Source organism: Mercurialis annua, linkage group LG8 (assembly GCF_937616625.2).
Source record: "Mercurialis annua linkage group LG8, ddMerAnnu1.2, whole genome shotgun sequence".
NCBI classification, from domain to species: Eukaryota; Viridiplantae; Streptophyta; class Magnoliopsida; order Malpighiales; family Euphorbiaceae; genus Mercurialis; species Mercurialis annua.
In genome coordinates this window covers 35057796-35129884 of record NC_065577.1, presented here as the reverse complement: position 1 = coordinate 35129884, position 72089 = coordinate 35057796, and the positions used below count along the sequence as shown (strand labels likewise).

The window sequence follows — 72089 nt, the reverse complement described above, 5'->3', positions numbered from 1 at the left end:
ACAAAATAAAATGTTGAGATATATGGTGCCACGTCTTTTAAATTGTTCTTAGAAAAACGGAAAAGAGAGAATTGCATAGTAACAATAACCTTAAGAATTATTCTTAGGGTAAACTTGTATACTACCTTAAACTCGATTAAACTTGTGATCTTTTCGAGTATCGTATGTGGATAATCGAACTCAACTCAAAAAATTAATTAGAGTAGCTCGAGATCAATCTCGACTCGATTAACATCAAATTAATTTTGAGTTTATCTCTATTGAAATTTGAATAGCTCATAAGTTGTCTCCATTCGATTACATTTTCTAGGCAAGTGTACTCTTAAGGAAGAAGCATTCTTCATGCAAGACTCACTAAATTTCAAATACTTTTCATAACTTAAATTGCAATCTACAAGAAAAATTATAAATCGGAAGAAATCTTGAACACATTCTAGTTACGCAACACGTACTTGGATGAAGAATTTCGACTCCATTGACATCTCAAATGCTATGAATTGGTGATTCTCCAGGGGAACCGGGGTGGCTCAGTGATCGACCTTGAACTTGTAAGTACTGCAATTGCCTAAAGCAAATGGAGCATCAGAAAAAATTCCATGAGCTCTTTTGTTGTTATACCCAGGATAATCGTCTCTGAAGAAGGGAACTATGTCATGCGTAAGAAGGCCTATCTTCTTTGCTTTCTTAACTAAACCCCATTTATCGTAAGGGTCGCCTTCTTTGTTCGTTACATGAATCTCACTGTTATTTTCTTTTAGTAGAACTTTGGCATTGGACAGAAATCCCTTTATCAATAACTTGTTCAACCTATTTCAATCACATCAAATAAGAATCAATTTTTTTTTGGTCAAGAATAAGAATCAATTGACTTCTCCATAATTAACTAATAAACATATTCCGACGAAAAATTCACTAACACTTCGGTCCTTATTACAGTAACAATTACGGAATGGACATATATATTTCATTTTATGATTCCTTTGTCATGCTTCCTTCTACGAAAGCAACAATTTGATCATCTTAAAAGGAACTTTAAAGATCAAAAATCAAATGAGTAAATTGGTTAACTCAATAAATTTCAAAAAATTGCTTTTTGAGCCCTAAATCGTAATCCTGCTCAGCTCCTTTTAAGATTACCAGTCAAATGGAGTAAATTGTTGATAGGCTTCCTCTTAATCTAAAGCAATGATGTGTTGTTCTTGGGAAAACATAATTTGCATAATAAAAACTCAGGACTTATCCTAACTAGTCGCTCTAATTACAACTATTCTCGCAAATGATCACAGATCAAATCCCCATCAACTATTACCATTCAAGTTTAGCTCTAAAACATAATGTAACTCGAAAGAATTAATTTTTATCTTCTTATAACATCTCTCTTTCAGTTTTGTTATCTGTAAATTCCTGATTAATGTCTATCCATACTAGCCATTGAGCAATCATGGAAGTTTCTGACCAAGACCGGATCTTCATGGATCCTCTCACAAGAACGCCACTATCTTTAAACGGTGGAGTTCACAGCAGTGAAAGTGGTCCACAATGAAATAAGCAAGAATTTTCCCATCAGCCGTTTTCTTTTCTTTTTAGGTACAAGTACCATCCGAAATCCAGAGCCATTGTCCGACTAATCTGGAACAGAGTCGGATAGGACCCTGTAGGACAACAAAGCTCTCCCACAGAAGGTTTTTAAACCTGCTCTATAGCTTAAGGCTAGAAACCGACACCTCCGTTTCAGAGGGAAGGAGCCCTTCCGACTCCTTCTCAACCCCCGTCGGTCCCATCAAACATTTCCTAATAGTCTACTATCTCACTCAAAACCCCAATTGCATAAAAACACATACCAGCAACAAAAATGAGCAAACATAACAAACAAACCAAGAGCTTAAGAAAAGCAAATGCAAAGAAACTCAACTCGATTTGGCAGTAGCTACCCTCGCGGAAGATGAAACCGACATGAGGAAAATTATACACAATCCTATCAAATCTTTGAGTTCTCAAGAAAAAATGCTGTCTCATCTCTCTAGCATCCACTCCATACAACACCAAGCATCCTCTCTCTTCTAATTCCCTCACATTACTTACTCCATTACTGTACTTCTTCTCTATATTCTCTGCCATATAAAAAACGATTAAAATTCCATTTTTTTCAACAAAATATAAGGACCCATTACTCTAAAACAATCAAAGTTTTAATCTTTAATAAAAAAATCAAACACCCATTAACAAGAAAAGCAAAAAAGAATAAACCTTCAGAGTCAAGAGTAGTGGCAACCATGTTATGAGCAGAACCAAAAGCCCTAGCTAAGCAGAGCGAAAATGAGAAATCACCATCTCCAATTAACAACAGTCTCTGCTTTGATGAGTAGTGTTTTCTCCACTTCTCTGGTTCTTCTTCTTCTTCATCATCATCATCTGATTCTGATTCATAATCAGATTCTGACTCTACTTTTTTGCATTTTTGTGATACTTTTTCCATTTGGGTTTGATCAGTGAGAGTCACTTAAATTCTACACTTGGTTGCCTTTCTATAAAGAAGTATTTGGGTCTTTGGTTGGTCTTTCAATACATGCAAAAATAAATGGGAGACCTTTTTGGAGAAATTCTGCAGAAATAAATGGGAGACCTTTTTTTTTTTGAGAAATTCTTAGGTAAACTTTCATCCGTATACTAAATTAATTATATCATAACACCTCATTAAAATTAAAGTATATTTATAATATCATTATTAAAAGTGTATATAAATAAAAAAATAAATTTAAAAAAATACTCTTATTTTAATGAGTTATAATATGATTGGCTTAATACACCAATTTTTGACAAACTAGGATCTTAAACATTTCCCCTCTTCTTCTATGTATTACTTATTTCTATTTTCGCTAAATCCATTCTAATTCCTTTTATTATTACAAATATATAGCATTTAAATTGTTCTTTTAACTATTTAATTTGTACGTACGGGCCCTTTTAGACATAAGATTGTTGTTTCATATCATCAAAACAATGACATTGTTTTAAAATTCTGTCCATAAAAGAACTACATGTATACAAAATTGTATAAATGCTAGACAGTAAACTGTTAAAGTCGTGTATTTATTTCCTCCCACAAAGCTCTTCTTTTCAAATTATCAAAAAAAAATTCAGAAACTACATGTGAAATATTTGTCAAGAATCAAGTGAAATAAAAGCTAATAGGTATAAAAATTTCATGACATGTTTAACCTTTTAGGTATAAGAAGTATTAGTATACCCTCCACGTTAGAGCGAAATCACTATACTCTTTTTCATTATTTTTTCTATGAATCCTAATTAATATTAATAAATATAAATTTGTATAATTGTTATTTATTATTAAAATTTGTAATTTAAATTAATTTTAAAGTTAGTATTTTTAAAAATAATAATTCAATAAAGTAGTATTTTTATATGTAATAACTTAATAAATAATTATCTTATAAATTAGAAACTCAAAAAATTTAAAAGTTCACTGATTTAAATTAATTATTTTTATTTTAATAATAATTTTAGAAATGATGTATTGTTGACTCCACTTAACGGTTGTGATCTGCTAAACAAGATAGATAGCTAATCAGACGGGGATGGTCCGATTAACTTTCTGATGCTTAAGTCACTTTAGATTTTAAGTTGGAAAAAGTGTATTGAATGTGTGTGTAAAAGGCATACCTCAACTTCTGTTATAGTAGTGAGATTTGACCTCATTTGAGTCCTACAAGAAAAAGGATTCTTTTTGAACTAGGAAAGAGAGTCATACTTTTAGCGTAATGTTCTCTTTCTATATTTAGGAAGAAGTCCTGAATAAGAATGTCTTCATATTTTAGTCTTTACTCTTATTTAGAAGAGTCTTGTCGATGGATCTAGAATATTTTGTCTTCTATATTCTAGTATTGTAGTTGACTCTGGACTCAATCTCTTATCGAGATTATCTTCGGGAGTCTGTCTTTTTAGTTATTTGGTCGACCCCTAGGAGATCGGTCATTATCTTTATCGAGTGAACCTATGCGGGTTCGCCTTTAGGTTGGCGACTCCTTAAAAAGTTGTCCATGCTAATACATGTCGCCAGTTTACTTCAGGGCGAGTCAGACTTAGTTTCACATAAAAAAAAAGGAAAACATATAATTCAAAGAGAAGGTGTCGTAGTTTGTTGGAACTACTTTGCCTCACCTTCAAATGAGTTTCCTCACAATTAAGTAGTCTATTTGAGCCCGCAGAATAAATCACTAACTCTCCCACTTTAGTTAATTTTGCGTACACAACGACTTCAATAGTTTAATTATACTATTTGAGGATTCTCTAAGAAATATGGTGATTTTCAGATGTATACTTTCTTTTCTATGATTTTTTGAACCATTCGGCGTGCGAATATCACAAGGTTGCATACTTTTTTTCCGGAAAACTTTTCTCACATGATACCGCTCTGATATGTTAAGTAAACTATTGGCGGCTCTCCAAGAAATATGGTGATTTTCTAATGTATATTCTTCCGTTTACGACTTCTTGAACCATTCCGCGTTTGAAAATCGTAAGGTGCCAAACTTTTTTTAATTCCACGAAACATTTCTCATACGATACCGCTCATGCATTTCAAGCAAACTATTGGGAGACTCTCCAAGAAATTTGTTGATTTTCGGTTGTGTACTCTCTTTTCTACGATTTTTTGAATCATTTGGCGTGCAAAAATCATGGGGTCCCAGACTGTCTTTAGTTCCATGAAAATTGTATCACACGATAGCGCTCTGGTATATTAATTATATTATTATAGGGATATCCAAAAAATGTGGTGATTTTTGGATGTATATTCTCCCGTTTATGACTTCTCGAACCATTCTGCGTGTGAAAATTGCAAGGTCCCGGACTTTTTTTGATTCCGCAAAATGTTTTTCACACGACACCGCTCTGGTATGTTAAGTAAACTATTGGGAGGCTCTCCAAGAAGTTTGGTGATTTTGGATGTATATTTTATTGTTTATAAATTGTATAAGTTAAAATGATTAAACAAAATACCTCCGGCGCACGAAAATATTCAAATTTTCGTGTTCTCAAAAGAGATACATATTAACACATCTGCAAAAAACGGGATCAAAATATTGTTCCTAGCTCAAAAAAGTTGGGGGTCTCTGGGAAAAGGTGATGTTTCCGCCTACCAGTCAGACGTAAGTCCTAAGAACTCTTTAAGGGGGTGCACCATGCCTCACCCCCGTGAGATTGGCGCAAGTCCATGTCTGTGGTACAAGCCACAGGCATGCGCACGCGCTACGCTAAAATGCTCAAAACATTGCGACAATATTACAGAAATGCCCCGATTGGAAAAATTGATGAAAATGCCCGCCAAGAAAAATGTGGCCAAATTGCTAGGAAATGCGGAAAATTGCAGAAAATGCTCGGAATTGCGAAAAAATATCCCACATACATTTGTGTATATATAATGACCGGGTTCACGTGCAGGACTGGACGCGGGTGCGACACTCGACATGCAACACGAGACTCAAGACACGTGCACGTGTGGGACCTCAAAAATTCATCAAAATGCATCTCGAAATGTATCTCGGAAGCCCCTCGGAAGGCGGCTTGCAAGTCCCTCAAAAATCCAATCAGAAGCTCTTCAAAATCCCTTATGGAGTCCCTCAGAATGCCTCTTAAAAGACCCTCGTCGGTCCCTCGGAAAGCTCTCAATCCCTCAGAATGCCTCTTGCAAGCCTCTCAGAATGCCCCTCATTATTCCACTTGGAACGCCCGCGAAATTCCCATTAGAAGCCTCGCAGTGGCAGGGTCACGGTAGCCTCGTGTCGTTGCCGCTTTCGTTCTAGGAACCTTGTTTGGCCCAAAAACCTCGTTTTGTCTAGGAACCTTTTTTCTTAGGAACCTCGTTTAGCATGCTCTGCATGCATTCCCCGATAATATGAACCTCGTTTCGCTTTACTACCCAGCAAAAGTAACCTCGGTTTGCTATAAAAATCTATATGTCTCGCACTAAGTGAAATTCTACATAATATTTCTTGAAATATATTTATACAGTAATTAGTATATATTAAATAATGATTTTACAAGAACGTTGGTGCTTTTTGGACATATATTTTATTTATTATGTCCAAAGGTAAAATTATTAAAAAATACAAAAATACTTCCGGTTCTCAAATAATTATGATTTGTTTTTGTCCCGAGAAGAGAATATTTTAAACATTGCGAGCTACGAAAGTCCTTTTGGGGACACAATGTTTAGATTAATCTCTTTTGAGGACACAATGATTGGATTTTTTTATTTTTCTAGAGCTCATAGTGTCTTTTTCAATATTTCTTACTAATGCTCTTTTTTGAATGTAGCATGATGTGCTAAGAGCTTCGGCCTAGCAGTATATAGTGAGCTTGGCTTCATTAATCTTTTTTCATGCCATCCCCTGAAGAGTTATATTCTTCCATTCAACTACTCCATTTTATTGAGGTGTTCTTGGAGTTGCGAAGCTGGGAGAAATCCCATTTTCATTGCAAAATGCCTCAAAGAGCTTGTTTTCGAATTCTCTTCTATAATCGCTTTGAATCGTGGTTATGTTCACACCTTTTTTTATTTGAGATCTTACAGAGGTTAAAGATTTTTTCAAAGCCTTCATCTTTGTGGGCAAGAAAGAGTGTCCATGTGGATATTGAGTAGACATCAACAATAACAAAACATAGGCTTTTGCTCTCAAACTAGTTGTGAAAATAGGGCCAAACAAATCAAGATGTAGGAGCTCTAATGGCCTACTAGTGACTAGTTGACTTTTATATTTGAATGTTGAACTTGTTTTCTTCCCTTGTTGACATGCATCGCAAATACTATCTTTTTTAAATTTTAGGCTAGGCAGCCCTTTGACATGCCGATAGAATAATAGTTTGTCGATTAACTTCATGCTAAAATGTCTAATCGTCTATGCAGAGCTAGTAATTCTCTTCAACTGAATCAAGACAGAGGTCATAATCACTTATGCTTTCCATATCAATTAGGTAGATGTTATAATAAAAAAAATTCTGTTTGACAAGCCTTGTATTTTGCAATGATTAGGCTCAAGTATCACTCTTCTATTATTGTCACACAGTTAGCTGACACTAAGGAAGTTGAATTTTAGTCCACTTACTAGAGTCACATCTTCTATAGATGAGTACTCCCAAACCTGATCCGATTATTTTAGCTTGACTATTGTCTTTAAAACTAGCGATTCCTTTTTCGCTTAGCTTTGGCTAGGTGAACTAGGATTTGTCACCCATCAGATGCCTAAAGCAAGCACTTTCTACATACTAGTTGTCATGTGCTTTCTTTCTTTTTAGTCAAACCTGCAAAAATCAGTTAGTTTTGATTACCGTAGCTAAATTGGATCATGAGGGGTTAGGCGTGGCAGATAGGCTAGTTTTAGCATTTCATGTTTTTTTTCCTTAAACAACTTTTCTTTTAAGAACATAAAATTTATCTGTATTCCCTTTACGATTATAGTCAAAACAATCATTTTTTATAGGATAGTTTTGAGCTTCATGAATAGGTTGAGATGAGCTAGACGAGGATTTGACAAATTGAGTAACTTGATTTCCTTGGATTTTAGATGTATTGTAGCCGATATCATCTTTTCTTTTGGACAAACACATGTTTTTTCCAAGAAGAATTAATATCAAGATTTTCTCTTTCGTTTGTGAAAGTCTCAAGATCTTGAGCTAAGCCAATATTCTTGATGTTTAGTCTTTCATTTATCTTAATAAGAATTTTCTTAATATTGTTTGATATCCTAAGTTCAATTTTCAAAATTTGATCTTTGAGTAGCATGTCTAAGCTCATTGATCAAATTATAAGGAGGCTAAACAGGATTAATATAGTAGTTATCAATCATATCAGCTTCAGTATTGTAAGACCAGTCAACTTCTATAATCTTACATTTTTCTTTTAGACTCAAATATTTTTGAAAATATTTTTGTATTCTTTAAAAAGAGCATTACATATTTTGAAGATTATTAGTGTTAAAGTTAGATAAACTTACCTCTTGATCAGTTTATGAATAGTTAGCTTCCAAGCTATCATCGGTTTGCGTGTCATTATTATTCTCAACTTTTTCCATTAAACAAAAGTTTGTTTCTTTAGTGCTTTCTTCAACATTATCATTCTAGGTTTCTTTCATGGCTGTATCAAATTTTTCTTTTTGATATTTATCCATCAATTTGGGGCATTTAGCTTTAAAGTGAGTTGTGTTGTTACATCCACAGCAATTAGCTCCATGGGCTTCCTTTTTAGTTTATGGTTTGGGGCTGAGTGCTTTGTCATGCCACTTTTATATCGTATGCCTCCTTTTCTAAACATCTTTTGAAATTTACGAGTCGTTAGAGCAATCTCTTATTTTAAGCTATTCAAGTCTTCTTCTTTTTCAGTATTGATTTTTAAGGCTAAGCCAATTATCTTCTTCTAGTCAAGGATTAGTTCTTTTCTTCTTTATTAGCTCGTGAGTGAACAAAGAACCCATCAGATCATCAAGAGAATAGTTATTTAGATCCTTACTTTCAAAAATGGCAATCACTTTGTTTTTTGATTTAATAGTGAGGGATTGTAGGTACTTCTTCACAAGTTCTTCTTGTCTTATGTGTTCTGCAAGACTCTTCATCTAGTTTACTATATCAGAGAACAAAGAGCTTATCTCCTTCACGGATTCATCAGGTTGCATTTGGAATAGCTCATAGTCTCTTTTTAGCATATTGATTTTTGATTCTTTAACCTAGTCAGTTCCCACGAAGGTAGTTTGTAGTTGTTCCCATGATTCGTTTTGCAATTGAACAATCACAAACTTGTTTGTAGTCACAAGCGTCTAATGCACAATGGATTTGGTATTTAGTTGTGTTGTTTTCCAGTCATCCTCATCATATTCTTCTTCATTTTTCTTTCTCTGATTTACATTAAATTCAGTACGCATGAGTGGATCTACTCCTCTTATGATAGTTCTCCAACATTTAGTATTAGAGACCTAGATATAAAAATTCATTATGTATTTGCACCAATCATAGTTAATGAAATTAAAATGAAGAGGTCTGGAAACTAAGTTCCCTTTTGGTAAACCAGAAGTACCAATCATACCCGATAAGCTAGTAGCCATGAATAGCCCGCTCTGATACCAATTATGAGCTTAAATAAGTTAAAGCTAATTGATTTAGTAAGCTATTTAATAACGAATCTCAGTAATATAGTAAAATTGAGTATATCACTTTTATTTGTGTTGGCTAAATATCTTTAATCCACTTACAATTTACTCATTAATAGATTTTAAATAGGGATAATATAGTAAAATTGAGTGTAAAAGTTTGTTACTGCTATAAGATTCATATTGTATGATATGTGTGATGTAAACTACAAGGTTCAAATTGAGCTTACTATGAAATAAGTTCGTAATGGAATGAAGTTAAAGTGATGATTGTACTAAATTTTCTGTTTACTGCTATAAGATTCATATGATTCAAGTTTATTTTTAGCTAAATTAATTATGTTTAAAGAAAATTTAGCTAAATTGGTTTAACTTGGTGATAAATTTAAGTTCTTTTTTTTAATATAAGAACTGACCGAACTAAATTGTAAAAAACCAAAAATTTGGTTAACCAAACCGATATAACCATAGACCGATGTAGTATAGGCTGGTTTTTATTTTAATAGAGGTGGTTTAGTTTGGTTTTGAATTTTTTCAAACCGAACCGATCCGAAAGCACCCCTAGATGAGAGTGTCCAAGAACTGATTTTGCCCCAACCTTCACTATTATCTCTTTTTATCTATAAAGCTTGATCTCTCCTTCCTCAACATTACACTTTGGGCATGAAGACTCTAATTGAACTTTGTGTCTGTTATTCAAACCAATTTTTTTTATTTTTTGATAATACTATTCCAATTTTCATTGCAATTTGATCCATTTTTCTTAATTATTTAAATTTTTCAATCGTTTGTCTCAATACAATATGTATTTGCTTTTTTTTTTGGCTTAATCACCAAAAAATGCCAAACCTATACATTTTGTGTCAATTATAGCCAAACCTTTAAAAATCACCAGATTTAGCCAAACCTTATATGTTCTGTTTCTTTTTTAGCCATTTTTGAATCGAACCGGTTTTTCTGACACCGTGTCGTCCACGTCACCGCCAACTAAGCAATTGGCTGGCATGTGAGCTGAAATATTTAAATAAGGTTTGGCTATAACTGACACAAAAAATAGGTTTGGTATTTTTTGGGTGAATAACCCTAATTTTAAATTCAAGCCAATTTTTAAATTTAATAATTAGTAAATTAATTATATTATTTATAAAATTTATATATATTTAAAAATAATTAATATTTTCTATTTAATACTAATTAAAATTAATTTTAATTTTTTATTAAATCTAATTAAATTTAATAAATTTATATTATAATATATTTTACAGAATATGTAATTAAAAAAATGAATTAATGTATTACTTAGGAATTAATGTTGAATTAAATTTGGTGAAAATGTTTAATGTTCTTGATGATTTTGAACTTGATTTATTATTTTTAATGTTGTTGAAATCTTATTATGACTGGATTTAGGTAATAAATAAAATGACATATGTGTTTATGCTTATAAACATCATGATATATATTGATTACACCACAATGAGCTTCACTTTTTAAAGAAAAAAAATGAAAAAAATAATTACATTCGTCCTTTAAATAAGCAGTCTATTTAGTGATTATTTTTATGTTTATGTGTGTATAGTTGAATTATGAACATTGTTGTATGTTTATTGCGTATATTACTCTCAGATTGTTCGTCGGAAGACGAACAATTGGGTCTCAAACGGCGACGGTGTCAAAGAACCGACGAATGTAATTTTAAAAAAATAAATTTTAAGATGAACATGACATTTTTTGTTTTTAATAGAATTTAAATTAATTATATATCCATCAAATATGTAAAAAAAATTATTAGAATTATTTAAAGTTACTAAAAAAAATTAATTTTATTAGCGTTAAATAAAAATATTATTTTTAAATATATATGAATTTTATTATAATATAATTAATCATTTAATTATTTAATTTTAAAATTAGTTTTATTCACCAAAAAATACCAAACCTATGCATTTTATGTCAGTTATAGCCAAACCTTATTTAAATATTTCAGCTGATATGTCAGTCAATTGCTTAGTTGGCGGTGACGTGGACGACATGGTGTCAGAAAAACCGGTTCGATTCAAAAATGGCTAAAAAAGAAACAGAACATATAAGGTTTGGCTAAATTTGGTGATTTTTAAAGGTTTGGCTATAATTGACACAAAACGTATAGGTTTGGCATTTTTTGTTGATTAAGCCTTTTTTTTCACTTTTCTTATCATTTTAAGTCTTAAATTTGTGTTTTCTTTTCAACTACCAAAAATTAGAGAATTTAAAATTATATTTGATATTATTTTTAATCTTTTTAAAATTATTATCTAAATTTTAAAATTATATAAAATCAATTTGCTAGTTACAAAATTACTATTTAAATTCAACTGAAAACAAAATAATTAAATTGTTTAGAAAATTAATTGGAAAGAATTTCAATGAAGAAATAAATTTAAGATGATTTTATAAAATTATAAAATTTGGTTTAAATTATAAATACATACAAAGATCTCTTACGATGAGGCCGTGTGTAATAATATGGAGCATTTTTTTCTTATTTCTTTTATCTTATTTTATGATTTACATAATTGGCAATTTTGGTCTTTGACTCCAACCATTTTGACTAATTACATTTCTTTCATATTCTTTTGTGGCCATGTTTGGTTCATGGAATAGGTGCGGAATGGAATAGCTATTCCGTATAGAATGACAATTCTTTACTTTGGTTCATGAAATAGGTATTTCAAAGAATTGTTATTCCATGATTTTGTGGAATAAGAACTCCTCTCAAAAACTAAAGAATGGCTATTCCATTCCTTATGGAATAGCTATTCTATTCCATATTATTCCATTCCATGAACCAAACATGGCCTGTATTCTATCTGCAGGCTTGCCTTGTTGATTTTAACCATTTGGAACACTATAAGGGGCCGTTTGGTTCGAGGTTGGGAATCGGAATCGGAATGGGAATGAAAAGGAATGGGAATGGGAATAATTGTTTTCATTTTTTGTTTGGTTCAAAATTAGTGTTGGAATGGAAATGAGTAAATTTTAATAAAAAAAATTATTTATTATTTATTAAAAATACTTTTTTTTGTTTTTTTAAATATTTTTTTACATAAATATTTTTTTATTTTTTTTAAATTGTAAAAAAAATTTAAAAAAATTTAAATTAATTTTTAAAATTTCTTTTTTAAAAAAAATAAAAAAATATTTTTTTTTTAATTATTTCAAATATATTTTTTAAAATAAATATTTAAAAATAATTTTTTTAATAATTATATATTGATTACTTATTATTAAAATATTTTGTTAAATTTTGATTCTCATTCCCAAAAGTCTATCCCATGGGGTAGGGGGAATGGATTGTTTCCATTGAAGGGGTAATCACATTCTCATTCCCTAGTACACTTTGACAAAACAAACACAAACAATGGGAATCATTCTCATTCCCACCCTTTTTTTGGCGAACCAAACGGCCCCTAAGTGTGTCTCAGTCGATCCCAAAAACTTATGTGCAAACCGAATAAAAAACTGAAACCGAACCAAATAAAAAATTTGATCAGAAACTTTTTTGGTGTTTTATAATAATTTCAATGGTCCGATCATTCATTTACATAGTAATTCGCACCGTCGATTTTGGTATATTCGAAACTAAATCTAACCGAATTGACGAATACTCATTTGTATTTGTCCCTAGAGATATAGTTTAGCAGCACAGACATTGTCAATCAGCTTGAAAATTAAAGCGAGTTTTTAAGGCATGCTAGGTTAGTTATAGTCCATTAAAGACTCAAATTTTATAGGGGACCAGAACATTAATTAATCAGAGCTAAGTCACCCTAATTGAAATCAATTGTAATTATTGGAAGTACTTACAAAGTTATAATGTACATAATTAAGGAGCTTTTTCCTTGAATTTTTAGTTTATGCTGATATTAAAATCATAAACTCTGTTAAAACTTCGAACGATTAGAAATAATTAGCGACCGGAGGTCAAAAAATGGAGTAAACATATTTAACCAAATCATACTTCATGAAGTCATTCCATTAAAATATAGCACTTAAATAAATAGATAGAATAATTAACAGCAATATATTAAATATTTAATCTCAATTCAGCAAAGTAAAGAGTTGATTTTCAATTAACAGCGACAGATTAAATATATATTCCTAATTAAGCAAATTAAAGAGTTGAGAAGGATTTAATTGCATTTGTTTTCATTAAGTCAATCTTTATGATAAGTTCTTGGAGATTTCTCCTCATTCTCTCACTCCAACTCCATTTAACAAAAAAGAATCAGTAGATATGATTAAGGCCTTATAATAAAATAAAAAAATAAAAATTATTATTTTCAATATTTATCCAAAAAAATTATTATTTTCAATATTTTAGTGTATTTGTTAAAATATATATTCAATACAAGTTTGTGAAATTAATTCAATTACTTTTTTAATTGGGAATTTTTCAAACTTATACATCATTTAAAATAAACATTTATTAAAAAATTGGTCCTAAAACTTAATTTGTTCGTTGTATGTACTGTACAAAATATTTACACATCTAATCTAACTAATAGAATAACAAAAAAAAAATGTTAATATTACGGTAAACTATAAAATCCGTAGTTCACTATTGATCAAAGAAAAAAACATGAAACAAATTCTCCAAAAAATGATAAAAAAATTCTTAGTTACCTAATCTTTTCCAAAGTATATTACCAGTTTAAAAAATCAGCAATTTCTTTTATTAATTAGTCAAATTGGTTCCATAGTATACTACATATCAAAAAATCGATAAAACATTTGTAAAAATATATTAATTGATTCCAACCGACATATCCATAAAATATCGACCAAACAATTATAATTACAATTTGTTATTTTTTTTTGAGAAGAAATGTAGGATTTTATTGCAGCACTAGAAAATGTATTACAATTCAAGCATATAGCTTTTTGCGAATACATTAAAAGACAAATAAATAATAAAAGTTGCATCCCTCCTGTGCAAATCAATAAGATAAGAATTCCCGATGATAGCAATATGAAATCGAAAATTGCAAATTGTTGATAGAGCATCACAATGTCTTCTGGACGCAACTGATCTGGATTTCGTCAATTGGGCATTAAATTCAAAGTGCACTTTATCAAAATCCACAGCTCTGACGGTTTCAATCTGAATTGTTCAACTGGATTATATATTTGAATGAATTCAATTGAAAACCTAAAAATAAAAATTCCATCATAAACGATTTAAATCTGCACCGCAATAGAAGATCCACAAAGGGAACATCAAATCCCATAAAGGGCAATATAAAATTTCCACGGAGGAAAATATAAACTCCATAAAAGGAGAGATAAGAACAACCATAAATAAAAACATAAAATAGCAAAAAACAACGATCATATATAAAATATATAAATAAAAACTAAACTAAAGGAAAACGAGACCACCGTCGATCAAAATATTGATCGGCGGTGGCCTTGAAGGAAGCCAAGCTTAGAGTTTGTTTTTTTGTTGGGAGAGGATGTGTGCGGCTAGGGTTTTTTAACACATTAAAGTTTTTAATTACAATTTGTTATTGAAACACAAAAATAATGGATTACTTATTTTTGATTATGAGATGACGACTATTTTCCCACAATTATGTAATAATGTAACTTATAATTCACTTTATTTTAAATAAATAAATATTGTTAAAATTGGATAATTTATGAATGAGTTGTTTATATATAAAATCATAACCTTTAATTTTATAGTGATTTATAGACATTATTTAAAATGTGGCATTTCATATTTTATTTTTGAATTTTTTTACATTGCATAGCCTATTTGAAAGCCTGAGTTGCGAATGAGCTAAATTTAAAATGACGTGCTGAAATTAGTACAAACGTGAAACGTCAAAATGTATTATACAATAACTCTATATAGGGATATCAAGATGTCGTTGATTTAGCATTATGCGGTTTATGCTCCATTTTCTCACATAAGCTTTAACAGACAGAACAAAATGATAGGATACATAATGTCAAATTTCAAAAAAAAATTAATTACATATAAAATCACCAACTTATACGAAATCTCAAAAATAACACAATCTTTAAAATGTGTCAATTCAGAACACCACCTCGTTTCTCTTTAAAAACAACATCAGCAATTTTTAGTGGCATTTTTGTTGACGTGGCATGACACGTGGCATTCTCATCGTGTGTCTAATTCAGCGAAATTTCACCTGAAAATGTGCTCATGTTTTTTTTTTGAAAAAAATAAAAAGTGATATCCTGAATTGACACGTTTTAAAAGTCCTCTTATTTTAGAGTTTTCGTGTAAAGATAGTGATTTTATATATAATTAACTCTTTTAAAAAATAAAATATAGAATGCATATTTTAAAGGTTTAATCACTCAAAACCCCCCACCTTTATCTTTTTGCAAATATACCCCGACGTAGAAATTTCTTCAATTTTATCCTCATTTGCCATTTTATGTTTCAATTGTATCTTAAAGCATTAAATTGACCTCTTTTCGCTTGAAAAAAAGTTTAAAATAATTTTCTATTTTTAGCCTATATTTCAATTAGAATCTAATATTATTAATAATATAAAAAATAAAATATTATTTTAAACTTTTTTATAAGTGAAAAGAGGTCAATTTAATGTTTGGAGTACAATTGAAACATAAAAGGGCAAATTAGGGTAAAATTGGAGAAATTCCCACGTCAGGCTATATTTGCAAAAGAGGTTAAAGGTGGGGGGATTTTGAGTAATTAATCATATTTTAAATAATATGTTTAATTCGTTGCAGACGTTAAAAGTCATGTGAAGGCTTGGCCTAATGGCCAAATCCTTCCATTGCATGAGATCGGGGATTCGGACTTTCTTAAACCGTGGTTTATTTGGTTTAAATTTAAAAAATGCATATTAACTTCCACTAATTCCGGTTAACAACTAACTTAAAGTAGATCTATATCTGATTAAAAAAAACATACAACTATACCTTTATGAATTGATACAAAGGTTTTAGCTTATTAATTGCATCATGCAATAGATCAGCATCCACCTTTTATATGCTTATGACTGAAGCCGATCCAAAAAACCAAAACCATTATAGGAAATCAACCTTACCAACCATGAATAACTCCACATTATCCAAATATTTAACTTTTTGATCAATCTAATGATTTTTATTTTTTTTTGGCTTTACCTAACCCTCAAGAAAGCAGAGACAAGCGTGTGGTTGGTGATGAACAAGACTGGTCTAAAACTCAACAACTCCTAATATTTGTTTTATTTGCCCCTTTTTTCATTTTGGACCTAACAAATTAACTTAAGATATATATTTTATTGTTACTTGTGTGCAAATCTTGGATACATGTATTTGAAGGAGGAAAAATAAAATCTTTGCAAGACAGCCTTGAGGAGTGAATGAATTGGCTTTATGAGATGATTTAGTCAATAATTTCAATGACAATCATTGAAATCATGTCATGTTAAAACACTCAATTAAGTTAATATTTAATTATTATATGATGACAATTATGAAAAGGGAAAGCCAATATGTAGTTTAATATTGAAATAAGTAATATGTTTTTTTTTTGAATAAAAATAATAGGTTTAATCATATAGAAATGTTCAATCCCTTCTATTTTTTTATTTATGATCCAACTTTTGATTTCAACTATTATATTATAGTTTTCATAAATACATTATAATTGTAGCTAATTATTTAATATAAAGAAGTATTTATAAAAAAAGGTCAAATCTTTTTGATTTTTTTATTTTTGACCAAATATATTAATTCTGTCAATTGTAGTACAATTTTAATAAGTATTTTTCGGTTGAAAAAAGGCTAAGTTTCGTTATAATTAGAAGGGGTAATGTCATTTATCAATTTTACACGTTTTCTTAATTTAATCACGCTTTTTAAAACTTATTAAAAAAAATATGTCAGCTTTCAATTTGTTCCAAATTCATACATCATGCTGAAGTGAGATTCATTAATTAGTATAATTTTCTGAGGTGGATGTCATTTTTAACCAATAAATGAATGACACGTCAACACCGTATATGGATTTGAAAAAAAACGAAAGTTGGTGTATCTTTACGACAAGTTTTAAAAGACGTGAATAAATTAAAAAAAACGTGTAAAATTTGTGAATTTTTACGACATTAATCCTAATTAAAATAAGTAAAAAGACTTTGATTTTTTTTTTATGATTAATTTAATAATAAAATTAAAATATTTATATTGATTGAGCAATACATACAAATTCAGAAGGCAATCCAATGTTTAAGTTGTCTGAATTCGTTTAAAAGTGGTAATGTCATCTAATTAATGTAATCATGGTATTTTTTTTATCAACTCAAATGATATAGTTTTTTTAAGGCCAAATGTCGTAAAAAGGCCAAACATTTTATAAAAGTTTCACAAAAGTCCTGACCTTTCAATTTTGTCGATTTTGGCCAAAAACAAATTATTTGGTTTCAATTGTGGCCAACTCTCAATTTGATTTCAATTTGCCTATGTGGCATGCCAAATAGTGAAAGGTCAGGACTTTTGTGAAACCAAATAATCCATTTTTGGCCAAAATCGACAAAATTGAAAGGTCAGGACTTTTGTGAAACCAAATAATTTGAGCGACTGAAAAATAAAAATATTTTTAATAATTCGATAAAAAAATATTTTCAATAGTGGAGTTTATAAATAGGGTTATAGTAGTCTTTATGTTTATAATTTAAGACAAAAGAAGCACTTTCTTAATCTTAGCAATTTAACCTAAAGCGACAACTAAAAATGGACGGAGGGAGTAAACTTTAACTGAAAAAAAATTGAGCGACTGGATTATTTTTTTATTTAAATCAATTAAATTTTTCGACTGATTTTACTAGCATAATGATATTTTCTTTTAAACTATCTTTCACATAACTTTTAAAGTCAAAACTAAATTAACTTGTTACTTCAATTAATAATTCCAACAACTCAACTTCTTTGTTGGCTTTTAAAATATCCTGAACTAAAACCAATTAATTCAAAATTTAATGGTGTTAAAAAATTAAATTTTTTCAATTTTTTAAAAATATATTTAATTTTTTTAAAAGTTATAATCTATTCAAATTTGACTAATTCATTGTAAATCTATCAATTTTACCAAAATTTATTTAATTACACCTATAATAATATGGGTTAAGTACATAAAAAATCACGAATTTTACACGAAATTTCATTTTGATCACGATTTTTAAAAGTTGCCATATAAAATTACGATCTTTCATTTTTTTTCAAATCTATCACCAAATTATTTTCCGGTGTATTTTTATTTACTTGGCCACCGAAATTCGACTGATTTGAAAAACATAAAAGGTAAAAATACACCATTTATCCAATTTGTCGTAAAACACATGATTTCATTTCAATTATGTCCAACTACACAATTTGACTTATATGGCGCTGATGTGTACCATTGCCACATCAGCGCCACGTAGGCAGCACATGAGTAAAATTACATAGTTAAACATTATTTAAACGAAATCATTCGTTTCAAGATAAATTGTATAAAATTGAAAGATTTTAACTTTTGTAAAATTTTCATGAAAAGTTTGATTTTTTTTGGTCATTTGACTTTATAATATTATTAAGCTTTATTTCAAATGCGTATGTTCTTATGTATTTTTGTTTTCTGTTGTCTCTCAATTTTTGTTATTTGAATATTTGTTTTTGTTCTGATTCAAACTTAATGGTCAATGAATCAATGTCAATTATAGCAACAAAAAGGGTATAAAAGAAACAACTAATCAAGTTTTTGCTACCCATTATATATGAAACTCTAAAGATTAGAAAGAGAAAAGAGACTCAAATGACAACATCTCACCAACCACAAATGCAACTAATTACAATGGGGTTGGTAGGTTTTCCACTAAGTACTACGTACCTAGTTGATATAAAACATAACAAATAATTTATTGTTTAATAACTTGTAATATGCTAAAACTAATATACAATTTCTTTGTTCAAATGAAATGTTTGCACGTGTTTAAGATATATTTTCCTTGTTTCAAAATGTCTTTTATATTGTCAAAAAAAATGTCTTTTATAATTTAGTATTTGGTTAATATTCTATAACATCCTCATGCAAACCCTTGTATATGAAGCAAGCATTGAGGGTGACATGATTGTATTTGTTAGTAAATAATTGTTAGCTAAAATTTCTAGCTCTGTCTCTGATGATAATGCGGGAATTTAATTTCTTTATATGTGTAGATCTCTCTAATTCTTTCTGATTTTGGCCAATTTTCTTTTTATCAAAAACTAAATAAATATTTAGCTAATGATATGCTTGATCTAATTGATTGCATTTTTATTTGGCTTACTTCTTTTTATTCAATAACACTACGACCTTATAATTTCGTCAATAGCACTCTAATTCATATTTTTACATTTTAATAGCATCCTAAATTTAAAAAAATAGATAACTTAATTATTACAAAAATTAAATTTGTAAAACAAAAATATACAAGGATTATTTTATTTGGCTAAATTCAAAAAATCTCTTAACTTAAAATACATTCAAACATACCCTTTTTTCATTACATTTTTTTTACAAAATTAAAAATAATTAATTAAATCAAAATCCGACACCACCGCCGCTCACCCGCTTCCGAAGACGAGATGTCTGTCTTCCATGGATGACGGACAACTCGTCTTCCATGGGGAAGGCGATCTCATCTTCCCCATGGAAGACTAGATCTGCTGGTCTTCCTTGGGGAAGTTGAGATCGTCTTTCCCAATGGAAGACCAGCTGCTGTTGATCTTCAGCGAAGATGGGATTGCCTTCTCCATGGAAGACCAGATCTGATGGTCTTCCTTGACCCAATGGAAAACCAGCAGAAGCTGGTCTTCCATGGAAGACAGACAGCTCGTCTTCGGAAGTGGGTGGGCGGCGGATTTGAGAAGGCGGTGTCAGATTCGATTGATTTAATTAATTATTTTTACTTATGTTTAAAAGATGGTTTATATTTATAATTTAAAATATTATATGATATTTAGAACTTGCAAAAAATATAAAAGATTTGTTTTGAACTTTATCCAAATAAAAAGAGTTCAATTTGATGTTTTAGGGTGCTATTAAAATGTAAACATACGAAATAGGGTGCAATTGACGAAATTATATGGTCGTGGTGCTATTGAAAAAAAAATAAAGATCGTTAGTTTTTTTAGGTGATTAGCCATTTTATTTTGAAGGAAAAATTCATCATGAGTTTTGTGGTACTATTATTTTTTTATTCATTTAATCTCTAATGATGAATTTGGTATAAAGAGCTTATTTAAAATAATTTGTATCACTGAATATTTTTATGTAGACGACATTCCACGCGAGGTTCACTAGTATATATTGGAAATTATTTATAACTAAAATAAATATAACATCAGAAAGACTAACCAAAATATAAAATAATAAACAAACCTAAAATTGAGTTCAACCAGGCACATAAAAGTAAACATACCTATTAGTATGACCTCTTTTTTTAATATGATATTTGACCTCAATTTATGATTGTTTTTAAATTATAAATAACTAGGATAGAATAAAAATATAAATTGTTAGTGGAAATTTTGAAACCAATACTTTATTTTTGGAATTAAAAATAAAATAACTCATTATTTCAGAAAATCACCATGATTACATAATAAACTATATAATTTGTATCATTAATATTTATTTTAGCTAGAAAAGATAAAAAAAAAAAATCAAACCCATTTTTAAGCTCCTGTAATTTTAAAATTTTATTTATTTGATCATTTTTTAAATTTTTTTTTGTTTAATTTCTATACTTAATTTTTTTTGAATCTTTTGGTTTTTTTACGGAGAAATTAATATGGTGCATTACACTCATCATGAACATGTGTGAGACCGAATATAAGTGTCCATCTAACGTTTTTTTTGTCGAAAGATATAGAAACCTTCATTAATAAAAAACGACTTACAAAAATCTCGAGTCAAGCCACATCACTGTGCCAGCGGATTGTTACAGAAAATACTCTAAGGGCTTTTGAGGTACTAAGAGCCGCTCAACAAGCTCAAACTAAATCTAATAATAGATTTAGCCAAATATGAGCATAAAAAAACAAATCTAACAAATTATAACCAAAACGTAATAGATCTAAAGTCTAAAACCTAAACTTAGTTGCAAGAATTAAATTTGTAAATGTAATATCATCATTTTTATGGTCAAGTTTCGAGTTGGTTGCGGACTCGTATTCTCATTGTTTTATTTGTTTTAATTCGCTAGGTGTTTAGTGTGTTTTTGGGTCCGATTTAAACCGTCTCTAGGGCCCTTTTTCCTTGGCTTTGTGCCTTTCTTTGTCTTAATTTTGATGTGTGCGCCCGTACACATTAAGTGTGCGCCCGCACACTTGATTTCTGATGTGTGCGCCTGCACACATCAGGGGTGCGCCCGCACACTTAGTTTCGTTGACATTTAACAGGTCTCTAAATAAACTTGTTACAAAACATTTCTTTTATTCTATCGCTTAAAACACAAACCCTAGCTGACCTTTTTCAGATAAAATCACTCTCAAACATCATAACATTCATTCCTTCCATTCGCTTGTGGATTCAGTAAGCTCTCGTTGGTTTTTCTTATTCATTCTACATCGCCATCGTTCAATAACTCATTCTCTTTTGTTCTTGTATCAAATCAGAAACCGTTTCGTCGCTACTCAAGCTCTTATTGATATCGGCAATCCTAAGGCTGTTAATCTCACTACAGTACGTTCAATCTCCCTAATTTTGCGTCGTACGGTTTATCGTTGTTGTTGAGTTGTTGCTGCCGAAATTCTGATCTGTCTTGGATGTGATTATTTATATGTTTAGGCTTTGTTACTACGTTATATCTGATACGTATAATCTATGGATTCACTTAGCGTTATTACCTTCGAACAGTACGTCAATTTTACGAGACAATAACATAAAAATATTACATAGATAATTTTACGACAATTGATAAAACGGATTGTCCTTTTTTTTTTTATATTTCATCGCTCGCCAGCTGAACAAAATTCAACCACACTGGAATGGATGGTACAAAAGTCCTCCAGCTTTTCATACTTTTGGAGAACTTCCACTCATGTAGAAACCAGAGATATACTGGAGTTATGGAGCCGGAACAGAACCACCTGGTGCTGCTTCTGCACATGTCTGAGAAAGCACTAGAACAATAACTTAAAAACGACGACATTACATAATAAATAACTAGAACACATAATCTATCAATAATCTGGTAAATTGGTATCAGATCCACCAATATTAGTAAAATAGTCACCAAAACTATTTGAAGTAGAGGATGATTGTTGAGCTCTTTTTTGAAATATTCATATGTATTCGGCTTTTCAATATGCACAGAAATTTGGATCAACAATTGAATTCAAGTCCATCATCAAAATTTTATTTTCTTCCTTAAATTCTTTGAGGGCTATACTTTTGGAATTACTTTGCATGTATATTTAGTTTTTTTATTGTGTTAATTTCAATAAATTAATATAATGTTTATTTTAAGTAATTTAATATAAATTAAGTTTTATAAGATTTTATAATTAAAAAAATTAATAGAAATTTATTTTTTAAATATAAATAATACTATATGTAGAATTCAAACGAATATGAGTATAAATAAGTTTGTGGGTATAATTGGTAAAAAGTATATAAAATATTAAGAATTAAAAATGATTATAATATTAAAAAAATTAAAAAAAAAATTTGATGAAAAAACTGGTGATGAACATTGGAGTGAACTTGGTGAAAATTCACCAAATTAAAAAATGGTGATGACCTTAGGAAATGCTCTTAAGGTGAAGTAATGCAAAGATGGACAACCTGTTGAAGAGTTTAATAAAAATTTAAAAATATATCTCTTTAAATGTGACTTATAAATATGAATTTAAATTAAAAGATAAATTTTTGTATAAGATAAATTTCTTTTAAAATTATTTTTTATTTTATATATGAAATTAACATAAAATTGATGATTAATTTATTAAAAATACATATGCTTACATAAAGGATTAAATACGGAAATAACAAATTGCACAGAGATCTAAAGGTATTTAATCTTTATCACTCGCAAAATCTAAAAAAAAGTACTACTAGTAGTTTCTAAAAAAAAAGTACTACTAAGAGCAAATTTAAAGACAACGATCCAGATAATAAAAAACAGTATAATATAAGAACCCAAATAGGGGCGGTTCTAGCTGAGGGGATGAAGGGGCAACCGTCCCCTCTCCAAAGTTTTTTATTCTTCAAAAATAATGTTTATAAAATTTTTAATTTTTAAAAATATGGTTATTTAATTTTTATTGTTTTACAATCCACCCACTAAAGTTTCTTTTTGTACAATCACACTCTCCCATACTTGAATTTTTAGTTCCCCTCCTAAATCAAATGAATTTAGTCTCAAATTCATTTAGGTGTAAATCACAATAGATTTTCTAACTAAGAAATGAGGTAGAAAGGCATATGACGTTGTGCTTATGAGCTCCCCTCCTCTTACCAACCCCTATGCTCCCCTTTTGCATCACTCATTTGACAAATATACCCCTCACATACCATGCCCCCACAGCATCCACGTGGCAAAATCCCACCCATCCATCACTATAAAAGATCCAACGGTCTCTTATTTTTTCCAACTAACCCATCGGCCTACCACCCAACACTGAATGAACATCTATTTAAAGCAGCCTCATTTTGGTGAACAAACTCAGGAATTTTATAGGCTCACTTCACCTAAAAATTCCTTAGTTAAAAAATCACTAACAAATCAAAAAACAAACTTTCCTTCACTTTCTCAGCAAAATCTATAAATTTTCCCGGAAAATTCCCACCTTTCATACCACAAAATGGAATTCTCCAATGGCGATCACTCATTTTGCACCACGAGTCATGACCCGTTAAACTGGGGAATGGCGGCCGAGTCACTCAAAGGTAGCCATCTTGACGAGGTCAAACGTATGATCAATGATTATAGGAAGCCTGTGGTTAACCTAGGTGGCCGGACCTTGACTGTAGCGCAAGTTACCGCAATTGCGAACCGCGACGTGGCCGGAGTCAAAGTCGAGCTGTCCGAGGAGGCTCGGGCCGGCGTAAAGGCGAGCAGTGACTGGGTTATGGAGAGCATGAACAAAGGAACTGATAGCTATGGTGTCACTACTGGTTTTGGTGCAACTTCTCATAGAAGAACTAAGCAAGGTGGTGCCCTCCAAAAAGAGCTTATAAGGTAAAAAAAATTAATTTAATTCCTTTTTTTTTTTTTTATTGTAGCTAGATTGATTATAATTCTTTATTTATTTATGCATATATGGGATATATGATTAAAAGGGTATAAAAATGTGATTCTTGATTAGGAAATAAAACTCATGCTTAGTGAATTTTAGGCATAGTTAGCTAAAATTTGTTGTGAATTTTTTTTCTTTTTTTTAACTTTTGCTTAAACTCGAGATTTAGTTTTTGTTGTGATTAAGTTGGAGATTTATTTCTTGAAATGGAAGGGTAGTTGGCTTATTAGTGGATCTTAACTAGGTGAATAGGTGGAGGGTCACCACCTTCTGGCATGAACACATTTTATATAACCACAATAATTAATTTAAATTTTCAATACACCAATTGTCATTAAGTGATTAATAAATGGCATTTTATATACGGAGCATGAAAATATATAATCCGTCTGTCAAATTATTTTTAAAATATATCCGTCGAGTATAATATATTTAAACCGTTTCCATCAAAGAATCATGAATTAATCTAGCCGGTTGAGTATACTAAAAAATACAAAAATACAAAATTTTATATTATTTGATTAGTTAAGTTTTTTTTTAAATCGGTCTAGATAAATAAATTTCTTTCTTTTTTTAAAGAATCATTTATTCCTTATATGAGAAAATATTAGATAATGTGGGTATTCAAAAAATATAAATATTTTCTAATGAGTCGGAGGTTATAAATATACTCATTTTATACGAAAATAGAATATTTTCTTATGTACTCATTTTTAAAAATGATAATTCCGCATTAAATATATATATGTGCTTGTTTAGAAATTCAAACTCGAAACCGTCACAAATTAGCATACAAAATTACAAAATATTAATCACAACTTAGTTATATATATATATATATATATATATATATATATATATATATATATATATATATATATAATAGATACAATGATATATAGCTCATGTGAAAGGAGAGTACAAACTTTCATTTTCTCTTTTAAATTAGTTCATGCTTCTCCACTCACCTAAAATTGTTGGAAGCAAGATAGACAGGCGTTTGTGGCTGTTATTTGTTAGCTTTGTTGTTTGGTTAGTATACAGAAATAAATATTAATATAAAGTTTTTTAAAATATAAAAAGGATGATATATGACTTGAATCATTAAAATCATAGATTATAAGCTTAAGTTATTTGATTCCTGCCGGCCTATAATTAATTTAATGAAGTAATATTTATAATATATAGCTTATAGTATATAGTATATATCACAATCTAAACAAAATTTGGTGAGTTTTTGTTTTTAAAAGTGGGAAAGAAATTGAATGGATCATATGATGTAATGTCTAAGATATTCCATTTAAATTAATTTAATAATTAATTTGTATTAAGATTGGACTTTTTTTTTCTAATAGCATATCTTTCGTTTAATTAGTGATCTTATGCTAATTTTCATTTTGAAGTGTCAATTTCATTATATTAAGAAATCATAAGCATCCAAAATAAGATGATTATAAATTATGGATAGTGGGTCTAGCTAGTTGATTTTATCATAATCCACAATACCTTTCAATAAAAAGTATTAATGCATCCCTACACTTCATTTCATTTATATTATTTATTTCATGATTGACATATAAAAATTTAACATATACCTATTATTTTAAACTATGTTTAAAATTTAATTATTGTATATATAAAAATGTAATTCCTTACATAAAATACAATATGCTTTCAATTAGGACGTTGGCCTCCCGCTAACGTAAAAACAAATTATTAAATTATTAATTAATTTCATAAATAAATAAAATAAAAAACAATTAAAATATTGTTGAAATATTTTTATTTGTAAAACAATTGAGTTGATGTATTATTTTTTAAATATAAAAATACAAATTTGTTTTCTAAGTAGAGGGCCCTGAAATTTTGTTCACCAAGTAAATGATAAACTGCTGTAATAGGTTGTAGAGGAAAGGGACGCACGAGGTTTATGATATCTAACAAATCCATTTAAAAAGTCAACATTTTGGATAGAGAAGAAGCCATATTGATTTTTGAACAAACTATTTCCTAATTATACCTAAAAAATTAGGTTAAACAAATAAATCAATGAATAACAAATAAGTAGTTCTTGTCAACCAATAATTTACTGATAAATTATATTATTTAAATTTTAAGAATTTTAAATGTACATTTCTGTTGCGAATGTAACTAAAAGATTACAGTCAAATCGAGAGTTTTAATAATATTTATTTTTCACATGGCTAGAGTGTAATACATAAAACTATATAATTTGAAATATTAGTATTTTAATAGTTGTGTTAAATTTTGGTTGATTTGTTATTTGGAAAAAATATCTAAGCATTGTATTTGTTTTATTTAATTAGCCCCCCTAATTTCTAATTAAGATTCCACTCCTGAAAGCGAGATTTACTCATAATGTAAGTCAACGAATTACAATAAAAATAGTAAAATACTTAGTCCAAATAGACCAGTTCCTCATAGGTGATCACATGGTGTGTTTTTTAATTCAAAAATTCGTACATGCCATTGAAGATCCAAGAAAATTTCATTACTTTTTATAGATTTAATCAAAAAGTTTAATCCTAATAATATTAGTCTAACTTTAAAAATTGAGCAATTACAGTCAAATTTCTAATTTGTTTTGATTAGCATATGACAAGGATATACTAAAAATTAAATTTTAGTAGTCATATTCGTAAATCTAAAAAAAAAAAGGAACTTTAAAAAAGATAAATGTATAATTTTCTTAATTCACTATCGAAAACACTAAAAATCTATATCAAATTGAATATTTATTGAAACAGATACAATTTAATTTTATATCCTTTTGAACTAGACTAAAAAAATACCAAAATTTAAAACTTTAGTTAGATATGCAACAAAGTTAATATTTGATTTTTTTGAACCATTAGACTAAATTTTAATATTTGGTTTTGTAATTATTATTGTTAAACCAGGTTCTTGAATGCTGGGATATTTGGAAATGGCACAGAAACTAGTCACACATTGCCGCATTCAACAACAAGAGCAGCAATGTTAGTGAGAATCAACACTTTATTACAAGGTTATTCAGGCATCCGATTTGAAATCTTAGAAGCTCTTACCAAATTTATCAATCACAACATTACTCCATCGTTACCTTTACGGGGCACAATCACCGCCTCCGGCGACCTAGTTCCGTTATCCTACATTGCCGGCCTACTCATCGGTCGACCTAATTCCAAATCTGTCGGTCCAAACGGAGAATGTTTGGACCCTGCTCAAGCCTTTAAACTTGCTGGAATTAGTACTGGATTTTTTGACTTGCAACCCAAGGAAGGTCTTGCCCTAGTAAATGGTACTGCAGTTGGTTCTGGATTAGCTTCAATGGTACTATTTGAGACTAATGTTTTAGCAGTTTTATCAGAGATTATGTCAGCAATTTTTGCTGAAGTTATGCAAGGAAAACCTGAATTTACTGATCATTTGACACATAAATTGAAGCATCATCCGGGCCAAATCGAAGCTGCAGCGATTATGGAACATATTTTGGATGGTAGTTCTTACATTAAATCAGCTGAGAAATTACATGAAATTGATCCTTTACAAAAGCCTAAGCAAGATCGATATGCTCTTCGAACTTCTCCTCAATGGTTAGGCCCTCAGATTGAAGTAATTCGATCATCGACAAAAATGATCGAACGTGAAATCAATTCCGTGAATGATAATCCATTGATTGATGTGTCACGAAACAAGGCATTACATGGCGGGAACTTTCAAGGTACGCCAATCGGTGTTTCGATGGATAATACTCGTTTAGCCGTTGCTGCAATAGGTAAGCTTATGTTTGCGCAATTTTCGGAACTTGTTAATGACTTTTACAACAATGGTTTGCCTTCGAATCTTACCGGTGGTCGTGATCCAAGCTTGGATTACGGCTTCAAAGGCGCTGAAATCGCCATGGCATCGTACTGCTCGGAGCTTCAATTCCTCGCGAATCCCGTCACAAACCATGTGCAGAGTGCAGAGCAACATAACCAAGATGTGAACTCATTAGGGTTGATCTCTGCTAGAAAAACAGAGGAAGCTGTTGAGATATTGAAACTTATGTCATCAACTTACTTAGTGGCTCTATGTCAAGCAATTGATTTAAGGCATTTGGAAGAAAATCTCAAGAGCACAGTCAAGAACACAGTTAATCAAATTTCTAAGAGAGTTTTGACTATGGGATTCAATGGAGAGCTTCACCCGTCGAGATTCTGCGAAAAAGACCTAATCAAAGTCGTCGATAGAGAATACGTTTTCGCATACATCGATGATCCTTGTTGTGCAAGCTATCTATTGATGCAAAAGTTGAGGCAAGTTCTTGTTGATCATGCTTTGTTGAATGGTGAAAAGGAGAAAAATCCAACTACTTCAATTTTTCAAAAGATTGAAGCTTTTGAAGATGAAATTAGAACTCATTTGCCTAAAGAAGTTGAAAATGCAAGAAATGAATATGAGAGTGGTAATTCTGCTCTTCCAAACAAGATCAAGGAATGCAGATCATACCCATTATACAAATTTGTTAGGGAGGAATTGAGTACCGATTTGCTCACCGGAGAAAAAGTCCGATCACCGGGCGAAGAGTTCGACAAGGTTTTTTCAGCAATTCGTGCCGGAAAGATAATTGATCCCATGCTAGAATGCTTGAAGGAGTGGAATGGTGCTCCTCTACCTATAAGCTAAGATATGCTCTTACAATCTTTTTCTTAATATTTTTATTTTGGTTATTACAAAGTTTTATTGTCATGTTGAATTTGTAACTTAAAGAAAAATGTAATATCAAACTTTATGTCTTTATGTTGTTAATTTTTCTTAAAATCAAAAAATCTTTTTGGTTTTTTTTATCTTTGTACTATGAAGTAAATTTCAATACAAGTGTATAATTAACAAGTTTCTGTACACTATTTCTTTTTCCATCAATCCGTATGCTTAATGTTTCTTCTTTTATGAACTACCTCCACTTCACTCGGAGAAACAATAACAATAACATATCATCCTAATCAAAATGAAAAACCAAACTGATAAATTTAGTTTGGTTTGATTTGATACTATATAAAAATTTGGTTTTGGTTCGGTTTTTGGATATAAATATTTTTTATATAAATTTGAGTGTAAGACTCTCAAACTAAATTGTAGAAAAAGGTTAATCAAAGGTCTATGGAACCAGAAAACTCTCCAAGCTAAACTAAACCCAATAATATGATTAAACGGACTAGTTCGGTTTGTTCAGTTTGAAATATAAATTCTTATAATTTAAGTTCATTAGAAAAATCAGTTTAATTCGGTTTTGTTTGAACCAAATTTCTAGTTCTGGAATATATCTTTATTTAATTTTATGTATTTAAGTGTTAATTGAAATATTCCTTTGAGATTATAAAAGTATAATGAGAGTTAACGTCTTTGTTAATTTCAAGAATTTTATAATAAATATGGGCTTTACTATTCGCCGTCCCTTTTTACTTAACACCCCCTACAAAAGACATTTTTGCCCTTCTAGTAAAACCAAAACCAAAAAATTCTCTCAACTCATTCGAACAAATACGTAAAAAGTCGATTAAAATGACGAACAACGATTACAATTCGTCGGATAACGATTATCGACGTTCGGAAACAAATTTTTTCGACTTTTCCAAGATAAAAAAATAATTTTTTTTTATTTTCTGAATTCTGGGCCGACGTCCCCAGATGACATCGGCCGAGAAGGGGGGACGTCCCTCTAAAAGAAGGGACGTTGGGACGTCCCAACGTCCCTTCTTTTGGAGGGACTTCTATGGAGGGAAGTCTCTCCGGGACGTCTCTCCGGGACGTCCCCCTTCTGCCGGCGGCGGCGAACAATATCGCCGCCGGCAGTATATTTAAAAAAAAAAAAATTTATAAATTGTTAAACGTAATTATTTATATTAAACATAATTTTATAAATTGTTAAACATAATTATTTATGTTAAACGTAATTATTTATGTTAAATGTAATTTTATAAATTGTTAAATGTAATTGATTACAGTGATCGGTTTTTTCAGAACATGGGTTTGATACTGATGCTGTAGCAATTAGTTGGGCTAAGATATTGCTATAGAGATTGGGTTTAAGTTAGTCATTTCGTCCCATAAGAACGGGAGAAAACGAAAGCTTTTGAGATGTGCTCGGCGTGAGCGTTACAAAGGTTCGGTCACAGATTATGATTCAGCCGTACGAAAAAATATTAAGTCATACTACTAATATTCAGTAAATATTAAATCGATTAAGTTTTTAAAATAACTAAAATTACAAAAAAAAAATTATATATATATTATTTTTTTAAAAGACCGGCTGCGACGTTTCCGGTCGCAGCCGGAAACTGTTACGTAGAATATGCTTTTAGTTTGAATGGATTGAGAGGTTTTAGTTTTTAATAGAAATAGGAAAGAGGACAAAAGGGTAAAGTGTAGGGACGGTGGGTAGTAAAAAGGGACGGTATTTAATAATTCAGTAAAATATTTATTTAAGACATCTTCAAAGGACTCGTTAAATATTTAATTTTTTTTATTTTAAAGAGTGTAATTACAAAATGTCACTACAATGGACTTTTTATTTTTAAAAATAAAAATAAAGAGTGAGTTTGTCTCTGCACATGTAGAAACTCAAGCCAATTCTCTATTTTTAATCAATGAGTTATAACTCAAACAGTATAAGCGTTAGGCAACAAACTGATAGATCGTGAGTTCGATTCCTCTTACAAACACTCTTCCTCTCTAATTACAAAAAAAACTCTCTATTTTTAGAAACACACATGTATTTATCACTTCTCTCTTATTTTATTTTATTTTGGCAAAAGCTAAATTTTTTATTAATAATAACAAAAATTACATAAATGAACGGTTTCTTCAACAAATTGAAAGAACTGTTCTAAGATAATGATGAGTGTTGTAAATACAGCTATACATGCAGTTAGGGGTGGGCAAAAAAACCGGTCAAACCAATTAACCGAACCGAAACCGTAGAACCGAATCAAAAAATATGGTTAATCGGTCCAAGAATTTAGGTTTAGGTTTTGATTTTGAATTTTTATGGTTAATGGTTTAGGTTTAGGTTTCGGAGTTTTAAAAACCGCGGTTAACCGGATTATAATTATGTATATACATGTATACTTTTTTATGATTTAAATAAAATATATTTTATAATCTACATACAAAAAATTCTAAATACAAAAACATATTTATTTAATATTTTATGTTGCGATATATTTTTATTTTAGAAGAATATATGTATATATATATATATATTTTGAAAGAACTTCATCTTCCTTAATAAAATATTTATCTTGAATGAAGATTAGAGTTTTATTATTAGACTATGTTTCAAATTTTATCTACAAATTAAATCTTTTTTATATCTAATTTGTCTAATGGTTACATGATTAAAAACCGCAAAACCAAAAAACCGAACCATTTTAAATAGTTAACCGATTTAATGGTTAATCGTCTAAAATTTTACGTTTAGGTTTTTAATTTTAAAAACCGTACCACTACGGATCGGTTTACAAATTTCTCCCGTGGACCAATTAACCGGTCCTTGCCTACCCCTACATACAGTCATCGATAAGGGCTTTCAAACCACCAAATAGGAATCCAATACATTTATGGTTCAAATATTAAAATACGATCTTGAAACCGCTCTATCCTTGAAACTTCAAGCTCTTCAAGTCTCATCTTCAACATGAAACCAAAAATTAGATCTCATAAGAAACAAAATAAAACATGAAAGAACATCTCTCAAATCTTAGATTTACAAGAACGTAGATTTAAAGTTCCAAAAAAAGTTAAAAAATCTTGAGCGGTCTAGAACTTCGGCTTAAAGAGTTGTGAAAGACCTTAAAAATTTATTCAATCAAAGTAAAATCCAAAGCATACTAAGAACATCCACAGTCGTTCATGCCGCATCAGCTTTCCATTAAATCCATATTTATTATAAAATTTTCACAATAGTTAGATTTTAAAAAATAAACTAATAAAGGTCCCACATTTTCATTTATTACATTAAATATAATTTAAAAGAGCAAAGTAAAAAAAAGAGTGGGTCCCTTATTAATTGGTTGGTGCATAAATATCGAGCTCAAACAATAGAAAATGCTCAATGCCAATCTATTATTGAGTTTTAAACACTTCCCATTATGAATGCTCTAAGTAATTCAACAAATATGTTTCTAAATATTATATTTTAATATGCTTATTCAAGAAAGGTTGCAGATGGTGGATGAACGGTGTTGTAGAGAATTTTCAGCATCCAGATGGTTTGATGAAAGGAGAACCCAACAAATACTATAAATCCAAGGAAAGATTTCAATGTTCAAATATTTATTAATAGATAAATTTAAAGAGTCTATTGAGTATAATTTAAAATTTACACAATCTATTATTAAAGATGCTCTTTAATTAATCGGGTCACTATTGCGAGTTATGTTAGCAGTTTGTCTCGTTCGTTAATTTAATATTGGTTAACACAGAAAATTGCTTGAATCGAATTTACTGGCCTTTAATATTATTTTAAAATTTATATAGTTTGTAAGAACTATAAAGTAATAAAAATATTCTTTTAGAAAATCAAAGAGTCCGATTTTATTTTAATAGTTCTATCTAGATTTGTTCATGAGTCGGGTCTGCTAGGTTTTTTATTTTTTTTATACAAGCCCAGGCCCAGCTCGGGTTTTGTATTTCCTACCCAAATCTGGCCTAACACTATATTTTTGCAGGCTCGGGCCGGGCTTGGGACGGAAAATCATTACCTAAACCCGACCCTAAGGACCGGGTTTAGGCGGGTACCCAAACCCATGAACAGATCTAGTTCTATCATTAATGAAGAATCATGCGAGTTCTTTAAGCCGAGTTGAGGCTCGCGTTAGATATTAGGTAAAGTTTTTGAAAATTTATTGGAATTTTTTGAACATTCAATGGCTACTACTGAAAAAAAATTATTTTGAAATTTTTTTTCCAAAAAAAATAGTCATTTATATATTTTTAAATATTTGGACAAAATTATCCATACTAAATAAATTGTTTCTATAGTATTTAAAATTATTTAAATTATTTTTAAATACTCTTGATAACAAAGTATACAGAACAACCTCAAGATGAGGCCAAAGGCACATCTAAGCCTTAGAAAACTGAACAAAACATGCCAACCGACCATAACATACATAAACACTAGACAAACGGGACAAATCATAGAATAAGCGAGCAAGACATATCAACCGACTATACCACGTCTAAAACTAGGCAAGCAGGTATGCTACAATAACCGAACAAGACACATAAGATAACAAATAGATAAATAACCGAGAAGAACATAAAAGAACCCAACAAGACAGTCCCTGATAACAAAAACACAGTTTGACAATACGGTACACAAGTACCGCCGGTAATACCTGCCACTAACAAAAGGAACAAAATAAGACTTGTCGGCTCAAACAGAGCCACATTAGCACCAACACGTAAGTAAACACCTATCTACTATAAAAGACCTAAAAAATAGCTAAAAAGGTTCATACTCTTTTTCTCAAAAACTCTTACGCTATTTCTTTTATCTTTACTTTCTTACACTTAAAACGTTCACTGACTTGATCATCAGAGAGGTTTGTCGGAATCCCCTTCCGACACCTTTCTAACAATTATATAGTGGATTTTCTGGTGATCCCTGAGAGCTTACCCGACCCTAAATAGCCACAACGGATCCCTAAGTTATTATTTGGCGCCATCTGTGGGAAAGAAAGATAAGAAAGTTTTCCCCTTTCTAACTCACCGACAAACTTAGGAAATCAAAAGATGGAAGAAGACGACTCCGTCATACGAGACTCATGAGTTACACCCAACACCAACAGCTCAACCGGAGATGGGCTCAACACCTTTTTGAGAAGAGGCACCAGAGAGTTTCTTCTGCCGGGTCACACTATCTAGTGGAGGTACTCACTTAGCCACTACTTCCGGAGTTACCAATTAATACCCATGGGGAATTCCCTTCACATGATCTTTTCCATCAACCTCACATAACCCGACAATGTTCTTCACCCCTACCCCTCAGATACCCCATATATTTTTGCTCAGACCCGACATTCCCCCCCCCATCAACTTAGCATTTATAAACAACTAGACACCGATCCCAGTAGCAACACCCATGACCGAAGACACAAACCCTACCCCTGCCCAAATACAAGAATACTTGAATACCACGCCCGGTAGTTGGCATTCCTCCAACAATTGCAACAAGGCCAAACTCGGCCTCCAAACCCCACCACATCTCAATAAAACATCATACCACCGCCTTACATACCCAGAGCACCTCCTCATCCCCCTGAGTTCTATTAGGGACAACCTATATTCACCTCATCACCAAACAACACCACCCTAGAAAAAAACCCAACTAGAACACCCGAGCGGGAGAAACAAAAATATGAATCAGCCCGGGCTTAAACCCTAAGAAGAAGGAAGAAAAACACCAAGAAGAGTAGATATCGAAGAGAGCGTACATAGCTCTGGGGTCGAATCCGGTTAGAGAAAAGATCTAAAACACGACATAACGGAGCGGGTGCGAACCGAGATGGACAAAATTAGAAAGAAAGAACTAAGAAAGGCAAGCTACCTCAAGATTTGAAATCCCTTGACAGCTGATATCCGAGATGAGCCCTTCCCATTGGACTACAAGATGCCGACACTAGACCACTGTAACAGAAATAGTGACCCGACTACACACTTGAGTTGTTTTCAAGTCAACATGATGGTTCAGAGTTTGCCCGAAGCAGTGGTATGCAAAAATTTCCCAACAACGCTTAAAGGCCTAGCGGCTATATGGTACCAAAGCTTGAAAGAAGGTTCCATACATATTTTTGATGAACTGGTAGAAGCCTTCCGAACCCACTTCGCACCATGCATATAGAGAAGAAAAAAATCCAGTGACCTTTAGTTGTGCTACCAAAAATCGGGGAGAGTTTAAAAAATTTTGTTACCAGGTTCAATGAAGAAGCTATACTAGTGGAAGACCTGAATGATGATATAACCATCCACGCCATGAAAGACAACATTACTATGAATGCCTTCAGAGACAACCTGATCACAAACCTGGTAGAAACTTACCTGAGTTAATGAACAGAGTATGGAACTTTATACATCTGGATGAAGAACGAATTGGAAAAGCAGCCAACTCAGCAACACAGACTAACACACCTCTACCGTCATTCAATCAGCGCAAATAGACAAGACCGATTCAAACCTAAAAAACAAAGGCCACTAATTGCACCCCGAGTAGAACCTCATCGGGCTGTAAGAATAGAGGATCGGGCATACATCTCCCCTTAACACACTAAGGTCACATATATTTATGTGGATCCAGAACAACAATGAACCGATCAGATACCCACCAAAGTTGCAGTATGAAAGAGATAAAAAAGATACTGCAATTCCATGACGGGCACGGGCATGTCACCGACGAATGTGGAAGCCTAAAGAAAGAAATCGGCCAATTGGTACAGGTTGATCGGTTGAAAGACTTCGTATCACAAAGTAAGAGCATCAATTTCGGAGGAAATAATTGGGGAGCACATAACAATAAAAGAGATGAAGGACCACCACCAAAAAGGCAAAATGTAGCATGAGTACTTAACACAGTAGCCGGGGGTATGCCGATCCCGAATACAAGCGAGGTAGGAGTAAAAGGCAAAAGATGGCAAAGTACATAACAACCGCAGCCCCACTACCCGAGGCCAGTTTCGGACCAGCCGATGGTGAATGAGTCGAGTTTCCATATCAGGACCCCTTGTGATTACAGGTCTAATATAAAAACTTCTAGGTAATGAGACAGTTGGTAGACGAAGGAAGTTCTGTGAATTTAATCATGAACGAAGCATATCTAGGGATAGGATGCTCGATGTTAAACTTAAAACCAGTCAACACACCTTTGGTTGGCCTATGAGGATCACCATTCCGAGCATAAGGATCGAGTGGCCGAGCTCATGGTTGAGTTAGGCAAAGACAGCTGTAACACATTACACATGACGCTATAAACATGAAGGAAAGGAAAACAATATATATAAAAAAAACACATAAAGAAAAGAGGAAGAGTAAGCAAAAACAAAGGGTGTTCCCTTCGATCATTTGGTAGCTTGTTTTGGTTTTGTTAAACAGATTCCAAAACCAAAACAAGTTAGAAAATGTACGACAGAAGCCCCAAAATGAAGAATAACACGGAAAGAAATGTCGTTCCGGCAACTTTTGTGGCTTGTTTTGGTTCAGTTTGCAAAAAATGTAAAACCAAAACACGACAAAAATATGGATGAAATGAACCACAAAGAATAAATAAAACCTTCAAAAACCATGCGATCACAAAACACAAAATATCAAAATCGCGCTAACACATACAGAACAGCAAGGAAATAGAGAAGAGGCAAAAGCAAAAACCATGAAAGCAGAAGAAGAAACCACAGATGTTGGAGTTACGTTGGTAAATCTAAGCATAAATACCTAGCCAACACAAAACTAGGGGGGATCAATGATGGAATACCATAAAACAGGGTAGCAACTAACTTAAGCTTTAGAGTGGATACGGGGTCCAGAGACCCGTCCATAACCGGTGTTCTTTGTGTTGTTCGCTCAATAGGATTCAGAGACGCACGTCCAATATCCAGATTCATCAATAATGAAGATCGTGTTCATTATGTATAACTACACTTATTTTTAATGAGGAAGACGACGAACCAAATTTTTTATTGTTCAATTTTTTTAATTGATCAACAAATTAATTTGTTTATGTAATTTAGAATTTTAAATTGGAAAAAGTGTTTTAAGGGATAATAACTATCAAATATAAGATAGGTATAAATATCATTTAATTGCCCCATTAGATTAACTATGTTACAAGTTTGCACTAGATGTGAGTTTAAATAATCAAATTTTAAACATTAAAATCATTTTTAAATATTAATAGTTTACTGCGCAATTTCCTTTAATAATGAAGGAAACCTCAACCTAGCCCAAAAGTGAAATTTAAAATAATTATTTTAAGTACCAATGAAGAAAAATTGACATGCGACTTAAGTCAGAGGCGAGATTGGTTTGAAATACCGACACCATACCCATTAGCAACAACAATGGCCAATTTGCTTTATAAAATTTCAAAACTTACTCTCCCACCTCCCTAAATCTCTCATTTATCAAGAATCCAATTATTTATTACTCTTTTAGCTCTTACTTAGAACATAAATAACCGAGAAACGCCCCCCATAATGTACTAGGTATAACAACCACGAATGATCATAAAAATGACCAGATCCAGCAAAATACCAAAGTCAACCTCAGAACACCAGAAACTAAACTCTGAAAAAGAGTCTCCACCTATCACATATATATATATATAAAAAAATCTCAGATGGATGAAAGATAAGGGAAATCATGGTCTGATTTATCAATGCATGTTGGCTAATAAGTTATGAAGTACACGTAGGCGAGAAAGATAACTTGATATCAAAAGAGGCATCCTTTCACAATAACCATTTCTGATAAAAATTATAACATAAAAAACACCTCAGTATACAACCAAAGAGCTCCACATCTCATAAAAGAAAGGAAGAGTTTGGCGGTCAATATATTATCTATTTAAACCACCTTATCTTTAAACCCTAATCTATTTTCTTTTTTGTCTTTCACACTGTCTTTTTTTCTTTTTTTTTAACCAAATACTTATATTTGAGTCGGAGTGAATACTTGAAAATTTCTTTTCAACGTTCATTCTAACCATACACTGTGTTTTCAGGTCATCGAATTTCATCTAATCAATCTCAGCATTTGATAATTTACCAGGCTTATGTGTGCTTTTTTTAGACTAATGTAAACAAAGAATACTTGTTGTCAACACAAGGTAGTCACAACAATTAAATAATTACCACTATGTTATAAGCTTCCATTAGATGGGGTTTAAACTATTAAATTTCAAAAATATAAGTCATTTTTAAATAGATTTAATGCCTTAAAAACATCCAACATTTTAGCCCCTTTTTACTCCTACACTAATGTTAAAAACTGGTCAATTTTACTCTATTTAATATTTTCTCGTTTTAATTGTACCCTTAAACATTAAATTGACATTTTTTATTTAAAAAAGTTCATATAAAAAGGTCAATTTAAAATTTAGGATACAATTGAAACAAAAAAAAATGTGAAATAAGATAAAATTGACAAACTTTTAACATCAGGATATAATTGAAAAACGGCTAAAAGGTTGGGTGTTTTTTTAAATCAAACCAATGACCTATTGCGCAATTCCCTTTAATAATGGAGGAAACCTCAACTCAACCTAGCCCAAAAGTAAAACTCAAAAAACAATTAACAAAGAAAATAAACACGCGACTCAAATCAAAGCCAGGGTTGGTGACAAATACCGACACCACACCCATTACCAACAACAACGGCCCACTCCCACTATAAATTTCTAAAACCTGCTCAACCACCTCCCAAGATCTCTCATTTTTCAAGAACCCACAAATTTATTCTCCTTTTTACACTCTTTTAGCTCTCATTTTTCATTTCTGAGATAAAAAATGGCTTCCTATGATGGTGTTTTCTTGGGCATGGGAAACCCACTTCTTGACATTTCTGCTGTTGTTGATGATGATTTCCTTAATAAGTAAGTCCCAAAATTCTCTAATGGTTTCAGTTTGTTATTTATTTTCATTACATTAGATCTGGTTTTATTTTGGTAGTGTTTTCTTGAGGTTTAATGAGCTAGATCTGAGTGTTTTGTGTGTGTTATGGTATCAGATCTGTTGTTGGGTTGTTTCTTTTTTAGTGTTTGGATTTGTTGTATGCAAAAAAATCATGTCTTTAATTGTGTAAATGCATTTCCAAGAATTTGGGAATGAGTGTGATGTTGTTGGTTTTATTTCCAATTTTAGTTTTTTAAGTGGTAGTTTAGTGAATTTAAGTGAATTGTGTGTTTTTTTGTTTTGTCATTTCTTGTAATTATTGTTTGATGGTGATTTGATTGTGTAACAGATATGACATCAAGCTGAACAATGCTATCCTTGCTGAAGACAAGCACTTACCAATGTAAGTCTTGTAATTATATTTTGAAATTATGATTATTTATAGTCTTAGCTTTGTTTTATATAAGATCAATACTTTTAAATTTTTCTGGATTTTGAATAGTTTAAAGAACTCCACTTTGTTGTTCTTTCGAAGGTATGAAGAAATGGGTCAAAAATTTACTGTAGAATACATTGCTGGAGGTAAAATTTGAACTTTTGATTATTTGGTAGTTTACCAGTGTACAATTTACTAGGAAAAAAATCTTTCATAGCTATTTAGAACTTACGTCTAGTGGTTTCGAGTGACCAATCGGTATTTACTGTTGCTGTGTGACTTACAGGTGCTACTCAAAATTCGATCAAAGTTGCTCAGGTTTGGTTCTACTATCCCACTGAATAATTAATGAATTACATGCGATTTTCATTTGCTCATTTCCTTTTGATTTATGTGGCTATTTTAGTGGATGCTTCAAATTCCTGGTGCAACAAGTTATATTGGTTGCATTGGAAAAGATAAGTTTGGAGCGGAAATGACGAAGGAATCGAGGCAAGCTGGCGTCAATGTAAATATTCTATATCCTTGTTTAGTTATTTTTCATTTTTACGGTTGTCTATGTTACTGAATATATATATGTATAAAAAATTCAGGTTCACTATTATGAAGATGAAACTGCTCCTACCGGAACCTGTGCTGTTTGTGTTGTTGGTGGTGAGAGGTTAGTTTCTTTGTAATCAAAAGTATGTATCGGCTTTTATTTTTAAGTCATTTTTGCAACTCCATATTGCATTTGTCATGTTTTGAGTGGTTAATAACCTGAAATTTGTACCTGTCCTGTTTTTTTTTTAATAATAATCTGTTAGATCTTTGAAATAATTTTTTCTAGCAATTACTGTTGTGAATGATCAGATTTTTTTCCGACGAGCATTGATTAAAAAGGCAACAAGCACTCATATGCCAGTCTCAGTAGTTTGTATTGTAGTTTGATTTTAACCTGCAAGCTTTTAGTAACATCTTTTTTAATCATTAGGATCTGCAATTTCTGTTTGGGTTCATTTAGTTTTGAGATAATTGGAAGATCAAATATGGCTGTGCTTTACTTGTTTTTGTTTCTTCATTTATGGGCTTCATTAGCAAAGTGGGCCTACTCTTTGTGACATAGTGAGTTTATTCATTTTTGTAGCATAATGCATTCTAATAATTCTAACGAAAGGTGAAGGTAAAGAAGTTTCATGCTGGTTACTTTATTTTTCATATTTTCGGCTCTATTCTGTCCTTGTTTTTTCATGGTTGGTACTCTTATGCACATCTGGTCAGCATACTCTTTAGTACTGAGAATTTTGGGTATATGCTTGCATGTCAATGTGATTGACTGATTGGGATAGCTAGTTAATCTTGCATTCTGATGAATGCAAAAGGCAATCTTGATGTGAACAAGTTGTTATCTTGTTATTTGTTTGCTCTAGTTTGATGTACTAAAAGTTCAGCATTTATGTAGGTCACTTATTGCAAATTTGTCAGCAGCAAATTGCTACAAAGCTGAGCATTTGAAGAAACCAGAAAATTGGGCACTCGGTACATCATCATCTTGTTTTTCCTACTTCCAGTGTCCTGCGTAGTAGTTGGCTTTGTAGTTTCCTGAGTAATTTCAATAACAACTCTGTTTTTTCACAGTCGAGAAAGCCAAATATTTCTACATTGCTGGGTTTTTCCTTACCGTCTCTCCCGAGTCCATTCAACTTGTTGCTGAGCATGCAGCCGCAACCAACAAGGTAAATATTTTTATGGAAACTTATAGATTTCAGCTGTTGAATTTTGGGTGCCTTATTTGTTCTTGTTATGCATTTGTAGATTTTCACGATGAATCTTTCAGCTCCATTCATCTGTGAGTTCTTTAAGGACGCCCTGGAGAAAGTTTTACCTTACATGGACTATGTCTTTGGAAATGAGACTGAAGCAAAAACTTTTGCCAAGGTTCATGGATGGGAGGTATGTTGGCTTTACTTTACTCGATCATAATTTTAACGTCGACGAGGTTGCTTTTTCGGCATGGATTAATTACCTCACTTGATTTTATTTGTTTATTAGACTGAGAACGTCGAGGAGATTGCTATAAAGATCTCTCAGTGGGCCAAGGCATCAGGCACACACAAGAGAATTACCGTCATCACTCAAGGTGCAGATCCTGTTGTGGTTGCTGAGGACGGAAAGGTCAAATTGTTCCCTGTGATCTTATTGCCAAAGGAGAAGTTGGTTGACACCAATGGAGCAGGTATGCACCTTCTCATTCGATCTTTGGGTCTTGAGTCTTGGAACTGCAATAAATCATATTTCTTTGGGAAAATTAAAAAATTGGTCTATAAGCGGTCAAATATTTTAAAAACACACTTTTTTGAAATATATTTCATTTTGTACCTAATGAGTTCCCTTTGTGTTTAATAGTTTTCACTTTGTACTCTCCCTATCAAATATGTATCAAAGATTTATCTTTGAGGTACCTAACTTGTATCACGGTGTATTTTTTTCATAGACTAAAATAAAAACATAATAAGCGGAAAGATTTTTGTTTTTTGGTAAAGCTAAAATCTCTCGGCTTAAAGTATATTTTTTAAAAATTAAGTGGTTTTTTAGGTAGTTTTGTGGTTAATCCTACTCACTCCGTCCGCAATTAATAGGCTGATTTCTATTTTTAGATGTCCCAAATTATAGGCTGATTTCCTCTTTTAGTTAAGTAATTGTCTAAAATATCCTTAGTTAAATTAGTAATAATCAATTAAATTTCAATAACTAATGTGATTGTTAAGATTAGTCAATTTAGTCAAAGACTTGCTTTGAATATGTTAATAAGTAACAAAATTTAGGTAGCCCTTGTGTTGTAATGAGGAGGTTGCTTATGGGTATAACTAAGTCGCGCCAGCTAGCAAGTTACTCTAGAATGATTCAAAAAATACTCTAAATTGACTTGATGTTAATCGAGCTATAATCAAGTCATCTGCCGAGTCGAGCTTGAACATCAAGATACTCGGTTCAATAGGCTCGCAAGTCTAATCCAGTTTTGAGTATTTACATTTTAATCTTTTAAATTATACTACCTGTCTCAATCTAATTGAAACGATTCTTTATACACAGTTTTTAAAAAATCAATAAGTAACATATTATTTTACATTCATATGCTCATGTTACATTAAATACATTACTATCTCTCTATAGACTTCTCGAACAAAAAATATGAATTAAAGAGCATAAGAAAGGAATATTAAGGTGAAAATATTCTATAAATAAAACTACCAATTAGAATGTGACATCTGAATATGAAAAATTATGTCAATTAGATTGAGATATAGAGATTTCTTGATTATTAACTTTAATATTTAAATTGTTGTAGGGATAATCGACTCTCAACTTGAATTTGATTCACAAACTTGATTTTTTCTACCGAGTTTGCCCAAATTCCTAAAGTAAAACTCAATCGAGTTTGAATTTTAAGTTTCAAGTTTTAGATATTAATTGACTTTGAGTTTGACAATACTTTGATTTGACTCAGCTCGGCTTGATTTCACTCTAGTTTCAATATCCCCGCAATCTTGTTAGGTGTATAAGACGAATGAATTATTGACAGATTGCAATGCTGTTGGTCTACTAATTTTCCTTTGCGGGTAAATTAAATCAATTTTTCTGCTATTGCAGGGGATGCTTTCGTTGGTGGATTTATGTCACAGCTGATCCTAGAGAAGCCAATTGAAGACTGCGTGAGAGCCGGATGCTATGCATCAAATGTGATCATCCAGAGGTCAGGCTGCACATACCCACCAAAGCCCGATTTTAGTTAGGTTCATCTCTGCCAGCACCTTCTATTGATCTTATTTTAGCGATAAGAGCACGGTTACTATCTGAACTTTTATTGCGGCGGCTAAGATTATTATTCGCTCCCGAACCCATATTTAGCTTGGTAGAGGAGTTGTTTGCATGTTTTCCAATATTTGTATTGTATGTGTTGGGGTTCCTTATTCACTACATGAATGAGGATATCTGAGTTATCCACCAAAAATAATTTTTATTTTCAGTTATAAAACGGTGAGGCAGTTTTGATTTGAATGAGTATATGATATTATGTTATTTTGCCAAAGCATAACTCACTTCTAATATTCTAAATGCCAAAATTAGTATTTTATATAATTTTTTTTTAGTTTTTTTTATATAGCTGATTTAGTGCTGTCGTGTGGCTAATGCATTTTATTTTTTAATATTTATGATTTCTTAAATCAAATGTATTGAGGATATGCAAGTTGGTATTTTTGACGGAAAAACTATAAAACTAATGTTGATCTCTTTTGAACAAATTGTCAAATATGCTCTCCATATTTGGTTTGAAGATCAATCTGGTCTTTCATGTTTGGAAAGGTGTTGAAGCACACTTAATTTTTTTTAAAAACGGCTTAAATAAACCTCTCCTAATGATGTCTGAACAATTGTTAATTATTGTTTATGTGGAATATGATGTAGTGCTAGTGTCATTAATGTATAAAAAATATTTACATGTCCTTCACGTATATACAAAAATATAAAGGCTTAATACATAGTTTGACCTCTGAACTTGTACCCTTTTACCCATCTAACCTCTAAACTTAACGTCTCACCTATCGAACCTATGAATTTGTTAAATAATCCGATTTGACCCCTGAACTTGATAAATATGCAAATATTGAACCCTTCGTGTCCACCTGTCACTTGAAACGTTCTAGAAGAAATTGTGTACGGAGGGGTTCAATGTTTACATATTTATCAAGTCCGGGGGTCAAATCGGATTATTTAACAAGTTCAGGGGTTCAATAGGTGAGACGTTAAGTTTGGAGGTTAGATGGGTAAAAGGGTACAAGTTCAGAGGTCAAACTATGTATTAAGCCAAAATATAAATGTATCTTTTATATATACAAATTTCAAATGTTAAATGTCATTTTAAAGTTTTTTTTTATCAAAGGCTAAAATTTTCATTAATAATAAGAAATTAAATAAATAAACGGTTCTTCAACAAATTGACAGAACTGTTCTAAGATAATGATGCGTGCTGTAAATACAGCTGTACATACAGTCATCGAAAGGGTTTTTCAAATCACTAAATGGGCCACCCAATATATTTATGGTTCAAATATTGAAATACGATTTTATAACCCCTCTATCCTTGGAATTTCAAGCTCTTCAAGTCTCATTCAATCATGAAACCAAAAATTAGATCTAATAAGAAACAAAACACAACATAAAAGAACATCTCCCAAATCTTAAATCTACAAGAACGTGGATCTAAAGTTTCGAAAAAAGCTAAAGAATCTTGAGCGATCTAAAATTTCGGATCAAAGAGTTGTGAAAGACTTTAAAAATTTATTCAATCAAACTAAAATTCAAACAAACAAACACCTTAAATAAGATTTATTAAAAAAAAAGAGGTAGATCTATAAATAATAGTGCTATGGGCGGAAAGAAGATGATTTTCCGGTTAACTGGAAAAATCATCTTCTCCCACCTTTAATAAGATGAAGAAAGAAAAAACTCTTTTATATTTAGAGAGAAGGGGGAGCTTTTAAGGTTTAGAGTTATTTGATGAGCTTTCAACTATGCCATTTATATATAAAAAAGTTAAAATATCCATGCAAAAATGAATTATTGTTTATTTGGCAATTTAAACTACGAAATATTTAAGAGTTTAAGCGAGTCGGGTCAACTTGTGAACTATTCGAACTCTTTAAGATCGACACACAAAATATTCAAAATCAACTTGATTAATAAAAGATCGACTTTTGAATTACTCGAGTTATTTATTGAATTGAATTTCAACACTAAAATATTCAACTCGATAATCCTAAAAACCTAATCAAATAGTAATTTATTTTTGTATTGTTTTTTAATAATCTATGTACTTTTATAATCGATAGGACCAAAAGAGCTAAAATGTTTAAAAGTTTAAGTAAATATTACATATTTATATTACTTCATATAATATTACTGAAAAAAATATTTTTAATAAAGATAATTATGAAATGTGGTGCACACACCTATTTTTCAAACAAGTAAAAAGTGATAAGAGACTGAAGCGTACAATGATGTTTTCCAGAGAAATTTGTCCGGATGACCAGCTAGCAATCTGCATGTCTTAAATCAAGCGGACTAGATCAGTGCGCAATTGCAAACTTAAGGATTGAAACGTAATTAGCCGCGAATGGCCAATAAAAATCTAAAAAAATTGTGATCTAAGTCTAGATATTGGACTAATTATAATATCTTAAAAATTTATGAGTCAATTTGCAAGTTTGACAGATTAAATTGACCGTACCCAAACCTTTTGTCACGACCCAAATTATTGAGCCGCGACCGGCGCTAGGGAATGGGAGTGGTAGCTTCAAAACCCGTAGCAAGCCTAAAACGACTATAAATTTTTCGCAAATCAAATCATATTTCATAAATCGCAATGATATCAAAATATACACGACCCCTGTTTGAAATATACATCAGAGTTAAAGCGTTTTACAAAATAGAGTCTGTCTACTCTAAACTACTACGGACTTGCTAGAATGAGAACCTGGTCTCATGACTCGTACTACTTCCGGGAATTAAAACTTCGGAAGCTTCGTTCTCCAAATCGTACCTAACTCAACCTGTAAAATTGGGGTAACAACGGGGTCAGTATAAAACTGAGTGAATACACATAATTACAAGTAATATTATCCAAGGGTGAAAACGTTTGAAAATCTCTTTATGTAGAAAATATTCTTTTTGGATTATACCCCATATGATCTACTTCCAAACATACTTTGTATATACATTCATACTATCAGAGGCCATGTACGTGTCATAAACTAAACGTTTATGTTGTAGACGTACTTGGTATTCTTGCCTCATTCTTATATCTCATGTACGTTTTTATTACGTACATACTTAACATGTTTTGTTTACTGTTATAATTTTTGATTGTCTTTGTTCTTCTCATTAAGTTTCTCTGGTTTTATCTTTTTGACATCGATAGCAAAGCCAACCGATGTTTTTCATCTATCTGACATCGATAGCAAAGCCAACCGATGTGTTTCATCTATCTGACATCGATAGCAAAGCCAACCGATGTGTTTTACATATCTGACATCGATAGCAAAGCCAACCGATGTGTTTTTACATATCTGACATCGATAGCCACGCCAACCGATGTATCTGATATCATATCTTAATTATTGCTCTTATCTCATATTGATTCTCGATATATTATGCTTGACTTTATCTTCATATGAGTCCCGAAGACTATTATCGAGAATGGGTAAGATACAGGTCTCGGGATTCCTCTATCGAGATCAACCTTGTATCTTAGTTCTTATATTTAGTTGTACCCTAGTACAATTCTCATTTTACGTTTATTAATTATTTCTATATTCTTTTTGTCCTGTTATATTGATCCTTTATGGACCATGACATGCACATTACAATCTACAAACATACATCTATAACACACGCACGTATGGGTATTCATTATAATTAAAAGTACGTATGAGAACGTACTAGGTTTCTTTATAAATATATGAATAATAGTACATATAGGAATGTACTATACTTTTCTCGTGCATATTTGGTTCGATTTATATTGCTTAACCCTTTCCCGGTTCTTTAAGCATTCATATTCATTTCATATAATTATGTTATTAAAAATAACGTAATACAAATATTTCAAAACATACGTACATATACTTTTAAACATATAAGTATTCATATAGTCGTCCGTATAAAAAATATATACGCGACTTTATGAATATTAGCAAGTAATTAAAATGTACTCACAGAACACGCTTATCCAAAAACACTTCGGGGCTTAGAAACGTCAAGCTTCCCGAGCTCTTTGTCCAGTTGCCTCTTGCCTCGCCGGATCTAAAACAATTTCCAATCATTTAACTCATATCAGAATCCTATTCTAGGATTGATTCTAGACTCGAAACACGACACGCCACACTCTTTAACCGTCGTGCTTCAAACGTAATCTTTTACGATAAACAAATCATACTTCTTTTGTTTCTTTTTATACTTCTCGGTTCAATCCTCAATAGAGAATATAGGTTTTCTTAATAAAACCAATTGATATCCATAAACTATCTCATTCCAAACAACTAGTCATATTTTACTCGTTTAACGTCCGAATTTCGCATTTTCGGAGTCCGGAAGTCGATATCGGGTTAGTGGATCGTAAAATTAGGTTTTTGGAGTCATTCCCCTTCAAAAGAAGGGTGGTGCACGTCGTGCACCCCCCTAGTGCACGCCGTGCACCTTCAAATTTGGGAGGTGCACGTCGTGCACCTCCTTAGGGCACGTCGTGCCCCTGCACGACGTGCTCTAACCTTGAGCACGTCGTGCACCTTCGTGGGCACGACTCCGGCAACTGAAAACAGCCATTCCGACGTGCTAAATCAATCCCGAACTCATCCAACATCCATATAGCATCCTAATCTATCCAAAAACACAATAAAAACGTATAAAACGAATCGAATACGTAATCGCGATACGGTTTCGCCGTAACCTAATTTTCAAATCAAAAACCCATCCAATAAACTCAAATAAACAGCGAAACAACATGCTTACCGTGATTAACCGTTGAAATACGATCAATTCGAGCTATAGAACGTCGAAAACGGACGAGAAACGGAAACGTACGAAAGAAACGTAATTGATCGATGAAGAACGAAGGAAATGAATCTGATGGCTTCTGGATTCCTCCTTCTTCTTATCTCATTTCATATATATGATTGGCAAATATACCACTTTGATCCTTCATTTCTTTAACTTAAACCATTTCTCTTTTAAACTTTCTATTTTAACCAGATGGTTAATTATTCACTTTAACTCAATTACTTACGTATTATTTATATCCAATAAATAATACTAACCCAATTATTATTATTTTCCGACAATAATCTTTTAATTGCTATTCTCGAAGCTTAATTGGCTAATTTATATTTTGGTCCTTGAACTTTTTCCAAAAGTTACAATTTAGCCCAAAACCTATCCGCGTCCAAATTTTAAAAGGTCTCCGATTGACTCGAGACTTTTACCATAAATACTATAACGTATTTCGCGGACTTTGGCGAAATAAATTTCATTACGGGATTTATAATTTATTTTATATTAATTCCCGAAGTTATTTCCTTAAATCCCGCTAATTAGGCTAATAAAATTATTCCAATTTCCCGAATAATTAAATTAAATTCTTCTTAACTTAATTTATCGGAATTCCTGACACGTGGCACGACTTAATTATTTGGGGTATTACACCTTTAGGGTCCCAGAAGTCTTTTTAACATTTTTAGGCACCTTAGCCACCTTCTTCATGGCATAGCTTAATTAATGCGAATTTAATATTATAATTATCCTAATTAGTCTTCTAAGTTAATCACTTCACAAACTCTCACACTCCTAACTTACCTCTAACACTCACTTGTAGACTCCTAACATAATTTAGACTATAGCTATCCCTAGATCTAACCTAACCTCTATAAATAGAATATTAGCATAGCCTAGCAAGGGGGTCAGACTAGTGGAACCAGTATGCATCAAAGAACAAAATATAAACCCTAAAATTCTATAGTGTTGGCCGAACCACATACACCACATCAATTCCAGTCTAGAAAACAAGTTTCTACGCGTCAATCAAGCACATGCTGTTGCACACCGATCCTAAGCTGGATTCTACATCCGGATTGCCAGAAAACAAGCAAAGGACTCAGAACGGTACTTATGAGGACCCAATTCATATTTTCATCACTTTTTCCATGTTTATATTAGAATTGTTAGATTTCATGTTTTAGGTTGCATGTTCAGGTTGATTTTCAGTCTTTTACCATAAATTGTGTTTTTGCCACGATTTCCATGCCATGATCTTAGAAACATGTCTAGGGTTCTTTTTCACTATATTCACACACATATTTCCACTATATGTTGTTCCAGATCTTTACCATGCTTAACTGTCGATTTCTGATGCTTAAAACGCATGATTATGACTGAAACTGCCATTTTTTTTATCATATTTGTGTTTTTTCCATGATTGCCTTGAGTTTGAGTTTAGAAACATGTTTAGGATGTGTTTTTGTTGCTTTTGGATGTATATTTCGAGTATATTTATATGGAGACCTTTCGCTACGTGTTTTCTGCTTGTTTGTATGTCATTTTGCATGAAACCGAACCAAACGACGAAGTGCCGTGAACTAGTTGCGACGGCGCCGCCGCCATCCCACTGTGGCGCCGCCACCATTCATAGTGGCGCTATCTCCACTCCAGATTGCACCACTGTTCTTCGCCACCAGACGCTTCCAGATCTTCCACATTCACTTCTAGTATTGTTTCCGTGTTTCAGCGCTCGTTTGAGCTCGAAGTGGGCCCCGTTTGAGCCCACAATTTTGTATTTAGTTGTAGGATCTTATTCTACGCTGTAATGGGCCAGGTCCAATGTATTTTGGGCTGCAAAGCCACTTTTGTAAGCTGCCATATCCAACTGGGCCCTAAAGCCCAAGCCCGCTAGAGGCCAGCAACTTCTAAAAGCAATTCCATGTTCGTTTGAGTTCAGAATTGACCTAGGTTTGAACCAGTGGATCCGCATCGACGAGACAAAGAACTTCAGTGTTCCGATTAAGTCAAGATTCTGATCACACAAACTTCTAGACAACAAAAGAGTGTTGCCATTAAGTAATGAATGAGCCAACCTAAATACGTAGAGAAATGTAATGAAAATGCATGGGTTTGCATGCATGCTTAACATATTTATTTTTTATTTTTTTGTTTTTAAATAAACATAATGGGCCAAAATTTAATAATATAAAGCGAACACGAATCAAATCACAACCGAATTAACGAACGACTCAAATAAAATGATCGAATGCTCAACGGAAAAAGCTAAAAAAAAAAAGGGGATATTACAGTGATATTGCTTGTAATTTGGTGAACTCACTTAGTTTTGTACTGACCCCGTTGCTCCTCCCATTTTACAGGAAGAGTAATCTATGATTTGGAGAGTCGAACTACCAAAGTTTTAATTCTCGGAAGTCATTTATACAAAACGTGGAAGAAGGTTTTCATTCTAGTAGTCCACAGTAGTCTAGATTTCTTTGACTATATATTTATATAATGCATTTTAACTCTGATATTTATTACAAATGGGGTCATGTGTATTTTGATATTGTTTCATATATTAATTATGATTTATAAAGCAAAAAATTTATAATAATTTTTAGGCTTGCTACGGGTTTCGGAGGTATCACTCCCATTTCCTAGCGCCAGTCTCGATTCATAAATTTGGATCGTGACACTAAAACATGTTTAGATCTAATATTAAGAGGCTAATGAACTTAATCACATTAATTTAGCACTAAAATCCAGCAAGTATGCTACATGATGGAATCCCTAGGAATAGATGCTTGTGTAGGAGTATTTGCTACATGCCTCACATGCCAGTATCGAGTTATATGCGCGTCTCACATTATCCTATGGACTTTATGTATGATTAAGATGAGATAACCAGATATGTCATGTAAATACGATGTGGTCGAAAAGTCAAGTACAACAATTTTGGTATTGTCCATCGAACCCAGTCATTTGATTTGATGCATGATGATCTTCCCCTTAAGCGCGTGAGGCTATCTAGTAGAGAAGACATTTCCTAACTTAGCTAGGTGGCGACTCCATTTTTCAAAATCTTTCAAGATCTGAGGATTTACTCCCTATAAATACACTACCTCATTCATCTTTTAGAATACCTAGAACCAAAAGAATTGAACACATAATATAGACATTGATGTGAATAAGGAGAAAATGGAATGTGTATGATGTGAGGGATATAAGTTAATTCTAACCCTTTTGAGTTACTTCTTATATAGAGTTAAATATTTTGTGAGTTTTTCTTTTAAGGGCATATTTACTAGAGATGTTTTCTTTTTGGAGATTCTTCACTAATTTTGTACTCTTTTTGATGATTAGTGAATGGATCGATTTTTTCGCCGGTGTATGTATGTTTTAATGCCGAACTACATAAATATCTTGTGTCATTTTTTTATTTTGCTATATTGTTATTTATTGATCAAATCCATGATTAAATACTTAACGAATAGTTTCGATTCTGCTGCGCATATCAATCCAGTCACAAACTGATCATAATAATTGGTACCATAATTTCAACAATTGTTATCAATGTTGTAACAATAAATTATGCATACTTAATCCATTTAAATACATAATTAATCGTATCATAAACAGATCGACCCATCCGTTTATGACCAAAATCTATTAGTCTCAAATGCAAACTCGTTAAGTTTTATGTTATTTCATATTATTTAATCGCGCAGTTCAATTGGAAATGGAAACAAACATCTATTATTAGAGAATGGGTGATAATTATTTGAATGAGAAGTTCAAAAAATAAATTATTAAATCGCTGTCCCAACAAATAATTTAGATTCTGATACTGATCAATATCAAATAGAATTCCCAACCACCGGACATGCTCACAAAAACACATTTCTTAGAGCATATTTTAATCACACCTACTCTCTGAAATCAATAAAATAGATTACCAGTACAGTTCATTTCGAAAATAAAAATTTAAAAAAGAGAATATTTTAAAATCAAATCTTTTCAGATGAATTATTCATTTCCATTTAAAATATCCAAAATCAATGTTCAGAGCTCCTTGGCAAATAATTTAACTCTTCGGTGTTTGGATAATTTAAAAATTTCGAAATAAACGAGCTTTGCGAAATGACGAATCAAGTACTAATACACTAATTTACTTGTGTAGTAGTAAGGCGGTTTCTTATTATAGATATTATTATTGGAATTTTCCCTATTCGGCTAATGACGTTTTTACATGCTTGAACTATTTTCTGGTTCATAGCTAGCATTTATATTAGATTTTTGCTTGTAATTTTGTGACTTCATTCAATTTTATGTAGATGAACTAATATATTTATCATTTACATAATAAAAAAACAACGCTTAAAAATGAGAATTAATGGCTTATCACTAGACCTGTTCATGCCCTTTTTTGACACAACAGTCAACATCCAAACTTAAAATTTAATGTTTATGTGAAAGTTGAGTTGCCCTGAACATAGATTTTGGACCTTTCAAATGGAAATGAATAATATTATATAATTAAATCTTTTCAGATGAATTATTCATTTCCAATTGAAAGATCCAAAATCTATGTTCAGAGCAACTTGCCATATCAACTTAAGTGTTTTTAGATTAAAAATATTTATATACAATTATCATTTCATTTATTCTGTAAAAGTTTAATTTTTAATTTGAAATAACATTTAAAAAAGATTCAATTGAAACAGTCTTTTATAATAATTTGAAGATATTATTATATGTAAAAGTTATTAGTTATAAATTGGAGAGATTTAGGAATTTACCTAAAATAATAAAATAATAGGACTTTATACCTCAAAGCGGAAAAGTCAATGAAAATACATCACGGTTTTAATTGTTTTGTGTTTGTACTCCCATGTCTAAAAGAAATTAGACTTATACTCTGACTATAAAATGTTCAATTTGACAAGTGCTCTCTCTCTCTCTCTCCACGCATCATGCATGTGTCCACTGTTAACAAATTTGAACTTTCTTTTATTTATTCAAATGTTCATTTTTTTTTTATTTCTTTTTATTTCTTTATTTTTTAAATTAACAAATATACATATTATAAATTACCAATAAATAAAATATTTTTTATTTATTTATTTTAGTATTATCAAATATTTTATAATTTAAAAATATATGCTACTATTGAGATATTTTATTATATTAATGACATATTCAAAAATTCTATGAATTAAATAAAAAATCATAGTATCAAATTATCATATGATTATCACAACTTCACCTTAACATGTAATTATCAGTGTATCATATTATATTGGCATTTCATTATCATGTTATTATCAGTATCGTATGTAGCAGATTATTATATGATAATGTGATGATACTGCTGGATAATATAAGACAAAATCGCATTATCACCTTATCATATGATTATCACTAATCACCTTATTATATGATTATCACTGTATCAGCTTATCATATGATTATCACATCTTCACTTTATCATGTAATTATCAGTGTATCATATTCCATTGGCATCTTATTATCATGTTATTATCAGTATCGTATGTAGCAGATTATTATATGGTAATGTGATGATATTGCTGTCTAATATTAGACAAAATGCAGTATCATATTATCATATAATTATCACAGTATTATATTATCATATGATTGTCACAGTATTATATTATCATATGATTATCACAGTTTCATCTTATCATATAATTATCAATGTATCATATTGCATTGTCATTTTATTATCATGTCATTATCAACATCATATGTAGCAGATTATTATCATCTCATTATCATAATTTTTCTGTTATTTTTTTTCATGCAAGTATCATATTATCATACTATTATCATTTTATTATCAATAAGAACCTTATCATACTACTATCTTCACATTATCATCTCGTTATCATAATTTTTATGAAATTTTTTTCCCATATAGGTATCATATTATCATACTATTATCATAACTTTATTATTTAATTATCATGTGGTTATCACTGATAGCATGAATTTTTTTGTAATTATATTTTCACGTACGTTATCATCCAATTATCATAACCTTATCATACTTCATTATCATCTAGTTATCATAATTTTTATGTAATTTTTTTCCATATAGGCATCATATTATCATACTATTATCATAATTTTATTATTTAAATATCATCATATCATGAATTTTTTTGTAATTATATTTTCACGTACGTTATCATCCAATTATTATAACCTTATCATACTTCATTATCATCTAGTTATCATAGTGTTATAATACAGTGATACTCATATGATAATCATACCTTTTTTTATAAAAAATATTTTCCGCAGTGATAATTATATGATAATCAGATGCTGTTTTTTTGCAGAAAATCGTTTTTTTGTGCAGAAAATCATTTTTTTTTATCATAACATTGTTTTTATGCAGATTTTTAGATCTAAAGTTGAGAAAAAAAAAATTAAGAGTAATTTATTTAGATCTGAAAGTTAAAATAAATTGTATTTATCACCACGAATCAAAAAAATCGCTAAAAGCAAATATGAAAAAACGGCGGAGCGGTGGCGAAACGATGGCGGAGCGACGACGAATCCATGAAGGAACGACGACGAAAAAAAGAAAAAAAATGAAGAAGAAAAAGAAGAAGAAGAAGAAGAAGAAAAAAAATGGCAAAAGAAAAGAAAACAGAGAAGAGAAAGAAGAAGAAAGAGAGAAGAAGGAAAAAGAGAGAAATAAAAGTGACAGGTGTATGATTAGAGTAAGAAAAATATGATTAGAGTAAAATAATAATAAGAATGAGGTATAATTATAATATAAACATGTGTTAGAGTAAAAAAATAACTTTATTAAAAGGGTGAGGTATTTTCTCTATCTTTTTTTTTTTGAGGTATGAAATCATATTATTTTTAAAAAGAGAGTATTTTTTCTAATTTTCTCTATAAATTGCTTTTAGTTAGTTTTTAAGTAAAAGTTTTACATAAATTTGTTTTACAAAATTAAGTGAGCTAATTTGTTTTTTTGTGTGTGAACGAGATATGCCCGTTTGGCCAACTATTTTTAAGTTTTTATGTCTTTTTTAAATTTAATCAAACTTTTTATATTTTACAATACTATTTCAATTTTATTTTTCAAGGCAAGTCTAATTAACTTTTCAAAATTGATTCGATTTTATCCATGTGAAAAAGCTACGCTCAATACTATTTCATTTATTCTCTCTCATCTCTCTAAACTCTCTCTTTCTTTTCAAAAACCCTAACCGCAACAAGAGGGAGGTGATTTTGGTTATTTTTTGGTTCAAAATCACCTCCCTACCTTCTCGTTTTCTGTTTAAATATCATATTTAGCTTGTTTTGCGTCAATAATCACAGATCTGAGATCTGTTGATATTTTTATTTCTTCTTTTATGGATGTTTTGTCTTCCTTTATGAAGTTCTGGCTCTTACCCTTTATGGGTTTTGCTATTTCCTTGATGGAATAATCTACGTAGCGTAGATCTGAAGTGCTATCAGTAGAAATTTTATTTTTAATATTTTCTCAATCGGACTCATTCAAAGACCAAAGAGTCGATTTTTGGTTTAAAATAACCTTCGAGTGGAGCGGCCGGATCGCCGAGTTGCATATTCAAAGAGCTCCGCCAATGCGATTGAAGAAATTAGATATGATTTTCTGTTATTTTACTGATGTTCTATTATTGTACTTCTTGAATGTATTGATTTATTCAATATTTGATAAAGTTGTATTTTTATTTCTCTATTAATGAAATTTTCATTATTCTCAAAAAAAAAAATTATGTGGCATTACAGCCACCGGTCTAATTATACCGAAAAGCAAATTTTTTTATATATTTTGTAAATTTATTTGAAACATCTATAATTTGTAAAAACCATTCTAACTAACTTGACAATTTTATTGTAATATCCATTTTTTTCAATCAATTAAGTGTGTTAATCGTTAACCTCAATATAATATAGGTCTAATGTCTCAAAATCCCAACCTTTTAGCCCCTTTTCAATCATACTCTGACGTTGAAAATTTGTCAATTTTACCCTATTTTGCATTTTTGTGTTTCAATTGTACCCTAAAAAAAATAAATTAACGTTTTTTTCGTTTGGAAATTTGTTTAAAACATTCTACATGTCTAGCATATATTAATTGTACGTTTTTAAAATTTATTTAAATTTAGTTAAATTAATTAAGAATTTAAGTTAGTGTTAATATGATTATGGGTTTTAGTTAGTTTTTAAAAATAAAGAACTTATTTGTACTTTTTTGAATAAAGAAGAATTTAATTTCATGTTTAAACTTAGTTAATTGAATGATTTTATCATTAAAGTTAAAAAATTAACAAAAATTAAAAAATTAGGGTACAATTGAAAACGAAAAATTCAAAAGTGGGTAAAATTGATAAATTTTCAACGTTGGGGAATTGAAAAAAAAATAAAGGTGAGGGTTTTTTGAGTGATTAGACCTATAATATATATCTGCCACCAAAAATTATAGAATTTAGATTTAGTTTTTGACGTTTCTGATTTTCTTTAGATTAAGAGTTAAATGTTGAAATTCTGAAAAATAACTTTTGCAAATTATAAAGTTAATAAATTAATTCAACTGAAAATTTGGGACATTTAAATTGACTAGAAAAAGATTTGGACAGATTTTGTAACAAAATTATCAATTTGGATTAAATTGCGATATTTTTAAAATGTTTAACTTTTGACACAATTAAGCCACGTAACTGGAAATTCTCGCGTGGCATGCCATGTGGATAAAACTAATTCAATTTTGAAAAGTTGGATAATATTACACCGAAAATTAAAAGTATAGATAAACACTATTTATTTAAAAATAAATGGCTTATTAGTAAAATAAATTCAAACTTTTGCGGTTTCTATTTTATTTACGACTTTTAATTTTCATAATATGTCTTAATTTTAACATTTTATTGCAATTGTAGCCATTTTTTTCAGCAATTTGTTTTAATTTTTCACCTCAATATTATATCTATTAGGCTTATTTGATATTTATTGTCATTTTTAGCTTCAGTTTTTTTGCTTGGACCATCAAAAAAGCTATAGAATTTAGAAGTAGATTTTAACATTATATTTGATTTTTAAGTATTAGAAGTTAAATTTTGAAATACTTAAAAATGGATTTTTCTGTTACAGAGTTAATTTATAAATTAAACAAAAAAAATCAAAAGAATTAAATTGATTAGAAAAAATTGGTTTAAATGGCAACAAAATAATAAACTCAGAACATTATTATAAAAATTAAAAATTTTGGATAAAAATTACAACAACCCCGCAAAAGTTTGATATTATTTTTCTATTAGGCCAACATAAAAGGAAAAAGTAAGCCTTATCGTGAAAAAAAATCCAAACCTTTAATACTTTTTTATATTAATAAAAATGACGATTTTGCTTTATGTAATTTTTTAGAAAAATTTAAACTAATTACATATCTATAAAATATATTTAAAAATTAAAAATTAAAATTAAAAATTAATTAAATTATTTTGTTTAGTTAATAAAAAAATATGAATTTTTTAAAATATATATGAGTTTTATAATAACATAACTATTTAAAGATGAATTGAATTTTGGTTGGGTTATTATGTGGTTTGATCGGATTTGATTTTAGTTGGATTAATAGTGTTGCCATGTCAGGAATTTTCTGAGTTGGCATGTGACATGGCAGACATGCTGGCACAAAATCGGTTCAATTTAAAAAATGGCTACAAAAAAACTAATATACTCAAAAATAGCTAAACGGGCCGATTTTCAAATTATTGGATATAATTGACGACACCCGCAAGGATTTGGTATTTAGGGTGATTATTGGATTAGTAGTGTTGCCACGTTAACATTTCTGATTTGACATATGACGTGGCAGACATGTTGGTCCAGAATTGGTTCGATTTAAGAAATGGCTACAAAAGCAACCAATATATTCAAACAATGGCTGAATGAGCCGATTTTCAAAGTATTGGATATATAATTGAGAACACCCGCAAATATTTTATATTTTAGATTGATCAAGCCAAAATAAAAATAGCCTAATAGTCTAAAAGATAACAAGTTTGACCACCAATTTGACTATTATTACAACAGAAAAATACAATTTAGGATTGTTATAAAAATTAAAAAATTTGGATAAAATTGCAACAAATCGTAAAAGTCTGGATCTTTTCACCATTAGACAAAATAATTATGTTACATTAATTTACTCTCTTTTAACCTAAAATGGGACAGAGAACATTTTATTATTTATTATTATCTTGGCCTATAAATAGACATATGAGGGGTGTATATCACCACACCACAAATTACCTACTTTCCTTTTTCTACTAAAAGATATGAAATCTTTGTTTGCTTTGGTCTCTTTCTTTTTGCTTCTTTCGGTAAGCCTGCATTTCTAATAATTATATTACATATTCCTTTATCTAATAACCTACATTTGATATGAAAATCAACTATATTTAAATTTTAAATTATGCTAACATTTGGCTTATAATTATACTTTAACAGTTGTTGAGCACTATCAATGGAAGAAAGGATGTTGGGGAATATTGGAATCAAGTGATGAAAGATCGAAATGTTGAGCAAAGTCCCGATGCTTCAATTTACCGTAACGACGTATCGTTTGATGATCGTAAAATGTTTGCTAATAATGATCGTTTGAAGACAAGCCCTTACGATGCCACAATTTACCACAATGATATTGGTCTCAAAGGAGAGCAAATATTTGCTAAAAATGATCATTTGAAGACAAGCCCTTATGATGCCACAATATATCACAATGATAAGGTGGTAGGTATGAAGGGTTCTGTGCAATTGCCTGATGTTTCAATATATCATGATTGATCCTTTGCCCCTAAACAATCTTTATGTTTTATGTTAATTATTATTATTATTATTATTAGTATCGTCTTATGTGTTTATTTCTAGTGATTGTATGTGGTTCCACTAAGCTTAATTGCTAAGATAAATTTATATGATGTGTGATTTGTAATATTTATAACATACTAGTGTCGCTTTACGTGTTTCACACGTGGCTCGTAGTGTAACTCGTCAAATAATAAGTGAATAATTGTTTTTATAATTTTAAATTGTATTTAAAATAGCAAATAATATTTTTTTTTAAAAATAAATATTAAATATTAATTTATTATAAGTTATTTATCTTAGTTGGAATTTATATAATTAAAAATTAAAAATAATTTAATATTTAAAATAGTAATTAGTATTCTAAAAAATAATATTAACATAATATTATAAGTAGTTTATAATCTAACTTTAATAATCGTGTCAATTGTTTTTCTTCTATCAATTATATTTTGTAAAGTAGAAAAAATATTAAAATAAATGTGCTTGTTCATCCTCCGTTTTCATCTAATTTAAAAGTAACATATTAATTATTTAAGTATGATAAATTATTTTAGTAAAATTAGATCATTAATAGTAGTAAAAGAAATAAATTGATAAAATGAAATCATAATATTAATTTTCTCACCATGGTTACATATCCAAATAGTTATTGTGGTTGTACTGTACTTGGATTACCTAGGTAGTAGTTGATAAAATATCGATTAAATAAGATAAGCACAGCACAAATATATAGAGTTGCGGAGATAATTATTATCTATTCAATATTAAATAAAAATTAATATTTAAAATGATTCGTTTGATTAGTACTCTAACTAAGTATCCTAATATAAAATTATAAGTAGTTTATTTCAATTAGTACTCTAACTCTAATAATTATTTTAATTATTTTTTAACTAACAATAATTATATTTTACTATCCCAACCTTTTCGATCTAAACTTTCAGAGACTGATTTAGCGGTTACGTTGCTTGTGCTCAGACTTGATTCTCCATTATTCTTCTTCTTGGAGTTGATAAAATCAATTCGGCTTGACCTTCACTTCATTTATGTTTTGTTTATTCAATTATACTCTAAAAATGCTAAGTATTTACATTTTAAATTAAAAACTACAAAAGGTAAAAGTGACTATAAAATTCTCTATTTTGCGCAATAAGAGACTAAAATATGCAATACAAATGATATGAAATTGACGTGAAATAGAGACTTATCAGTTGTGTTGAGTGATTTTAAGCATGAAAATAGAGAAATCGTTGATGGGTCTTGAGAGCACGTTGGAGTAGTAATTCGACAGTCGGAAATTGTTCCGGTGAGCAGAAATTGCTGCTCACTAAGAGCAGCAAAACTTTTGCTCACAAGCAGAATTCAGCTCTGCTCGTGCGAGCAGAGCTGAACACCTCTTTGAGGGCTGCAATCACAGCCCTCGGCCGTCGGGGAAAGCGTGATTTTGACGTTAATTTGAGCCCCGCTCGTATGATTTTTAGGTTGATTTAATAAGCGCAAGTTTGACGATTATTAGCGATGATTGAAGTTGACGTTTAAATAATTTTAAGAGATAGTTTGGAGGTATGAAAAATGTATAAAGAATACATTTTTAAGGTTAATATGAGTTGACTAATTGACAATGAATGGAGTTCAAGTCTTGTGTTAGAGTTTGAATATAAGTAAAATGGTAAGTTAAAACAAGGATTAAAAGCTAGTGAGGAGCTAAATATGAGAGTGGATTATGGGCTAACGAAATGTCGGAATGAATCGTGTCGTTGTATTCGTTACAAAACATAGAATGGAAGTGTGGGACAGCCGCTGCCACAAAAGTGGCCAGGTAGCTGCAGAACTGACTGCAAATAGCAGCCCTTAGGGCTGTTTTGCTGTTAATAAATCAGCCTGGGGAAGCAACTTTCGGGCTAGTTTCCGACATATTCAAATTTGATTTTGAGTCCGAGGTCTAAATGAAAGAAGTAGAGGACGTTTTGAACTATAGGAATGTCAAATTTGTTTCGGATTACGACTAGTTTACGTGCTCTGTTTCTAAGCCAGAAGCAGCAGCCATAATGGACTATTTTGCAGGCCAAAACTGCCAATTTAAGGGAACTAACTTCAGTTACAATTTCCGACACCTTAGGACTATAATTTCAGTTTAGAATCTAAATGAAAGTTGTAAATGGGGCTACGAAATATAAAGATGTCAAGTTTTTTTTGGAGTCAGGTTGTTTTAATAGCCCGAAGTTGCCTAGTTAGCTAGTTTTAGGAAAACTAGTTTTAATTAACGAAATGTAAACTCGTTCATTATCTGATTTATAAATTGGCGTTTCGAATGAGGATTAATGGTAAATTATGGAAAACTGATATAATAAGTTAATTATCGAACCAGCTCGGTAATTAATTTAATTTAGCTAAATGGCTAGCTAATAAATAATATTTGGACAAATGTTTTTTAATAAATGGCATTATGACTTTAAAAGTTATCAATTTATTTTGAGGCTATGTAAACTGTTATATTCCCTAAGTATTCTATAGCTAGAACGTATTTAGATTAGAATCCATTTTAATTACGATTCATTATTGTATTTACGTAGACTCGGCAAGGCGACTACCAACTGGACACGAAACGTAAAGAACGCGACATCGGTTTGCTATGACCAAAGTTTTTGGATAGCAATTAGTGAGTTTGCTATTTACTTTCGTATACTATAATTATAAGCTGTTAATTGTATGGTGATTCATTAAATGCATTAGATATATTCTTACTTGGTGGTTAACTTGAATGTTTTCTATATGAGATATAGCTTGGATACATTATTTGACATATTTTAGTTATTTGTACATTGTGATGTTTGATTTGATGATCCGACGAAACGAGCTATCTATTAGGCGTCAATAAGACTGCGTGATCACCGGTGTTGGTCGAGTCTATATGTCCATATTTCAGTATGACTCAATTGGTCTGGATTTATTGTGATTTAATTACGAGATTGGAAGGAGGATTATGTTTGACAGATATGAGGTTAACTCGGTGGAACTATCTCGGGACCTGTATCTGGTGAGTTAACTCGGTTGAACTATCTCGGGATTTATAACTTGGGATTAAGCGGCGGGATGAGTTAACTCGGTCGAATTATCTCGGAACTATGCCATATTGTAGCGGTTAATTCGGTTGAACTATCTCGAGACTGTACTTTTTTAGTTGATTTGATTTGAGACAAAACAAACAGTATTTGTAATTTAGAAGGAAGTCTAGTCTGTTTCCCCTTATGATTAAGATTAGAGTTTTATCGGATCAAATATTGTTGTTTGATTTAATGTATGTTTATGCAATTTATATTCATAGTATCTTAAGTAAATGTGAACTCACTCGGCGTTGTCTGACCTACCAACAGTGGTTTCTTTCAGGGGTATAGTATTGGATGTAATGGACTTTTATCCTTATTTCAGAAGTCTGTGGGTACAGAACGAAGGAGTCAATATGTAGTGTTGCAGTAGTCAAGTCTTTGTTTGTAAATAGTTGTCAAACGGTTTTGTATGTTTGTCTATATTCTAATAATTATGAAAGGTTTTTAAACTGCGCTTTTAAACCCTCTGTATATATGTGAGAAATAGGGCATTGCTTGATATGAGATATAGCTTTGTGAGACCCTGATTTTTAGAGATCGCTTTATATCGGTTTTCAGAAAGTGGTTTGATAATTGAAAACGATAATTGTATCATTTAAAGAAGTTTTTTGAAAACGTTTTGTGAATGTTTATTCCGCGAAAAATTTATAGTGTTTTCTAGGCTTGCTACGGGAAATTTTGGAGCTATCACTCCCATTTCCTAGAGCAGGCCGCGACCCTCGATTCTGGATCGTGACACATATGAAACACATTTAAAATGTTTTAAAAACATCAAATGTAGTATGTATATAATATAATTTTCAAACTGTTGAAAACTATAAAAATGCAAAATATACGTTTTTTATACAGTTTGGATGCATATCATTTCGTTCAAAATATACATTTTACATAAACTGGAATAATAGTGGTGCTAGAATCGCTATGCACCATAACACGACGAATATGACAATTTTGAGCAATTATTAGGCCATAAAAATGACCTTGCATAATATCACCAACCTATTCAAATTTCAACAAAAAGTTAATGCAAGAAAAGTTAAGTAATAAATATCAAAATTTGAAAGGTTAAGTAATAAATATCAAAATTTGAAAGGTTAAGTAATAAATATCAAAAAGTTAATGCAAGAAAAGTTAAGTAATAAATATCAAAATTCGAGATAAAATTGCAAAATCGTGGTTAGAAATTACTAAACAGATTAAAACGACAACAGTGATAGAGTTTAAAAGAAATTTAAAATTTGAAAGGTTAATAATGTCAGTTAATGGAAAAAACAAGAAAATGGTGAAAGTTAAAGGGGAAGAAGAAACATCCAGTTATATGTGTTCATCTTTCAAAAAAAAAAAAATTAAATCAAACTGACATATATAGAGAGTAGAGATGCATCACGTATAATCACTACCACATAAGTCACTTTCAGCAACACCGGACAAGTGTTGCTGTATGTACAAAAACCGTTGCCTTAAGTCTATTGCAACGCTTTTCAATCAGCTACATTTGCGGCCGCTGCAATAGGTTTTGATAGCTATTGCAACAGTTGTTTTTATACTATTGTAATAGAAATAAAATCGTTGCAATTTATAACAAACGCAACGGTTTCAAACATCTACTGTAACAATTTTGTAGTGCACATTAGGCAACATTTATTTTTATAAGGCAACGATTTATATAGTACTTTAGGCAACATTTATTTTTATAAGGCAACGATTTAAATAGTACTTTAGGCAACATTTGTTTTTGTAAGGCAACAATTTCAATACCACTTTAGGCAACACTTATATATGCTATGATGCAATGGGTTGGCTAAAACTTTAAACAACGGTTTATATAGAAAATGCAACAGTTTATATTTGAGGAACAAAAGTTAAAATTATTCGCTAAATTTAGAAACGGAAAACATTCACTAAAATGAAATAACAAAAAATATTCACCAAAATAAAAAAAAAACGGAAAATCATAAAATTCAAAATTGGAAAATATTTCATCCATCCATTACATCACAAACAGAAAATGTTCACTAAAATATTCATCAAAAATAACAATTATACTACTAAACATTGAGCGCCTTTTCTACTACAGAACCATTTTCCACAAATATCTTCCTCATATCCTGCAAAACCACAAACAATAATACTCAAAATTTGCAAACATAACTTAATGAGATAAATGTGCAAGAGAACGAGTACTTAACTAGAGGAGCTGTCACTCAAAATTTAGCGCTTTCAGAATCCGATTTTTCACTTGGTTCATTTGCCATCAGATTCACTTGAGACGTGATTTATTACTCACATGTACAAAGGCGGCCAAGCTGATTTTGAATAGTATTTCTTATGCCAGGTGGCCTACTAAGGTTTAAAGAATAACCGATTTACTAATTAGCCTATATCCATGCCATCAAATATTAGTGTAGGGTAATAAAGATTTTAAGTGTGTTTAAGATGGAGATAAAAAGCACAGCTGCATTGTTAAAGCATCAAAAATAGGTCTTAAGATTTCTAATATCTAATCACATTAGCTTGAAGACAATAAATTATTCCAAAACAAACTTACATATATTTAATCAGATGCCATCACATTAAATAATAAAAAAAGGATGGGTGGCACTACCATAGGCTATCACTTAGCAGTGACGAATAACAAGTTACGGTGGCGTGGCGTAGTATACAGTCAGCCATTTGTTTTGTAGTTGTTATTTTGTAGATGAAACAATTTCAGACATTACGAATCACGGAGAAAAATGGAAAACCAGATGACTAACCTTGCAAAAATGGTACAGAAACTTCTCCACCGGCAACTTTCAAAAGATTCTCTTTCACATTCATAATGCACTGCAGATATTAGCTAACATTAGATAATACAGGTACACTTAACTAACAAAGCTCAAAGAAAACTATTAGAGAAAAAGTCCAAAGGCCGAGGCTGCCTGGTGCTTGCGAAGCATATCAAGCCCATAAAGAAATTACATATTGGGAGAATCTAGCACCAAAAAGCAGCACGGATAAAATTGACTCCCAATCTACATGGAATAAACAGAATGTAATAATGAAATTAGAATCGAGCTATTAGGATATAGTAACAATAGAAAATAACAACTAAAAGATACAATGGCTCAATCCTGAGGTGCAATCGACAGCTAAAATCTGACTACAATTCCATATGGGAATTCTTCCTTTATTGGAGCTACATGTATCAAACCAATATCTCATATTGACCTACTCCTCGAGCAATGCCTCTGTAACGCTGATCCAAAAGCCCAGGCAATCTGAAATACAACAGTAAACAACAAAGCTAAAGTTATGCAAGAGAATCTTTCTAACATCTTGTCAAGGTGTAAAATAGAACATCCATATTACTGAAAACAAACAACTCAGTAGTACTAATAGAAGAACGTAATCAATAAACCAGCCTAAGCAAAAAAAAACAAGAATGAAATATCGTTCATAAAATGTAATTGCAGAACCCACTCTATCTACAAAAATATTGTAAGATAAATAGCACGTTGCCACACCCATCATAAAAAAGTTGAGAAGAACACATCTAACTGTATTAGGATCTACTGGATAACCAAAACTTATAGTGTTGTTTTTCCACACCGCCCTCATATTTGAATGCTCATTGTGCTTCTCTTAAATTTTGCTAGAAGATTTCAAACTTTTATCACATCTAACAAAACTAGGATAAGACTAAGAGCCATGACAAGATATTAGTTCATTACAATATAAACTACTCATTTATAAACTACTGATTTGAAAAATGTGTCGACCTGACTCTAAGAACTGCATTGCAACATAAAAATTATTAGCAAAGACCTGAGATAGCAAAGCATGTGCTTAACTAATGATCATTCATCACCAGTATCAATTGAAGTATATGGATTTGGCTCAATTCACAAGTTACACAAAATTAATATATAATAAATATAAAATTTATTTCAAAATTAATTAGGTTGAACTTGAAATTGAGCTACTAAATTTAAAAGTGGATCAAATTTAAATCAAATTCCAATTCATTAAGATTTTTACCGATCAAGTTCCTGGACAACATGATCTACTTGAGTATTGTCTCCTAATTATTGATTAAAAGTAAAAAAAAAAATGAATTCAATTAACAAAGACATGCAGGAAATGGTACATGTACATAGGTAATCAGTCAGCAGATTAATGTCACAAAATTGACGAATTCAATATAAAAACTATTAGCAAAGACTACAAGGACGGGGTCACAAAGTTAGATAACCAGACTTGGGATAACTTGCAAACTCCACACAGATTCAAAAAAGCAACTATAATTTTCTCAAAAACCCTAACAATTAATTTCTTCCTCTTCTTGCTCATTGTTGATAATGCAATATTATTTTGAATTCTACATGTTCATAGCATTTCACAAACAGAACAAACAATAAATCCTAAGATTTCACAAACAGTAAACCCTAACATATATATAAAATAAATTTGAAATTATACTTACTTATCATGTGAAGACATTGAAGAGAGCCTCAAATTATCAGTAAACCCTAGGAGTTGAAAAGATGACAGATCTTCAAATGAGAGCAATGAAAATGAAATTGAAAGTAAAACTGCTGAAGAGAGATGGCGATTACCTTTAATCCATGGAGAAGAGAGATTATGTCGATGGCGAAGAGAGATTATGGCGATGGCGAAGAGAGAAACTTTCAAGCACGAGAAACTCTGGAAATGCACGAGAAACTTTGAGAGAAACTCTGAAAATGGAAATGAAATTGAAAAACAGAGTTTGAGAGATTATGGCTTGGCGCATTTCCTATTCCGAAAAACAAGTGCTTATTTTTTATTTTTCAATAATATGAATGAGTTGGTGAATCACCTGATTTATTTTATAACTTGATCTAATTAAGGTTATTTACTTATTTAGTATACATTTTCTAATTTCATTTATAGTTTGCTTTAGTTAATATTAAAATTTTAATAAAAAAATTATGATACAGTATTTATGTAAATATTAAAATAATTTCAATTTATCAAATAGTTAAATAAATAAATAAAACAAATTTTGAATATTGAAATATTATGAAAGAAAGTAAAAATATTATTTAAAAAAAAATTGGCATGAGATAAGACAACAGTTTAAAAGTGTTGCTAGATTCAGTTAAATTGTTGCATTTTCTTAAACTAATGCAACTGTTTTTTATATTTGTTGCCGTATGTTGTAATTTTGTTAATTTTGTTAATTTTTTTGTAACGGTTTTTAACCGTAACCTTTCGGTTGCCTTATATAAACTATTGCAATAGTTTCAAAACTGTTGCTCACCTACTGTTGCTAAAAGCAACTTATGTAGTAGTGAATATGTAATTTTTTTTTGTTATTAGTTAATAGATGTAAACCATAAATTAACATTGATGAAACAAATTAGAAGTTTAAATATTTTTGTAATAAAAGTCCGCATTTAGCCCAATTTTATAATTTTTTCATTTTTATATGTCCTACAAACAGGTGCAACAAACCAAATAGAATTATTAATATATGTTAGAACAAATAATATTATTAGATAAATATAATATAAAAAGTAAAATTAAATAGTTAAATAGTTAAATATTTTATCTAAAATAATTATAGCACGAAATCAATCATTTCATACTTTAGATTTATTTAAATTAAATGCAAACTTTTTACTTTGATTTAATACAGATATTTTTAATTTAAGAATTTAATTGTTAAAAATATGATAGTGTTGAGATTCAAGTATATTTATCGCCTATAATCATTAGAATGGAAAGTTGGAAAAGATAAATTATTGAAATGACGTAGTATTATTTGATAAGTGTCCCTCCAATTTTGTTTTGTAATGTAAAGTAGTAATACATACTATGTAGATTGGATACTGAATATCAAATAAAATTCCCAACCACCGGACAGGCTCACAAAAAGACAATTTTTAAAGTATTTTTAAGAGATAATTATAAATAGGATTAATTTTATAAAAAATTATGACTTTTACACAAAATTTTATTTTAATCACAACTTTTAAAAGTTGGCATTTAAAGGCACGACCTTTTATTTTGTTTCAAATATATAATCAAAGTAAAATTCGGTATATTTTTTTTAACGAAAAATTACTAATCCTACATATTATAGCCGAAAGATAATAATATTTGATGTCTGTTTATAATTTGGGTTCTTAATTAACAGTTTAATAAAAAATTAGTGAAAAAAACACTAAAATGATAAATTTCAAAAAAAAATAAAGGTCATGATTTTATATGGCAACTTTTAAAGGTCGTGATTAAAATAAAATTTCGTGTGAACATCGTGATTTTTTATAAAATTAACCCTTATATATAGGGTTAATTCCTAAAAAAATCACGAACTTTACACGAAGTTTCATTTTAATCATGACCTTTAAAAGTTGTCATTTAAAGGTAGGAACTTTCATTTTGTTCCAAATCTAATTTAATGTTTGAATAAAATTTTATATGGTGTTTGTACTTGCTAAAAATTATAAATAAATGTATTTAACATGCTCTATTTAAAAATAATGATATAGAATGTACTATTCATTGATTAGAAGATCATTATACTCCTTAACTTAGGTTAGAATATAAAAAAAAATAACAAACTTATAAGTGCGGTTTAATCGTAAAAAATATTTTCTATTTCTTTTTTCAATATTTTCTCATTTTTTCAATTTTTCTCATTTTTTATAAAACCAAAATTTTATTTTATTTTATTTTTATTAAATTTGCTTATTGAATTTTTATATTTTTTATAAATTAAACAACATAATGTGTCTTTTTAACAAGATTCTTGTATCTTTTTTTTAGAATATTTTGTATCCTCTAAGAATATTAAAAAAACTTAAAATTCAAATTTTAACTATTTAATACTTAATTTAAAATATACACTTTTAAAAATGGGGAGAAATAATATTTATTGGAAAGGTGTTGGCATTTATGGATGGCCTGAGACTAACAATAAAATTCAAACCTATGAAAGGATTAAATAGCTTTGTCATGGCGATTCCAATGACAATCTATTCTATTATCCTATTAAAGATAATGTAAGACTGTATCAAAATATGAAATAGCTATTTAGAAATCCATGATGATTTCAAGGTCAAAGGATTATACTAATAGAACTGTAATGAGAATTACTTATGACAATGATCTATGTAGTATTCTCACAGTGGGTCATCCAGTGCCTTATTTCTCAAATAGCACCTATGATTTGACTTAATATCTCATATACATGATTAGTAAAATATAATCATTAGTCAACATCATACTAGTCTCAATGTTCTATTAAGACTAGGGATAAATGGTATATAATTCTTTTATTAAACCTAACGGTTCTACTATCAAGTCACATACTTGATGACCTTAGAAAGAATTAACCATTCAAGTATTTTAATCATTAATATAAAATGATAAAAACTGCCAATCAATAAATAACAAAATGATAAAGTCAAAACATGGTCAAACATGATTGACCTAGTGCATATTACTAACACTATCAGTCTTTGTAATATCATAAACAAACTGATTGCAAAAGTGATAGCAAACATGTTGAAAAGAGTGTTCTCGAACATCATTGACGAGTCACAAAGTGCCTTTTTCCCGGGTAGACTTATCACGGACAACGCTATGATAGCTTTCGAGATGTTTTATTCCATGGCTAAACATTATCAGGGAAAAGTATGTTCAGTTGCGCTCAAGCTGGATATGAGCAAGGCTTACGACAGGGTAGAGTGGAGTTTTATTGAGCTAGCTATGGTTAAAATGGGTTTCCTTACTCATTTTATCTGATTAATCATTGTTTGTATATCAACAATGTCTTTCTCATTTTTGGTTAATGGTGCGCCATTTGGTTTCCTCAATCCGTAGAGTGGTCTCCGGCAAGGTGATCCCCTTTTCCCGTACTTATTCTTAATCTGTTCGGAGGGTTTTTTTTTTGCGCTCTTGAGAAAGGGTGTTCACAATAAGGAGATTTATTAGGGTAGAGTTTGTAAAGGCGGCCCTAGAATCCATTACTTGCTATTTACGGAGGACAGTGTGTTTTTCATAAAAACAAAGGGGCGGGAGTGTCAAGCTTTGAAGCGTGTTGTCTCCTCCTGTGAAAAAACTTATGGCCAGATTGTCAATGTTGGCAAGTCTGAATTGTTCTATAGTTCAGGAGTTCCTCCGGAGAGCAGGATAGTGCTAGAGGAGTGCTTGGAGTTTTGCATCGTTGATCATTTTATGAAGTACCTTGGGATGCAAACCATGGCGGAGCGGTCAAAAGACCATCTTTGCGTCTCCTAGAAACCAGTTTCATAAAAGAGTTCTTGGGTGGAAGGAGAAATCTTTATCTAAAGTGGGAAGGGAAGTTTTGATCAAATCGATAGTCCAATCGATTCCAACATACATAATGAGTTGCTTTGCACGTCTAATTTCTTTTCGCTGTGCAATGCGGAGTATTATTTCAAAGTTTTGGTGGAGTGGGACAGACGATAAAAAGAAAATCTCTTGGGTGAGTTGGAGCTTTATTTGTAAATCGAATAAGGAAGGAGGGCTCAAATTCCAAAATCTTTGATCTTTCAACTTGCAACGCTTGTGAAACAAGCATGGAAACTACTCCAAACTCCTCACTCCCTTTGTGCTAGGCTATTTAAACCTAAGTACTTACCAAAAAATGATTTCATCATGCTGCTTCACGACGTGGATCAAGTTATGTATGGAAAAGTATCTTGGTGGGTACAAGAGTTCTTGAATCTGGGCTTGCTTGAAGAATAGGCAATTGGGAAGAAGTGAAGGTCCTGGACGATAATTGGATTACCTCCGCAAATTATATGAAGCTTGTTGATAGTATGAAGGTGCAAGAGGGGTGTACGGTGAGCTATTTTATTAGTAACGGCAGATGGGATAAAGAGAAGCTCGCTACTTGTTTTCTCCCAGCTGATATGAAGAATATTCTTAAGATTTCAATTAGCCGAAGACTACCTCAAGATAAGCTGTTATGTTTCATAATAAGAATGATTTGTATTCAGTCAAGTCTGGTTACTACCAAGCTTTCAAATTAACGGATAGGAACCATGCATCCTCGTCCATTAATTCCGTAGACAACGGATTTTGGACAAAAATTTGGCGATGCCCAGTCCCGCCTAAGGTGCGCCATTATCGGTGGAGAATAAACCATGACTCACTAACATGCAACGTGAGTTTATCAAAGAGAGTCCTTGAAATTCCCAAGTTGTACCCTAGATGTGTTGCTATGGAGGAATCCTAAATTCATGTGTTGAAAGAATGTGAATTGGTTCGAAGTTTGTGGCTCTTCTCACTGCTGAATCTTCGCGTCAATTTGTTTCATTGCAGGAATATGACAAATTGGCTTACCCAGATGTTTAGCTCTCTGAAAGAGGACGACTTTACTGTTTTATAATATATTTATGGTATATATGGACTGATCATAATAACTTGGTGCTTAGGAACAACAGATTGCCAATAAACATTCTTTTCAGACTAGTTTTCTCCTCGAAAGGCAACGATTCATCCTATAACAGGTTGTCCAAAGCTCTCAGGCCTGCACCAGCTCCGACTTGGCAGCCTCCCTCTATGAATATCATCAAAGTCAATGCGGACGCAATAGTTTAAGTGAGGAACAATTTATCTGTTGTGAGCGGTGACTTCGGGGTACTACGGAGGCAGAAGCAGCTAAAACACAAGCTGTCTTGTTTGGAAGCATAGAGGTAATCTCTTGCACAACCCTGATTATGGAATCAGATGCAGCCAATGTCGTGAGTAGGCTATTGAATCCTACTACAACTATTGATCAAATTCAGCTAATTATTGAAGATTGTTTGGCTAAAACGACAAACCGAACGATTCATTTTCAGCATGTCCAAAGACATTGTAATCAAGTCGCCCATGCATTATCTAAATGGGGAATTTTTATCGATCGAGATTGTTTAGTTGACGAAGAAGTTCAATTCCCGGTCAATGAACTTGTTAATGTTTCTTTTTAATTTATAAAGTGCAATCTTCCCTCTTAAAA

At 31.0% G+C, this 72089-nt stretch overlaps 4 protein-coding genes and 1 long non-coding RNA gene across 6 annotated transcripts; 3 read left to right on the top strand and 2 right to left on the bottom strand.

The window, feature by feature from the left end:
* Positions 1-234: 234 nt before the first annotated feature.
* Positions 235-2621, bottom strand: LOC126659510 (uncharacterized protein At4g26485-like). The gene is made up of 3 exons (XM_050352801.2): positions 2248-2621; positions 1913-2111; positions 235-807 (listed from the first exon to the last, which is right to left on the bottom strand). Exons 1-3 carry the CDS (start codon positions 2474-2476, stop codon positions 528-530), a joined length of 708 nt encoding a protein of 235 aa, XP_050208758.1. The 5' UTR covers positions 2477-2621; the 3' UTR covers positions 235-527.
* A 21249-nt stretch (positions 2622-23870) lies between these two features.
* Positions 23871-29336, top strand: LOC126660628 (phenylalanine ammonia-lyase-like). The gene is made up of 2 exons (XM_050354203.2): positions 23871-24391; positions 27371-29336. Exons 1-2 carry the CDS (start codon positions 24015-24017, stop codon positions 29118-29120), a joined length of 2127 nt encoding a protein of 708 aa, XP_050210160.1. The 5' UTR covers positions 23871-24014; the 3' UTR covers positions 29121-29336.
* A 9443-nt stretch (positions 29337-38779) lies between these two features.
* On the top strand, positions 38780-43577 carry LOC126660728 (adenosine kinase 2). Its single transcript, XM_050354380.2, has 11 exons — positions 38780-39078; positions 39447-39500; positions 39633-39679; positions 39820-39851; positions 39940-40041; positions 40127-40194; positions 40975-41051; positions 41151-41248; positions 41328-41465; positions 41565-41748; positions 43164-43577. Exons 1-11 carry the CDS (start codon positions 38993-38995, stop codon positions 43304-43306), a joined length of 1029 nt encoding a protein of 342 aa, XP_050210337.1. The 5' UTR covers positions 38780-38992; the 3' UTR covers positions 43307-43577.
* Positions 43578-58412: 14835 nt separating this feature from the next.
* On the top strand, positions 58413-59142 carry LOC126660883 (organ-specific protein S2-like). Its single transcript, XM_050354586.1, has 2 exons — positions 58413-58495; positions 58623-59142. The coding sequence occupies exons 1-2, from the start codon at positions 58451-58453 to the stop codon at positions 58956-58958; spliced, it is 381 nt and encodes a 126-aa protein (XP_050210543.1). The 5' UTR covers positions 58413-58450; the 3' UTR covers positions 58959-59142.
* A 4933-nt stretch (positions 59143-64075) lies between these two features.
* LOC130014987 (uncharacterized) lies at positions 64076-66907 on the bottom strand. 2 transcript variants are annotated; one of them, XR_008789765.1, is made up of 4 exons: positions 66688-66907; positions 66555-66600; positions 64846-65349; positions 64076-64197 (listed from the first exon to the last, which is right to left on the bottom strand). It is a non-coding gene; the product is annotated as an uncharacterized LOC130014987 (long non-coding RNA). The 2 variants fall into 2 exon arrangements; XR_008789764.1 differs by having other exon boundaries at positions 64076-65349.
* Positions 66908-72089: the final 5182 nt, after the last annotated feature.

Coding starts and splice junctions, on each gene's coding strand:
- LOC126659510 (XM_050352801.2), bottom strand. CDS start 2,476: ATGGAAAAAGTATCACAAAAATGCAAAAAAGTAGAGTCAGAATCTGAT. Junction 2,112..2,247: donor CACTACTCTTGACTCTGAAG/GTTTATTCTTTT, acceptor TTTATATGGCAG/AGAATATAGAGAAGAAGTAC. Junction 808..1,912: donor GGTAGCTACTGCCAAATCGA/GTTGAGTTTCTT, acceptor TGATTGAAATAG/GTTGAACAAGTTATTGATAA.
- LOC126660628 (XM_050354203.2), top strand. CDS start 24,015: ATGGAATTCTCCAATGGCGATCACTCATTTTGCACCACGAGTCATGAC. Junction 24,392..27,370: donor CTCCAAAAAGAGCTTATAAG/GTAAAAAAAATT, acceptor TTGTTAAACCAG/GTTCTTGAATGCTGGGATAT.
- LOC126660728 (XM_050354380.2), top strand. CDS start 38,993: ATGGCTTCCTATGATGGTGTTTTCTTGGGCATGGGAAACCCACTTCTT. Junction 39,501..39,632: donor GAAGACAAGCACTTACCAAT/GTAAGTCTTGTA, acceptor GTTCTTTCGAAG/GTATGAAGAAATGGGTCAAA. Junction 41,052..41,150: donor ACCAGAAAATTGGGCACTCG/GTACATCATCAT, acceptor GTTTTTTCACAG/TCGAGAAAGCCAAATATTTC.
- LOC126660883 (XM_050354586.1), top strand. CDS start 58,451: ATGAAATCTTTGTTTGCTTTGGTCTCTTTCTTTTTGCTTCTTTCG. Junction 58,496..58,622: donor CTTTCTTTTTGCTTCTTTCG/GTAAGCCTGCAT, acceptor ATACTTTAACAG/TTGTTGAGCACTATCAATGG.